Below are 72,089 nucleotides of genomic sequence, written 5' to 3'. Positions count from 1 at the left end.
GGGAAGGGGAGGGGGAAGGGGAGGGGGAAGGAGGTGGTGAGGGGGAGGGAGGATGGAGGAGAGAGGGAGGGGAGAGGGAGGGGGAGGGTGGGGGGAAGGGGGAGGGAGGGGGGAGGGAGAGGGGAGAGGGGGGAAGGCAGGGGGAGGGGGGAGGGAGGAGGAAGGGAGATCCTCGCAAAATTGAACCAGCGATGCAAATCCACTCCACCAACCATCGTTGATTTAGCGATATTAAGTTTGTAGATCAAGCTGATGGGAAATTTCCATCCCAAACTGTTTTCGTGCACAATCTGCTCAGAGACAAGTCTTATCAAAATTAGTTTGCATTGTTCAACTCAAACAAATGCCCCATGATCCTGGTGGATAGGCAGTGTTGACTTATCATCAGAACTGAACACTGCTCGGGCTTTGCAGTCGTTGAATAATCTCACCGTTTCTGGAGGAGGCTGACGTATCACAGATGTTTAGTTTAGTTTAGAGATACAGCGTGGAAACAGGCCCTTAAACCCACTGAGTCCACGCCGACCAGCGATCCCCGCACACTGACACCATCCTGCACACACTGGGGACATTTTTTACATTTCTCCCAAGCCAATTAACCTAACCAATTAACCTAACCAATTAACCTAACCTAACCAACGTTAACCAATTAACGTTGGAGTGTGGGAGGAAACCGAAGATCTTGGAGAAACTCACGCAGGTCATGGGGAGAACGTACAAACTCCGTACAGACAGCGCCCCTGGTCAGGATCGAACCCGAGTCTCTGGCGCTGTAAGCGCTGCAAGGCAGCAACTCTAACGCTGCGCCACCGTGCCACCTCGTATATATTGAACTTTGGAGGAAGTGCAGTTTATATTCACCAGGATGATATCTGGACTCCATTGTTAAATGGCAGGGGAGGGAGGGAAAGGAGAGATTGCATAAAGTGGGTGTTGAAATCAGACATGAATTCAGGGTGATTTGAGTTCAGAGTTAAGAGATCCTGCCTCTCGGCCAACCGTCCGCACTGACCAGCGATCACCCAGTACACTAGCTGTATCCAACACACTAGGGGCAATTTACAGAGGCTGATTAACCGACAAACCTGCTCGACTTTGGAGTGTGGAAGGAAACCGGAGCACCCGGAGAAAGCCCACGCTTCAGTCCCTCGCTCCTGATCTTTGGCCGGTACGGAGGGAGAGGGTCGGGAGGGCGAGGGGGGGATGGTCTCCCAGTTGGTTTGCTCCTGGGCCTGGACAAGATGGCCAATCGTAGGTCCAAGCAGCGGGCAGTCGAGGGTTCTGCCCGAGTCGACTGCCCGCCCCTCTTCCGGGCCGACGTCCGTGCCCGTGTGTCCCTGGAGAGGGAGCACGCGGTGACCACGGGGATGCTGGAGAGGGAGCACGCGGTGTCCACGTGTCCCTGGAGAGGGAGCACGCGGTGTCCACGTGTCCCTGTAGAGGGAGCACACGGTGTCCACGTGTCCCTGGAGAGGGAGCACGCGGTGCCCACGGGGACGCTGGAGAGGGAGCACGCGGTGCCCACGGGGACGCTGCAGAGGGAGCACGCGGTGCCCACGGGGACGCTGGAGAGGGAGCACGCGGTGACCACGGGGACGCTGGAGGCCTTCCATGAACGCTGGTCACCGTGGGGGGGGGTCGAGTGTATTGTTCATAAAGTTGACAACATTTTAATCTGATAACTGTTTGTTGTTTATAAACTGCCAATGGCAGTCGTGAATATGGTTGTCAACTGTCCTGTATTAACTGGGAAATCCCGTATTTCTAGCTAAATTGGTTTGCCGCACTTGTCCCAAATTAGGCCAGGATGGCGCTGTAGGCCCAGACACTGTAGGCTCAGACACTGTAGGCCTGGACACTGTAGGCCCGAACACTGTAGGCCCAGACACTGTAGGCCCGGACACTGTAGGCCTGGACACCGTAGGCTCGAACACTATAGGCCCAGACACTGTAGGCCCGAACACTGTATGACTGGACACTGTAGGCCCGAACACTGTAGGCCCAGACACTGTAGGCCCGGACACTGTATGCCTGGACACTGTAGGCCCGAACACTGTAGGCCCAGACACTGTAGGCCCGGACACTGTAGGCCCGAACATTGTATGCCTGGACACTGTAGGCTCGAACACTGTAGGCCCAGACATTGTAGGCCCGGACACTGTAGGCCCGAACACTGTATGACTGGACACTGTAGGCCTGAACACTGTAGGCCCAGACACTGTAGGCCCGGACACTGTATGCCTGGACACAGTAAGCCCGAACACTGTAGGCCCAGACACTGTAGGCCCGGACACTGTATGACTGGACACGGTAGGCATGAACACTGTAGGCCTGGGGACCGCTGTAGGCCCGGACACTGTAGGCCCGGACACTGTATACCTGCACACTGTAGGCCCGAACACTGTAGGCCCGGACACTGTATGCCTGGACACTGTAGGCCCGAACACTGTAGGCCCAGACACTGTAGGCCCGGACACTGTAGGCCCGAACATTGTATGCCTGGACACTGTAGGCTCGAACACTGTAGGCCCAGACATTGTAGTCCCGGACACTGTAGGCCCGAACACTGTATGACTGGACACTGTAGGCCCGAACACTGTAGGCCCGGGCGCTGCCTAACGGAGGTTGCGTAGCAAAGCACCTCATGGCCCGGGTGGTCGCTATTGGTGGAGCGGGAGCACGTGGCCGCTGGCTGGGTGAGGTCAGGTGGGGCGCGGGGCGGTGACATCACTCTTTGTCCCTTATTTGAGAGTGAGGAAGTTGGCAACCTTAGTCTTGATTTAGGTTATTACCCTGTATTTGTGATTGATTGAATAAAAGCTCTTTGTTCAGGGGGATAAAAAGGATGAAATCCCCGCAGTCACAGGGAGGTCGTGCAAACTTCACACAGACAGCACCCGTGGTCAGGATCGAACCCGGGCCTCTGGCGCTGGTGAGGCAGCAGCTCTACCAGCTGCACCACTGGTTTCTGAAGATTTCATGAAGAAATAATGTGATGGATCTGTGAAGCTAATTCCAGTTAAGGGGGCATCCACCATTTTAAGTCAAAGTCTCTAAAGTAGGGCGAGGCCTTTAAGGAATAACCACCATGTACAAAGGTTGTTGGAAGTTTGAAACTCCTCTCTGCAAAAGACAATCATTGTAAGTTCACCTGTTAATTTTAAACCCGAGGTTGATGCATATTTCTTAACCAATGTGACTAAGTGACATGGGGCAAAAGGTAGATTTGGTTATTTTAGAGATGCAGCATTGAAACTGGCCCTTCGGCCCATCGAGTCCATGCCGACCATCGATCACCCGTTTCCACCAGTTCTATGTTATCCCACTTTCACATCCACTCCCTACAGACTAGGGGCAATTTACAATGTCCCGACATGAGACATTGCCTATCTGTGTCCTCCTGAGATGCTGCCTGACCCGTTCAGTTGCTCCAGCACTTTGTGTTCTACGCACGATTCCAACACCTGCAGTTCCTTGAGTCCACAGTAATGTGCAGGTGTAGTTTCGAGATACAACGTGGAAACAGGCCCTTCGGCCCACCAAGCCCACCCGTTCACACAAGCTCTCTGTTATCCCATCCACTCCCTACCCACTCAGGGGCAATTTACAGAGGACCAATTAACCTGCAAACTTGCACGCCTTTGGGATGTGGGAGGAAACCGGAGCACCCAGAGAAAACCCACGTGGTCACAGGGGGAACGTGCAAACTCCACACAGAGAGTAGTATCTGAGGCCAGGATTGAACCCGGATCTCTGGCGCTGTAAGGCAGCAACTCTACCGCTGCAAGCACTTTTGTCGTGTGCCTTTCAGTCAACGGAAAGACTGTACATGATTACAATCAATCCGTCCATGGAGGATGAGGCGAATAGCGTTGAGTGCAAGATGAAGTCCAGTAAAGTCCGATTAAAGATAGCCCGAGAGTCTCAAATGAGGTAGATGGAGACTCAACACAGACAGCACCCGTGTTCAGGATGGAACCCGGGTCTCTGGCGCTGTGAGGCAGCAGCTCTACCCGCTGCACCGCCGTGCCGCCCATCTCCGCTGCATTGGACAATGTCGGTGATGCATCTAAAGCCATCACGTAATCCTGCGCAGATATTTCCCAATATTAAAGGTGCCATTTGCCGGTGAAAGATTAACGCAAAGAAAAACAGAGGACTTAACCTCTCGTCGAGCTGCTCGCGCGTTCTCAGAGGGCAACTCGTCAGGCGGTGAAAACTATGTGTGAACAACTTAACCTGCTGTGTTTATATTCTATCACACCAGAAGCCAATAGATGAATTATAGAGTTGTAGAGTCATACAGCGTGGAAACAGGCCCTTCAGCCCATCTTGTCCACACCGCCCAACATGCCTCATCTGCACCAGTCCCACCTGGGTAGACACAAAATGCTGGAGGAACTCAGCGGGTCAGGAAGCATCTTGGGAGAGAAGGAATGGGTGACGTTTCGGGTCGAGACCCTTCTTCAGTCTGAAGAAGGGTCTCGACCCGAAACGTCACCCATTCCTTCTCCAGCATTTTGTGTCTACCTTTGATTTTAACCAGCATCTGCAGTTTCTTTCCTACACTTGTCCCACCTGTCTGTGTTTGGCTCATATCCATCTAAACCTGTCCTATCCATATCCCTCTGATCCTGCCTAACAGTTTCTCAAACATTTCGATAGTCCCAGCCTCAACTACCTCCGGCAGCTCGTTCCATACACCCACCACCCTTTGTGTAAAAATGTTACCCCTCAGGTTCCAATTAAATCTTCCCCCACCCACCTTAAAGCTATGTCGTCTGGTGCTCGATTCCTCTATTCTAATTTGTACACCTCTATAAAATCACCCCTCAGTCTCCTGCGCTCCAAGGAATAGAGTCCCAGCCTGCTCAACCTCTCCCTGTAGCTCAGGCCCTCGAGTCCTGGCGACATCCCTGTAATTCTATGCACTCTTTCCAGTTTGACAACATCTTTCCTACAACATGGTGCCCAAAACTGAACACAATACTCTAAATGGCCTCAGCAACGTCTTATAGATAACTGAGTTGAGTTGAGTTGAGTTTATTGTCACATGTACCGAGGTACAGTGAAAAGCTTTTGTTGCGTGCTAACCAGTCAGCGGAAAGACAATCAGGCCATCCACATGGGACTGCAACACGACCCCCCCAACGTTTATACTCAATATTCTGACTGATGGCCAGTGTGCTAAATGCCTTTTTGACCACTTTCTCATCCACACTCTACGCACAAGGGACAATTTACAGAAACCAATTAACCTACAAACCTGCAATTCTTTTGGAGTGTGGGAGAAAACCGGAGCACCCGGAGAAAACCCACGCAGTCACAGGGAGCACGTACAAGCTCCACACAGACAGCACCCATAATCAGGATCGAACCCAGGTCTCTGGCGCTGTAAAGCAGCAACTCTACCGCTGCGCCACCGTGCCACCCCTTTTGTTGCGTTCTAACCAGTCAGCGGAAAGATGATACATGATTACTATCAAGCCATCCACAGTATACAGATACAGGATAAAGTGAATAAAGTTTAGTGCAAGATAAAGTCCGATTACAGATAATCCGAGAGTCTCCAATGAGGTAAATGGGAGGTCAGGACCGCTCTCTAGTTGGTGATAGGATAGTTCAGTTGCCTAATAACATCTGGGAAGAAACTGTCCCTGAATCTGGAGGTGTGCGTTTTCACACTTCTGTACCTCTTGCCTGATGGGAGAGGGGAGAAGAGGGAGTGACCGGTTCTTGATTTGCTCTTCAGTAAGGCAAGTAAATTGGATAGAGCTTTCAGCCAAACAGCCTTTGCTGATGGCCGACATATAGAATCAAGCATAGAAATTAGCTCTTCGGCCCAACTCGCCTAAGATGCCCCATCTATACTTGTCCCACCTGCCCGCATAGGCCCATAATCCCTCGAAACCTTTCCTCCCCACGCACCTGTCCAATTGTCCTTTGTTATAGTCCCAGCCTCAACCACCTCCTCTGGCAGCTCGTTCCATACACCCACCACCCTCTGTGTGAAAAGGTTGCCCCTTACTTTGGTTCATATTAAATCCTCCCCCACTCACCTTGAACCTGTGGCCAACTAGTAGCTGGGGTGGATTATAACTGTGTCTCCATTGGCGTTCATCATGATGCACAGATTTACCTTCAGCCTTGCTCTAAAATGTAGTATGTCCAGGATAACAATGACTTAGAGTGGCACAGTGGCACAGCAGGCAGAGTTGCCAGAGACCCGGGTTCCATCCTGACCTTGGGTGCTGTCTGTGTAGAGTTTGCATGCTCTTCCTGTGACTGCGTGGGTTTCCTCCGGGTGCTCCGGTTTCCCCCCGCGTCCCAAAGACATGCGGGTTTGTAGGTTAATTAGCTTCCATGATAATGGTAACTTGTCCCTAGTGTGTACAGTAGTGAAAGTGTAGGGGGTCAGAATGGTCTTGGACGGACGAAGGGCCTGTTTTTCACGTTGTATTTCTAAAGTCTAAAGTAGAGTCGACCCTGGAGTTCCTGCAGTTTCTCCGAGTGCCCTGGTTTCTTTTCACATCCCAAAGATATGAAGGTTTTGTGGGTTAATCGGCCCTCTGTAAATTGCCCTGGTGTGCAGGGAGTGGATGAGAAAGTGGGATAACATAAAACTAATGTGAATGCGTGATGGATGGTCAGCGTGGACTCGGTGGGCCAACGTGCCTGGTTCCATGTTGTACTAAACTAACCCTGCATATTACTGAAGAGGCCAGGAACTGCAGGTGCTGGAATCTTGCATAGAACACAACGTACTGGAGTAATCCAGTGGGTCAGGCAGCATCTCTGGGGTCCGGGGATGAGTGATGTTTCGGGTTGGGACCCTTCTTCCTCATTTCATTTTCTGCCATATGGTCATAAGATCACACTGTGTAAAGGAATAGGAGTAGAATTAGGCCATTCGGCCCATCAAGTCTACTCTGCCATTCAATCATGGCTGATCTATCTCTCCCTCCTAACCCCATTCTCCTGCCTTCTCCCCGTTACCTCTGACACCTGTATTAATCAAGAATCTATCAAACTGCCTTAAATATATCCACTGACTTGGCCTCCACAGCCTTCTGTGGCAAAGAATTCCCCAGATTCACCACCTTCTGACTAAAGAAATTTCTCCTCATCTCCTTCCCAAAAGAACGTCCTTTAATTCTGAGGCTGTGAGCTCTAGTCCTAGACTCTCCCACTGGTGGAAACATCCACTCTATCCAAGCCTTTCAATTAATCTGAACGTTTCAATGAGGTCCCCCCTCATTCTTCTAAACTCCAGCGAGTACAGGCCCAGTGCCAACAAGCGCTCATCATGGGTTAACCTACTCATTCCTGGGATCATTCTTGTAAACCTCCTCTGGATCCTCTCCAGAGCCAGCACATCCTTCCTCAGATATGGTGCCCAAAATTGCTCACAATATTCCAAATGCGGCCTGACCAGCACTTTATAGAGCCTCAGCATCACATTGCTTGTTTTTGTAGACAAGCCCTCTTGAAATAAATGTTTGCTTTGAGTTTTCTTTCCAAACTGGTCGATCGCTGGTTGGCATGGACTCTGTGGGCTGAAGGGCCTGTTTCCACACTGTATCAATGAAATCTAAAGATGGTTGGCGTGAACTCGATGGGCCAAAGAGTCTGTATCAATGCTGCAATGCTGTAAACCAACATCTGCAGTCCCTGGTACCTCTGCAACGTTACACAATTGCCCCGCAAGACATCCAGCTCAGTGTGAGCCTGATCCCGATAACCAGGCAGCTGAATGAACATGTCAAGACTCAAGAGCCTTTTATTGCCATATGTCACGAAACACAACAATTATATCTTTTACTTGCAGTAGCGCAAAAGGTTTGTAAACACAATATTCAATGGATAACGTAACAAACAAAAATACACTAGATTCTCCATTCTGGTATGTTTCTCACTGTGCCTGTTGTGATGGTGTATGGCTTGATTGTGCTCATGTACAGTCTGATTTGTTAGGAGAGTACGGAAGTCTGTCACTGTATAGAAACATAGAAACATAGAAAGTAGGTGCAGGAGTAGGCCATTCGACCCTTCGAGCCTGCACCGCCATTCAATATGATCATGGCTGATCATCCAACTCAGTATCCTGTACCTGCCTTCTCTCCATACCCCCTGATCCCTTTAGCCACAAGGGCCACATCTAACTCCCTCTTAAATATAGCCAATGAACTGGCCTCAACTACCCTCTGTGGCAGAGAATTTTATTTTATTAAATAAAAATCTCTGCCTTCCTATTCTTACCACCAAAGTGGATAACCTCACACTTATCCACATTAAACTGCATCTGCCATGCATCCGCCCACTCACACAACCTGTCCAAGTCACCCTGCAACCTCATAGCATCTTCCTCACAGTTCACACTACCACCCAGCTTTGTATCATCTGCAAATTTGCTAATGGTACTTTTAATCCCTTCATCCAAGTATTTTGGTTTACGTGTCATTAGTAAACCATCACCAATTCACACAGGGTGGTGGGTATATGGAACGAGCTGCCGGATGAGGTAGTTGATGCAGATAACATCATTTAAAAGATATATGGACAGGTGGATGGATGGGAAAGGTTTAGAGGGATTTGGGCCAAATGCAGACAGGTGGGACCAATGTAGAAGCAACGAACTGCAGATGCTGGTTTATACCAAAGATGGACACAGAGTGCTGGAGTAACTCAGCGGGTCAGGCAGCATCCCTGGGGGAAAAGGATGGATGACGTTCTGAGTCGGGTCTGAAGAAGGCTACCGACCTGAGTCGGTACCCATTCTGTTTCTCCAGAGATGCTGCCTAACCCGCCAAGTTACTCCCAGCACTTTGTGTCCATCTTTAGGACTACTGTACTTGATTGTAATAATGTACAGTCTTTCCATTGACAGGATAGCAAGCAATAAAAAAACTTTTCCCTGTACCTCAGTACATGTCACAATAAACTAAACAAAAATGACTAAATTAAATTATGTGGTTATCACAAAATGCTGGAGTAACTCAGCGGGTCAGGCAGCATCTCAGGAGAGAAGGAATGGGTGACGTTTCGGGTCGAGACCCTTCTTCAGACTGATGTTATATGTTATATGTTGTACAGGTTATATGTAGTTGGCATGGGCAAGTGTGGACATAAGCCCTGTGTCCATGTTGTCCGACTCTATGACCAGTAACAAGGTAAAGCCATCTCTCCATCCAGAGTCCATCTTGCATTGGTGCTCAATAATAATTCACTCATCCTTCACGAAAATTGCTTGAGATATTTTGAGCAATTGATTAGCTTACACCAGTGTTAATATATGTTTTGATCATGTTAGTCTTCAATAACTAACGTTATTTAGGGCGGCACAGTGACGCAGCGGTAGAGTTGCTGCCTTACAGCGCTTGCAGCACCAAGACCCGGGTTCGATCCCGACTACGGGTGCTGTCTGTACGGAGTTTGTACGTTCTCCCCGTGACCTGCGTGGGTTTTCTCCGAGATCTTTGGTTTCCTCCCACACTCCAAAGACGTGCAGGTTTGTAGGTTCATTGGCTTGGTGTATGTGTAAATTGTCCCTAGTGGGTGTAGCATAGTGTTAATGTGCGGGGATCGCTGGGCGGTGCGGACTCGGTGGACCAAAAGGACCTGTTTCCGTGCTGTATCTCTAAACTAAATTAAGCAGGCTGCTCCTGTATTGTTTATAATTATTGCTGTAGTTGTACGGAAAATTCCATTTATCACAATCAACTCCACCTCTTCCTGTGTGTGTGTGTGTGTGTGTGTGTGTGTGTGTGTATGTGTATGTGTGTGTGTGTGTGTATGTGTGTGTGTGTGTGTGTGTGTGTGTGTGTGTGTGTGTGTGTGTGTGTGTGTGTGTGTGTGTGTGTGTGTGTGTGTGTGTGTATGTGTGTGTGTATGTGTGTACTAGTAACAAATATGTGTAGCATGTGGTTGTATTTTGGTTACATTGCTGTGTTAACCACTGTTGTTAGTTGTGTGGTGTAAGCCATGAAGAATGTTTGACTTTAGACTTTACTTTAGGCCTGAGAGATACAGAGTGGAAAAATTCCTTGCAGCCTACCGAGTCCACACTGACCGCAAGACTGTGCTGGTGTGATCAGTCTGAAGCAGGGTCTCGACCCAAAACGTCACGCATTCCTTCTCTCCAGAGATGCTGCCTGTCCCGCTGAGTTACTCCAGCTTTTTGTGACAGTCTTGGTGTGATTAAAGTACATCGGGCCTCCATAGAAGGATGAGAACACTCGGCACGTCCCCAACAACCCTCACCAACCTACAGGTGCTCCCTGGAAAGCATTCTGTCGGGATGCATCACATCACGGTTTGGGATCAGCTCCATCCAAGACTGCAAGAAATTACAGAGTTGTGGACGCAGCCCAGACCATCACACAAACCAACCTCCCTTCCATTGACTCCATCTACACCTCATGCGGCCTCGGCAAGGCCAGCAGCATCATCAAGGACCAGTCTCTCTCCCTCTTCTCCCCTCTCCCATCAGGCAAGAGGTACAGAAGTGTGAAAACGCACACCTCCAGATTCAGGGACAGTTTCTTCCCAGCTGTTATCAGGCAACTGAACCATCCTCTCAACAACTAGAGTGCAGTTCTGACCTCCCATCTACCTCATTGGAGACCTTCGAACTATCTTTAATCAGACTTTACTGGACTTTACCTTGCACTAAACGTCATTACCTTTATCATACATCAGTACACTGTGGACGGCTCGATTGTAATCATGCACAGTCTTTCCGCTGACGCAACGAAAGCTTTTCACTGTACCTCGGTAGACGTGGAAACTAAACTAAACAAAGGCAGTGATCACCCCGTGCGTACTCGAGCATCGTACTACACACCAGGGACAATTTACAACTTTTAAAGAAGCCAATTAACCTCCAAACCTGCACCTCTTTGGGAAGTTTGGAGGAAACCGGAGCCGCTGGGGAAAACCCACACAGTCACAGGGAGAGCTTACAAACCATGCACAGACCAGGATGGAACCCGGGTCTCTGGCACTGTGAGGCAGCAACTCTACCGCTGCACCACCGTGCCGTTTGCTGGAAGGTTTATTCTGTTCACCTGCCCTACTAAACATCATAGAGAATCGCTGGAGTGTATGTCAGTGAAAGGGATTGGGGACTGGGGCTGAGGCAGAAATCATGAGGCGCGGTGGCGCGGTGGTATGGAGAGAAGGCAGGTACAGGTTACTGAGCTGGATGATCAGCCATGATCATATTGAATGGCGGTACAGGCTCGAAGGGCTGAATGGCCTACTCCTGCACCTATTTTCTATGTTTCTATGTTTCTATGGTAGAGTTGCTGCCTTGCAGCGCCAGAGGCTCGGGTTCGATCCTGACTACAGGTACAGTCTGTACGTTTGTGCTCCCACCTGCATGAGCTTTCTCTGAGATCTTTGGTTTCCTCCCACACTCCAAAGACATACAGGTTTGTAGGATCATTGGCTTTGGAATTTTTTTTAATTGTCCCTGGTGTGTGTAGGATGGTGTTAGTGTGTGGGGATCGCAGGTTGGCGTGGACTCGATGGGTCAACCAGCCTGGTTCTGTGCTGTATCTCTAAACTAAACTAAATTTGGTTTAGTTTAGAAGGGGAATTAAAATGATAGGGGTCAAACATGGGCAAATGGGACTAGCTTAGATGGGGCATCTTGGTCAGCATGGATAAGTGGGGCCGAAGGGCCTGTTTCCATGCTGCATCACTCTATGGCTCTATCCAAGGCAAATAGAGCGTACTGACATCACCACAACTGCCTACACCAGGAATCTGTCTACCAATGGCCATAATAAAAACATCAGCTTGGCATGACCTTCATTCTGAGTCCACATGACTTCCGGAAAAGTTCATGGCATTGCAAGGCATCCTGCTATTACCACACAAGGACCAGCTGCTTTCCCGCCAAAAGCATCTACAGAAAAACCAGAGGACAACGTTTTAAGGTGGGGGGGGGGGGGGGGGGAGATTCAATGGGAACCTGAGTGGGTAACTTTTTCACACAAAGGGTGGTGGGTGTACGGAAAGAGCTGCCGGAGAAGGTAGTTGAGGCAGGGACTATCGCAATGTTTAAAAAACATTTGGACAGGCACATGGATAGGACAGGAGGGATATGGGCCAAACGCAGGTAGCTGGGACTAGTGTAGCTGGGACATGTTGGTCGGTGTGGGCAAGTTGGGCTGAAGGGCCTGTTACCACACTGTGTCACTCTATGACTCGATAACTCTACATGACTCAACAACAAAGAAAGCAAACCTTCTCTGCAGGGTGGCTCACTTCCTAACCTCTGGTCCATGTTCAGTTCAAGAGCAGAATTAGGCCATTCGGCCCATTCTGTCTACTTCGCCATTCAATCGTGGCTGATCTATCTTACCCCCTTAACCCCGTTCTCCTGCCTTCGCCCCATGACCCCTGACACCCGTACTAATCAAGAAGTAAGCACAACTTGAGTTGAGCAAAACAGTTTCACATTGATCCCCTTGCTTTGCTTGTTCTGAGACGTCCTGCACTCTCCCTCAAAAGCTGCTGCCAAATAGAGTTAGTGTGCGGGCATTGCTGGTCGGCACGGACTCGGTGGGCCCAAGGGTCTGTGTCCGCACTGTCTCTAAATTAAACTAAACTGAACAATATTAATTCTGAAGAAGGGTCTCGACCCGAAACGTCGCCCATTCCTTCTCTCCCGAGATGCTGCCTGACCTGCTGAGTTACTCCAGCATTTTGTGAATAAATACCTTCGATTTGTACCAGCACCTGCAGTTATTTTCTTATAATATTATGACTCCAATCAACATACTGCTGTCAAATATCTTTGCCTGTAACCTTGTTGGTTTTACAGCCTAGTCATCGAACAAACCTCACAGCACCTCGACTAAACAGCGCTGAAAGATGCACGTTGCAGCCAGAGCCTTTAATCTGATGACATATTGGTGTCTCTTCTGGTAACTGATTGCACATAATGTGTAACTGGTAAAAATATCCATAAAGGCATTGGAATGAAATGTCCCAACAACATATCCTTCGTCTGTGGCCCTTGGTGCTAACAAGTATTTTGTGAGTCTCTAACCCTAATCACAATAATAATATTGTGTGGGAAGGAACTGCAGACGCTGGTTTAGACTGAAGGTAGACACAAAATGCTGGAGTAACTCAGCGGGACAGGCAGCATCTCTGCAGAGAAGGAATGGGTGACGATTCGGGTCGAGACCCATTCTTCAGACTTACTATTCAGTAATAATATTGTTTCGTTTAGTTTAGTTTAGAGATACAGCGCGGAAACAGGCCCTTCGGCCCACCGAGTCCGCGCCGACCAGCGATCCACGCACACTAACACTATCCTACACACACTAGGGACAATTAACAATTAAACCAAGCCAATTAACCCGCAGACCTGTACGTCTTTGGAGTGTGGGAGGAAACCCACGCAGGTCACGGGGAGAACGTACAAACTCCGTACAGACGGCACCCGTGGTCAGGATCGAACCCAGATCTCTGGCGCAGTGAGGCTGCAACTCTACCGCTGCGCCACCGTGCCGACCTTGCCTTCTGATGTTTTACAGAAGGATGTTTGGTTCCATTCTCTGTTATCCCAGCGATGGCAAAAACATAACTCGCTCTCAGGGTCCTTAATATCCACTCCGCCATTTGCAGTAAATGGCTGCAATTGGTCAGGACACTCCAGCTCACCAACTGTTATCATTACCACGGTGGTGCAGCGGTAGAGTTGCTGCCGCACAGCGCAAGGGACCCGGGTTCAATCCTGACCACAGGTGCTGTCTGGACGGAGTTTGTACGTTCTCCCCGTGACCTGCGTGGGTCTTCTCCGGGTGTTCTGGTTTCCTCCCGCACTACATAGACATACAGGATTGCTGGTTAATTGACTTCTGGAAATTGTAAATTGTTCCGAGTGTGTTGGATAGTGCTAGTGTACGGGGGAGAGCACGGACAAGGTGGGCCGAAGGGCCTGTTTCCGAGCTGGATCTCTAAACTAAACAAGTGTGTGGGTGATCGTTGGTCGGTGCAGTCTCGGTGGGCCGAATGACTGCTTCTCCCTGTCCCCGCGTGGATTTCCTCCGGGTGCTCCGGTTTCCTCCCACGCTCCAAAGATGTACAGATTGTATGTTAATTGGCCTCTGCCTCTTTATTCTCCCGCGGTCGGGGCAGTCGAAGCATCTGTCAGGGCGGTCGAAGCTCCCGGAGCCGGCGGTCAAAGCCCCCGCGTCGGGGCGGTTGAAACCCCCGCGGCTTGGAGTTCCCGAAGTCGGTCTCTGACCAGAGACCGCGAGCTCCGTGGTGTAAGTCCGCAAGCTCCCGTGGCTGGAGCACCGAGGTCGATCCCTGGCAAAGGCATTGCGGGCTCCACGATGATTAGTCTGGAGGAGCTCTCAATAGCCGGTCTCCAGCATTGGCCGCCAACTCCTCGATGTTAGGCCGCAGTTCGGACAGAGATACGCTACAGAAAAAAATCACATCTCCGCCGAGGTAAGAGAATAGAAAAAGTTTCCCCCAACCCCCCTCCCCCCCACCACACCCTCACATGAAAAAGCTACAGAACACTAAAAACATCCATTTAACACATACTATTAAAACACAAAGAAGGAAAGGTCAGACAGACTGTTGGCGAGGCAGCCATTGCTGGCACCAACCGGGCAAAGATAGATAGATTCCTGATTAGTACGGGTATCAGAGGATATGGGGAGAAGGCAGGAGAATGGGGTTAGGAGGGAGAGATAGATCAGCCATGAATGAATGGCGGAGTAGACTTGATGGTCTGAATGGCCTAATTCTGCTCCTATCACTTAAGATCTTATGATCTTGTGGCAGCACCCGAGATCTGGATCTACCAGCTGTGCCACCGGGCAGCAACTCTGAAACGTTTCAAAGGCTGTACACAGATGGACGACCCTCAATGTCAAGGTGGTGAGACCCTGGAGTTCAGCTCAGTTGAGTTTATTGTCGCGTGTACCGAGGTACAGTGAAAAGCCTTTGTTGTGTGCTAACCAGTCAGCAGAAAGACAACACATGATTACAATAGAGCCATTTACAGTGTGTAGATACATGATAAGGGAATTATGTTTAGTGCAAGGCAAAGCCAGCAAAGTCCAATTAAGGATAGTGCAAGGGTCATCAAAGAGGTAGACAGTAGTTCAGCACTGCTCTCTGGGTGTGGTGGGATGGTTCAGTTGCCTGATAACAGATGGGAAGAAACTGTCCCTGAATCTGGAGGTGTGCGTTTTCACACTTCTGTACCTCTTGCCTGATGGGAGAGGGGAGAAGAGGGAGTGGCCGGGGTGAGACTGGTCCTTGATGATGCTGCTGGCCTTGCCGAGGTAGCGTGAGGTGTAGATGGAGTCAATGGAAGGGAGGTTGGTTTGTGTTGGGCTGTTGGTCTGGGCTGCGTCCACAATTTGCTGCAGTTTCTTGCGGTCTTGGATAGAGCTGTTCCCAAACCAAGCTGTGATGCATCCTGATAAAACGCTTTCTACGGCGCATCTGTGGGACGCTGGTGATTCCCCACGAAGGCTTTGTGGGCACTGCATGAAGCTCTAGTCCATTATTCAGCCTGGCCCACCGAGTCCATCGATCACCCGTTCACACTAGTTCTATCTTATCCCTCGTTCTCACCCACTCCCTACACACTAGGAACAATTTACAGAGGCCAATCACCCATTCACACTGGTTCCAAGTTAAAAACATAGAAACATAGAAAATAGATGCAGGAGTAGGCCATTCGGCCCTTCGAGCCAGTACCGCCATTCAATATGTTCATGGCTGATCATCCAAAATCAGTACCCCGTTCCTGCTTTTTCCCCTTATCCCTTGATTCCGTTAGTCCTAAGAGCTAAATCTAACTCTTTCTTGAATACTTCCAGTGAATTGGCCTCCATTACCTTCGGTGGCAGAGAATTCCACAGATTCACAACTCTCTGGGTGAAAAAGTTTTTCCTCGTCTCAGTTCCAAATGGCCTCCCCCTTATTCTTAAATTGTGACCCCTGGTTCTGGACTCCCCCAACATGGGGAACATGTTTCCTGCATCTAGCCTGTCCAGTTTTTTTTAATCCTACTTTCAAATCCAATCCCAACACAACAGGAACAATTCACACTGGGCCAATGAGCCCACAAACCCCTCACATCTTTGGGATGTGGGAAGAAACCGGAGCACCAGGAGCAGCCAGTTTCCCGCTTGCTTTTATTGATCTCTGTCCCCCTGTTCACCGTGAAGAAAGCTGACTCAGCACGAACCAACTCACCACGTCCACAACCTGCCACGTGAAAGACACACACTCCCCTCACGCCAAAGCAAGACAGGGTGCAGGAGTGTTAATGTTTTAAATGAAGCAGAGAAACACAGAAAATAGGTGCAGGAGGAGGCCATTCGGCCCTTCGGCCCTTCGCGCCAGTACCGCCATTCATTGTGATCATGGCTGATCATCCACAATCAGTAACCCGTGCCTGCCTTCTCCCCACATCCCTTGATTCCGCTAGCCCCTAGAGCTCTATCTAACTCTCTTTTAAATCCATCCAGTGATTTGGCCTCCAGTGCCTTCTGTGGCAGTGAATTCCACAAATTCACAATTCTCTGGGTGAAAAAGTTTTTTCTCACCTCAGTTTTAAATGGCCGACCCGTTATTCTAAGGCTGTGGCCCCTGGTTCTGGACTCCCCCAACATTGGGAACATTTTTCCTGCATCTAGCTTGTCCAGTCCTTTTATAATTTTATACGTCTCTATAAGATCCCCTCTCATCCTTCTAAACTCCAATGAATACAAGCCCAGTCTTTCCAATCTTTCCTCATGGGACAGTCCCACCATCCCGGGGATTAACCTGGTGAACCTACGCTGCACTGCCTCAATAGCAAGGACGTCCCTCCTCAAATTAGCAAGGAAATTAAAGCAATGCTCCTTCATGAATTAGCAGACCTACTTCATTCCTCAAATTAGCAATGAGGTAGCCAAAGTCAGAACACTCCGACACTGCAGTTCCAGTCATGGCAGGAGCTCGGATCTGGAGAGAGCTACCTGCGAGGAGCTACCTCTGCACTTACTGGACGGTTTTACGCTGAACCGCGGCACCACGGGTAGAGCTGCTGCCTCACAACGCCAGAGACCCGGCTTTCATCCCGATTTTGACTTTACATTAGAGATGCAGCCCAGAAACAGGCCCTTCGGCCAATCGAGTCGGCGCCTATCAGTGATCACCCCATACACTGAAGAAGGGTCTCGACCCGAAACATCACCCATTCCTTTTCTCCAGACATGCTGCCTGAGCCGCTGAGTTACTCCAGCTTTTTGTGTCTATCCCCGTACACTAACACCATCTTACACACGAGAGACAATTTTACAACTTATCGAGGACTACAAACCTACAAACTTGTACATCTTTGGAGTCATAGAATGATACAGCGTGGAAACAGGCCCTTCTGCTGAACTTGCCCCGACCGACCAATATGCCCCATCTACCCTAGTCTCTCCTGCCTGCTCTTGATCCATATCCCTCTGAACCTGTCCTGTCCATGTACCTGTCTCACCGCTTCCTAAACATTGTGATAGTCCCAGCCTCAACTCCCTCCTCTGCAGTCCGTTCCATACACCCACCACCCTCTGTCTAAAAAGGTTACCCCTCAAGTTCCCATTATGTTCTCTGGATCTCGATTCCCCTAATCTGGCCAAGAGACTCTGTGTTTACCCGATCTACCCGATCCTCCCAAGAGTGGGAGCAAACCAGAGCACCTGGAGAAAACCCACGAGGTCACGGAGAGAATGTACAAACTCCGTGCAGACAGCACCCGTAGTCAGGATCGAGCCCGGGTCTCTGGCGCTGTGAGGCAGCGACTACCGCTGCGCCACCGCGCTGCTGATCTCATGTGCTGTCCAATGTGGAGTTTGCTTGTTCGCCCTGTGATCACGTGGGTTTCCACCGGGTGCTCCAGTTTCCATCCACATCTCACAGAGGTGCGGGTTTGTAGGTTGATTGGCCTCTGTGTGAAGGGAGGGGATGAGAAAGTGGGATAATGTAGAACTAGTGTGGGAGAAAAGGAACTGCAGATGCTTGTTTACAAAAACAATACAAAGTGCTGGAGTAACTCAGAGCGGGTCAGGCAGCATCTGTGAAGAAGACGGAAGGGTGATGTTTGGGGTCGGGACCCTTCTTCAGACTGATTGTAGGGGGGGTAGAGGAAAGCTAGAACAGAGATGGGGCCGAACAAGCCTAGCAAGTGATGGGTGGATACAGGTGAGGGGCGTTATTGATCGGCAGATGGTTGGAACAAAGGCCCGATATGAAAAGACAGAAGGTGTGAGACAAAAGGATTGAAGAAGTGCGGATGTGAAGCTAGAGGAATGAATGTTGGTGGAAGGGGAGAGGGAGGGAGGTGTAGGTTCAGGTGGGGCACAGGGGAGAGGTGGGAGGGAGAGGGGGCAGGGAAGAGGGCACAGGGGAGAGGGCACAGGGGAGAGGGCACAGGGGAGAGGGGGGAGGGGAGAGGGCACAGGGGAGAGGGCACAGGGGAGAGGGGGGAGGGGAGAGGGCAAAGGGGAGAGGGCACAGGGGAGAGGGGGGAGGGGAGAGGGCACAGGGGAGAGGGTGGAGGGGAGAGGGCACAGGGGAGAGGGCACAGGGGAGAGGGGGGAGGGGAGAGGGGGCAGGGGAGAGGGGGAAGGGGAGAGGGCACAGGGGAGAGGGGGCAGGGGAGAGGGGGGAGGAGAGAGGGGGCAGGGGAGAGGGGGGAGGGGAGAGGGCACAGGGGAGAGGGCACAGGGGAGAGGGGGCAGGGGAGAGGGGGGAGGAGAGAGGGGGCAGGGGAGAGGGGGGAGGGGAGAGGGCACAGGGGAGAGGGCACAGGGGAGAGGGCACAGGGGAGAGGGCACAGGGGAGAGGGGGAAGGGGAGAGGGCACAGGGGAGAGTGGGCAGGGGAGAGGGCACAGGGGAGAGGGGGAAGGGGAGAGGGCACAGGGGAGAGTGGGCAGGGGAGAGGGCACAGGGGAGAGGGGGAAGGGGAGAGGGGGAAGGGGAGAGGGCACAGGGGAGAGTGGGCAGGGGAGAGGGGGAAGGGGAGAGGGCACAGGGGAGAGTGGGCAGGGGAGAGGGCACAGGGGAGAGGGGGAAGGGGAGAGGGCACAGGGGAGAGGGCACAGGGGAGAAGGGGAGGGGAGAGGGCACAGGGAAGAGGGGGGAGGGGAGAGGGCACAGGGGAGAGGGGGAGGGGAAGAAGGAGGGGGAGGGAATACCAGGGGAAGATGGGAGAGAGGGAGGGTTTTGTATTTACCCAAAATTGGAGAATTCAACGTTCATACCGTTGGGTTGTGAGCTACCCAAGTGGAATATGTGGTGCTGTTCCTCCAGTTTGCGTGTGGCCTCACTCTAGCAATGGAGGAGGCCCAGGCCAGAAAGGACGGTGTGGGAGTGGGAAGGGGAATTAAAATGATTAGCAATCGGGAGCTCCAGCAGCCTTGGCGGACGGAGCACAAGTGGGCTCGGCGCAGCGGTAGAGTTACTGCCTCACAGCGCCAGAGACCCCGGTTCCATCCTGACTACGGGTCCTGTCTGTACGGAGTTTGTATGTTCTCCCTGTGACCACGTGGGTTTTCATTGGGTGCTTCGGTTTCCTTCCATGCTCAAAAGACGTATATAGCGAGGGGATTTGAGTATAGGAGCAGGGAGGTTCTGCTGCAGTTGTACAGGGCATTGGTGAGACCACACCTGGAGTATTACGTACAGTTTTGGTCTCCTAATCTGAGGAAAGACATTCTTGCCATAGAGGGAGTACAGAGAAGGTTCACCAGATTGATTCCTGGGATGGTAGGACTTTCATATGAAGAAAGACTGGATAGACTCGGCTTGTACTCGCTGGAATTTCGAAGATTGAGGGGGGATCTTATAGAAACTTACAAAATTCTTAAGGGGTTGGACAGGCTAGATGCAGGAAGATTGTTCCCGATGTTGGGGAAGTCCAGAACAAGGGGTCACAGTTTAAGGATAAGGGGAAAGTCTTTTAGGACCGAGATGAGAACGTTTTTTTTCACACAGAGAGTGGTGAATCTGTGGAATTCTCTGCCACAGAAGGTAGTTGAGGCCAGTTCATTGGCTATATTTAAGAGGGAGTTAGATGTGGCCCTTGTGGCTAAAGGGATCAGTGGGTATGGGGAGAAGGCAGGTACAGGATACTGAGTTGGATGATCAGCCATGATCACAATGAATGGCGGTGCAGGTTCGAAGGGCCGAATGGCCTACTCCTGCACCTATTTTCTATGTTTCTATGTTTCTATGTTTATAGGTTAATTGGCTTCAGCAAATAGTCCCTAGTGTGTAGGATAGTGCTCGTGTACGGGGATCAGTGGTCATGTGTATATATATATATATACACACACACACACACACACACACACACACACACACACACACACACACACACACACACACACACACACACACACACACACACACACACACACACACACACACACACATACACACACACACACACACACTAGGGTATACATTAAACAGACAAACAATAAAAGTGCATAAAAACAGAATCAATGTCACCAAGTGTATTGTAGTTCAGAGCTTATTTGAGGTTGTAGTGTTTAATAGCCTGATGGCTGTAGGGAAGAAGCTGTTCCTGAACCTGCACGTTACAGTTTTCAGACTCCTGTACCTTCTTCCCGATGGCAGGGGTGAAATGTCCAGGGTGGTGTGGGTCTCTGATGATGCTGGCTGTCGTTTTGAGGCAGCGACCCCTTCGATGGTGGGGAGGTCAGTACTGGGCAGTGTACACCACTTTTTGCAGTCTTCTTCGCTCCTAGGCGTTCAAGTTGCCGAACCAGGCGGTGATGCAATCAGTCAACATGCTCTCTACTGTACCTTCACATTGAGTGGGGAGAGCGGTGGAACAGAGGGATCTAGGAGCATAAGTTCATAGTTCCCTGAAAGGGACATCACAGGTAGGTAGGACGGTGAAGAAGGGTCTGGCACAGTGACCTTTATCAGTCCAGACGGAGGGACGTGACTCCAGATGGAGGGACGTTATGTTGTAATTGTACAAAGCGTTGGTGAGGCTGCACTCGGGAGCATTGTGGTCAGTTTTGGTTGCCCTGCTATAGGAAAGATGCCATTGCGCGTGAAAAGAGTGCAGAGGAGATTTACGAGGATGTCGCCAGGACTCAAGGGCCTGAGCTGTAGGGAGAGGTTGGCAGGCTTGGACTTTGTCCCTTGGAGGCTGAGGGGTTTTGTAGAAGTGTATAACATTGTGAGTGGAATAGATAGGGTAAATGAGTATTCTTCCCAGGAGAGGAGATGCAAGAACTAGAGGGCGTAGGTGTAGGGTTGCTAACTTCCTCACTCCCAAATAAGGGGCAAATGGTGACGTCATCGCCCCGCGCCCCACGTGACCTCACCCAGCCAGTGGCCACGCATTCCCACTTCACCACTGGCGGCTGCCTGGGCCGGGAGGCAGGTTGCTATGCAACCTCCGTCAGGCGGCGCCCGGGCCTCCGGGCTTACATTGTCCAGGCCTACAGCGGCCCCCAAGCTTACAGTGTCTGGGCCTACAGCGGCTCCTGGGCCCACAGTGTCCGGGCCTATAGTGTCCGGGCCTACAGTGTCCGAGCCTACAGTGTCTGGGCCTACAGCGCCCCCGGGCCTAATACGGGACAAAGGCGGTCCCGTAAGAGACAAACCAATTTAGCCCAATATACGGGATGTCCCGGCTAATACGGGACAGTTGGCAACCTTACGTAGGTGTAAGATGAGAGTGGAAAGGTTTAATAGGAAGCTGAGGAGAACCTTTTTCACACAGACGGTGGTGGGTGTGTGGAACGAGGTGCCAGAGCAGGTAGTTGAGGCAGGTACTATAACAAACATTGAAAATACATTTGGACAGGTACATGGATAGGAAAGGTTTAGAGGGATACTAGACCAAGTGGACCTGTTGGGCCCAAACCTCTCCTGCATTGGTGCAGCGCCCTCTCCTGCCCCCTCCCCCCTCCCTCCCTCCTCCCCCCTCCCTCCCCTCCCTCCTTGCGCCCCCTCCCCGTCCCTCCCTCCCCCCTCTCTCTCCCCTTCCACACCCCCTCCCCCTCTCCCTCCCCCTTCACCTCCCCCTCCCCCTCACCCCATCCCACTCAACCCTCCTTATTCTCTCTCCTCCCCCCTCCCTCCACCTCCCTCCTAGGAGATAGATTTAAAGTTTAAAATGTGAATAACTTTTTAAAAATAACACCGATTTCAATGAAACTTCTTCCATTAGCACCAAAGGGACGACGGTGATTAAGGTGGGGCCTAATATTGTCGCGCTATCGTGTACTGTTTTGGCTGTAGTTCAGGAACAAACAAACAAACAAACGAGAGTTTTAGTATATAGATGGGCCAGACGTGGGCAAGGCCACTTGAGCAGTGCCTGATTTAGGCGAGCCCCAGGCTCCTGTGGGCCTCCAGTCATCGCCTTCCTTGGACGTGTGGAGCGGACTGACGTCCCTCTCCCTCATTCCCAATGCCCCAACTAAGCTAGGGTTAGGTTTATTATGGCCACATGTGGACCGGGGCACAGTGAAGCCACTTGCTTTGCATGCTCTCCAGTCAGATTAAATAATGCTACACATAAACACAATCAGGTCAAAGTCACAGACAATAGACACAGCAAAGGGGAAGATACAGAGTGCAGTATATAGTTCTCAGCATTGTAGCGCAACAGTTCCAAGACAGAGTCCAATGTCCGCAATGGGGTAGAGGTGAATCAGACAGTACCCTAGCTTATGGAAGGCCCGTTCAGCAGCCTGATAACAGAGGGGAAGAAGCTGTTCCTGAGGTGGGTAAGGCCTCAGTGGAGCAGCGGTAGAGTTGCTGCCTCACAGCATCAGAGACCCGGGTTCCAACCTGCCTATGGCTACTGTCTGTGTGGAGTTTGCACATTCTCTCTGTGACCACGTGGGTTTCCTCTGGATACTCCAGTTTCTTCCCACATCCCAAAGACGTCCAGGTTTGTAGGTTAATTGGCTTCTATAAATTGTCCCTAGTGTGCAGGATAGACCATGCGTACAGGTGACATCTGGTCAGCATGGACTCGGTGGGCCGAAGGATCTGGTTCCACAGCGCAGCACTAAACTAAACTAAACTAAACTAAACTAAACTAAACTAAACTAAAAGAGGCAAGATAGAATATAAGAACAGCGAGAAACATAAAAAGAGATTATAACAGCATTTACTGGGATATGTTTCCACATGGAGAGCGGTCTAGGAGGTAAACTCAAAATGCTGGAGTAACTCAGCAGGACAGGCAGCATCTCTGGAGAAAATGAATGGGTGGCATTTCGGGTCGAGACTCTTCTTCAGACTGAGAGATCTAGGAGTGCTGGTGCATGGTTCCTTGAAGGTGGAGTAGCAGGTCGATTGGGTGGTCAAAAAGGCTTTTAGCACATTGGCCTTCATCAGTCAGTGTACTGAGTATAGAAGTTGGGAGGTCATGTTGCAGTTGTATAAGACGTTGGTGAGACCGCAATTAGAGTAATGTGTTCAGTTCTGCGCACCATGTTATAGGAAAGCTGGTGTCAAGCTGGAAAGGGTGCAGAGAAGATTTACGAGGATGTTGCCAGGACTAGAGGGTGTGAGCTATAGGGAGAGGTTGAGTAGGCTGGGTCTCTATTCCATGGAGTGCAGGAGGATAAGGGGTGATCTTATAGAGGTGTATAAAATTATGAGAGGAATAGATCGGGTAGATGTACAGAGTCTCTTGCCCAGAGTCGGGGAATCGAGGACCAGAGGACATAGGTTTAAGGTGAAGGGGAAAAGATTTAATAGGAATCTGAGCGGTAACTTTTTCACACAAAGGATGGTGGGTGTATGGAACAAGCTGCCAGAGGAGGTAGTTGAGGCTGGGACTATCCCAACATTTAAGAAACAGTTAGACAGGTATATGGATAGGACAGGTTTGGAGGGATATGGACCAAATGCAGGCAGGTGGGACTAGTGTAGCTGGGACATGTTGGCCGGTGTGGGCAGGTTGGGCTGAAGGGCCTGTTTCCACATTGTATCACTCTGAGACTCTATGACACCAACCACCAAAGTAGGCAAACAATAGTTAAACACAATTGAGAAAAAATGCCATTTATTCACTGCTGGACTGTTCATGGGGCCACAGGTTTAAGTACCTGACTGAAAGTGCCTGTGACCAGAGTCTGTGTTTAATTAGTCACCACCAGATGCTGCTGCCTTGGCCAAAAACACTTTAGGAAACAATCGGCTATAATTCCCAAAAAATACCTTCTCTTATAAAACGGATTATCCTGAACAAGGAATCTACAAATTTATATCGAAGTCTTCAATCAAAGTGCCAGATGGACATGAAGATCAGAGAGCCTGTTATTCTTTGTTAGATTTCCTAATCTTTTCTCAAGGTTACAGCTTCAGGGAGCCATTACGTTGCACAGCAGTAGAAAAGGCCCTTCAGCCAATCCTTTCCATGCTGGGCCAGGCATCTTCCTGAGATAGACACAAAGTGCTGGAGTAACTCAACGGGTCAGGCAGCATCTCGGGAGAGAAGGAATGGGTGACGTTTCGGGTCGAGACCCTTCCTCAGACTGATGTCAGGGGAGGGGGCGGGACAAAGATAGAATGTAGTCGGAGGCAGGAGAACTGGGAAGGGGGAGGGGATGGAGAGAGAGGGAAAGCAGGGACTATCTGAAGTTAGAGAAGTCAATGTTCATACCGCTGGGGTGTAAACTGCCCAAGCGAAATATGAGGTGCTGTTCCTCCAATTTGCGCTGGGCCTCACTCTGACAATGGAGGAGGCCCAGGACAGAAAGGTCAGTGTGGGAATGGGAGGGGGAGTTGAAGTGCAGAGGCACCGGGAGATCAGGTTGGTTGAGACGGACATCATGAGTTAGTCCTGTTTGACCGTGTTTGGCCCATATCCCTCTAAACATTTCCTATCCATCAACCTCTCCAAATGTCATTTAAAAGGCGGCACGGTGGCACAGCAGTAGAGTTAGTGCCTCGCAGCTCCAGAGACCCGGGTTCCATCCTGATCACAGGCACTATCTGGACGGAATTTGTACGTTCTCCATGTGACCACGTGGGCTTTCTCCGGGTGCTCCGGTTGCCTCCCACCCTCCAGAGAAGTACAGGTTGGAAGCTAATTGGCTTCTGTAAATTGTAAATTGTCCCTCGTGTGTGTTAGAGTGGCGATGTGCGGGGATTGCTAGTCGGTGTGGACTCGGTGGCATGAAGGGTCTGTTTCCTCACTACACCTCTGAACTAAACTAAATTAACCAAATAAATGTTGTAATCGTCCCCTTCTCCACCCCTTCCTCTGGTTGCTTGTTCTGTGCAGGCATCACCCACCCACATGAAAAACCTACTCCTCAAGACCCCTCTCAATCTTTCCTCTCTCATCTTAAACCTCCCTGGGACTAGTATGCTCCAGCTTCGGATTCTAGCACCAAGGTGAAAAGACTGGACATCCACATTATCTTTGCAGCAGAAGAAGGGTCCCCACCCAATACATCACTTATCCATGTTCTCCAGTGATGCTGCCTGACCTGCTGAGTTACTCCAGTACTTTGTGTCTTTTTCCAATAAACTATCATCTGTGCTTCCCTAGTCTGAAGAAGGGTCCTGACCCAAAATGTTGCCAATCCATGTTCTACAAAGCTGCTGTGTAGCAAAAAAACTGCAGATGCTGGTTAAAGTCGAAGGTAGACACAAAATGCTGGAGTAACTCAGCGGGTCAGGCGGCATCTCGAAAAGGAATGGGTGATGTTTCAGGTCGAGACCCTTCTTCAGACTGATGTCTGACCGCCCCCTCCCCTGACATCAGTCTGAAGAAGGGTCTCGACCCGAAATGTCACCCATTCCTTCTCTCCCAAGATGGTGCCTGACTCGCTGGGTTACTCCAGCATTTTGTGTCCACCTTCTGCAAATCTACTGCCTGACCCGTTGATTTACTCCAGCACTTTGTGTTTCTCAGTCAGTGGCGTATGTGTGCAAGCAAAGAATTTCACTGGGCCTAGTCACATGTGACAATAAAGTCTTCCATTCCATTCCAAACCAGCATCTGCGGTTCCTTAGTTGTGAAGAAGGAAACAGTCTGGGGCGGCACGGTGGCGCAGCGGTAGAGTTGCTGCCACACAGCACCAGAGACCCGGGTTCCATCCTGACTACGGATGCTGTTTGTACGGAGTTTGTATGTTCTTCCCGTGACCTGCGTGGGTTTTCTCCGAGTGCTCCGGTTTTCTTTCACGCTCCAAAGATGTAAAGGTTTATAGGTTAATTGCTTGGTATAAGTGTAAATTATCCCTAGTATGTGTAGGATAGTGTTAGTGTGCGGGGATCGCTGGTCGGCGGGTCGAAGGGCCTGTTTCCGCGCTGTATCCCTAAACTATACTAAACTATAACAAACTAAAAGGGTCTCAACCTGAAACATTGCCTATCCATTGTACAACGGGACCACTGGCCATATCTTCCCATCCCCTCCCCTCTCTGCGTTCCGCAGAGACCGTTCCCTCCGTAACTCCCTGGTCCACTCGTCCCTTCCTACCCAAACCACCCCAACCCCGGGCACTTTCCCCTGCAACCGCACGAGATACAACACCTGTCCCTTTACCTCCCCCCTCAACTCCATCCAAGGACCCAAACAGTCTTTCCAGGTGAGACAGAGGTTCACCTGCACCTCCTCCAACCTCATCTATTGCATCCACTGCTCTAGATGTCAACTTATTTACATCGGCGAAACCAAGCGCAGGCTCGGCGATCGCTTCGCTGAACACCTGCGCTCGGTCCGCATTAACAAAACTGATCTCCCGGTGGCCCAGCACTTTAACTCCCCCTCCCATTCCCAGTCTGACCTTTCTGTCATGGGCCTCCTCCAGTGCCATAGAGAGGCCCGCCGGAAGTTGGAGGAGCAGCACCTCATATTTCGCCTGGGCAGTTTGCGGCCCGGTGGTATGAACGTCGACTTCTCCAACTTTAGATAGCTCCTCTGTCCCTCCCTTCCCCTCCTCCTTCCCAGATCTCCCTCTATCTTCCTGTCTCCACCTATATCCTTCCTTTGTCCCGCCCCCCTGACATCAGTCTGAAGAAGGGTCTTGACCCGAAACGTCACCCATTCCTTCTCTCCCGAGATGCTGCCTGACCTGCTGAGTTACTCCAGCATTTTGTGAATAAATCGATTTGTACCAGCATCTGCAGTTATTTTCTTATACATTGCCTATCCATGTTCTCCAGAGATACTGCCTGACTTGCTGAGTTACTCCAGCACTTTGTATCTTGTTTTGTGAACTAGCATCTGCAGTTCCTTATGTCCACTCTTATTTTTTTACCCCTCATGATTTTATAAACGTCTATAATGTCCACCCTGAACCTCTTTGGCTCTAAGAAAAACAATGCTAGCTGAGCCATTCTCTCATTATAATTCCAGTCCGACCCAAAGCCTTGTGAATCTTTCCTGCACCCTCCCTAACTTGCTCACCTTGTCCCTACAATGTGGCACCCAGAGGTGCCCACAATACTCCAGGCGTGGGTCTCACCATCATCCATCTAGCTTCAGCATGACGTCCCAACTCATGAACCTAGGGACACATGCCCCATCCAACGAAGGCAAGCCTTCCTGGCTTAAGCCCAAGATAAACGGGCGCAGCGGTAGAGTTGCTAACTTACAGCGAATGCAGCGCCGGAGACCCGGGTTCGATCCTGACTACGGGTGCTGTCTGTACGGAGTTTGTACGTTCTCCCCGTGACTTGCGTGGGTTTTCTCCGAGATCTTCGGTTTCCTCCCACACTCTAAAGACGTGCAGGTATGTAGGTAAATTGGTTTGGTCAATGTAAAAATGATCCCTAGTGGGTATGGTGTTAATGTGTGGGGATCGCTGGTTGCCGCGGACACAGTGGGCCGAAAGGGCCTGTTTCCACGTTGTATCTCTAAACTAAACTAAAAAAACGTAACTAATAAACACAGAGTGCTGTAGTAACTCAACAGGTCAGGCAGCGTCTCTGGAGAACAAGGATGGGTGATGTTTCGGGTCAGGACCCTTCTTCAGTCAAAGGATGGGTGAAACTTTGGGTAGGGGGGGGACCCTTCTTCAGACTTTGAAGAAAAAGGATGCATGACGTTAAATGTCGAGACCCTTCTCCCGACAGAAGTTACAGGTCGAGACTCTTCTTCAGACTCCAGAGATAAAGGATGGATGACGTTTTGAGTCAGGACCCTTCTTCAGAATCTGGAGAAAAAAGATGGGTGACATTGTGGGTCGGGACTCTTGTTTAGACTGGAGAGATAGGGTGGGTGTCATTCCGGGTCAGGACCCTTCTGCAGACTCAAGTGCCATATGCATTCCTCACCACCTTGTCTACCTTGTTGCCACTTTCAGGGCACAGAAGGCTGTGGAGACAAAGTCAGTGGATATTTTTAAGGCAAAGATAGATAGATTCTTGATTAGCATGGGTGTCAGAGGTTATGGGGAGAAGACAGGAGAATGGGGTTCGGAGGGAAAGATAGACCAGCCATGATTGAATGGCGGGGTAGACTCGATGGGCAGAATGGCCTATTTCTGCTCCTATAACTTATGAACATGAACTATGTCTTGTACCACTGGATCTCTCTGTTCTACAACACTCCCCACAATTGCTGCCATTATTATCTCCAATGGTAGTTGGGGAAAAGAAGAGATAATTAACAGGAAAGGTCTGGATATCTGATAGTTTCTTCCAAAGGGAGGCCATTTGGTCCATCAAATCTATACTGGCCCTTTGATCAATTTACTTCCCTGCAATCCATTCTTTCGCATGTTCCCATCGACTCTCCCTTCCCCCTCATTCTCCTGCCACCCAGACTAGGAGGAATTGGCAGCAACCAACTGACCACACAGCATGATCTGGGAACAGCTCCATCCAAGGCCAGCAGAAACCGCAATGAATTGTGGACGCAGCCCAGACCATCACACAAACCAACCTCCCTTCCCTTGACTCCATCTACACCTCACGCTGCCTCGGCAAGGCCAGCAGCATCATCAAGGACCAGTCTCACCCCGGTCACTCCCTCTTCTCCCCTCTCCCATCAGGCAATAGGTGCAGAAGTGTGAAAATGCACACCTCCAGATTCAGGGACAGTTTCTTCCCAGCTGTTTTCAGGCAACTGAATCTTCCTATCAAGCAAGGTAGACACAAAATGCTGGAGTAACTCTGCGGGTCAGACTGCATCTCGGGAAAGAAGGAATGGGTGACGTTTCGGGTCGGGACTCTTCGGGAATGGGTGACGTATTGCGTCGAGAACCTTCTTCAGACTGATGTCAGGGTCCCGCCCCCTCCCCTGACATCAGTCTGAAGAAGGGTCTCGACCCGAAACGTCACCCATTCCTTCTCTCCCGAGATGCTGCCTGACCCGCTGAGTTACTCCAGCATGTTGTGTCTACCTTCCATTTTTAACCAGCATCTGCGGTATTTTCCCTTCCTATCAGCAGCTGGAGACTGGTCCTGAACTACTATCCATCTTCTTGGACTATCTTTCATCGGACTTCACTGGACTTTACCTTGTGATTGTAAGTCAGCCGCTCTGCCACTGCGCCACCGTGCCGCCCTGTGGTACAGACGCAAGGGGTCCGCGGGAGACCCCCAAGAATGAACCCGCGCCGCCAGAGCGACAAGGCTGCTAACACTACCTGCTACTACCCAGTGACACAGCGGCGCAGCGGGTAGAGCTGCTGCCTCACAGCGCCAGAGACCCGGGATCCATCCTGACCCCGACTGCTGTCTGTGTGCGGAGTTGGCACCTTCTCCCTGTGACCTGTGTGGGTCTCCGGTTTCGGCCCACATGCCAACAGTGTGCGGGTCTGTAGGTTCATTGGCCTCTGTAAATTGCCCCTAGTGTGCAGGAAGTGGATGGGAAAGTGGGATAACGTAGAACTGGATGTCCTGTGTTAGAACTGGAGCAGATGTTTCCACTAGTGGGAGAGTCTAGGACAAGAGGGTACAGCATCAGAGTTAAAGGACGTACCTTAAGAAAGGAGATGAGGAGAAATTTCTTTAGTCAGAGAGTGATGAACCTGCCCCAGAAGGCTGTGGAGGCCGTCAATGGATATTTGTAAGGTGGAGATTGATAGATCAGTGCGGGTGTCTGAGGTTATGGGGAGAAGGCAGGAGAATGGGGTTGGGAGGGAGAGATAGATCAGCCATGATTGAATGGCGGAGTAGACTTGATGTGTCGAATGGCGTAATTCTGGTTCTACAACTTACGAACTTATGAACCAGTGTGTGAGCAGGCGATCGATGGTCGGCATGGACTCTGTGGGCCGAAGGGCCTGTTCTCACGCTGTACCTGGTAAACAACTACACCGTCCACATGTCCCTCTTCACGGCGATCTCTTTAAACACCTCATGGTTTAACAGAGGTTTGGGTGAAGGGGTTCAACGGGTTTTATGGAGGATGGTTAGTGGAAGGCTGGGGTGAGCGCAGGTTGCTTAAATTAGTCCACACCGCCTCCACTCTCACACAGAACCTGTTGAATCATTGACTCACCACAGCCATTAATATACAGTTGAGGATGAGCAATTTTTACGTTTCATTTAAGTGAAACATTCTGTTCTCCCTATTGCTTGCTGACAGTCAAGAACTGCAAGTCTGCTTCTGGCGTCACTGTTTTTTTAATGTCCTGTCTCTCTTGGTTTAGGATTAGGAATCTTAAAATGTGGCTCCGTTTTGTGATATATCGAGGTTCCTCAGCAATGGCCGCCTCCCAGCTTGGTTCAGTTTAGTTTAGTTTAGAGATACAGCGCGGAAACAGGCCCCTCGGCCCCACTGAGTCCACGCCGCCCAGCGATCCCCGCACACTAACACTATCCTACACACACTGGGGACAGTTTACAATTATACTGAGCCAATTAATCTACAAACATGCTCGTCTTTGGAGCGTGGGAGGAAACCGGAGACCTTGGAGAAAACCCACGCAGGTCACGGGGTGAACGGACAAACTCCGTACAGACAGCACCCACAGTCAGGATCGAACCCGGGTCTCTGGCGCTGTGAGGCAGCAACTCTACCGCTGCGCCACCGTGCCACTCACCCGACAGCCTGTGTTTACAGGGTGCCCATTAACGCTTATTTAAACCTACGAACCTGCAGGGAAAGGTGCTACTTGAGAGTCAAAAACACCAACAACAGTGTCGGGGCGCTAGGGTTGCCAACTGTCCCATATTAGCCGGGACATCCCGTATTTTGAGCTAAATTAGCTTGTCCCGTACGGGACCGCCCTTGTCCCGTATTAGTAAGGTTGCCAACTTCCTCACTGCCAAATAAGGGACAAAGGGTGACATCATCAGATTGATTCCTGGGATGGCAGGACTTTCATATGAAGAAAGACTGGATAGACTCGGCTTGTACTCGCTGGAATTTAGAAGATTGAGGGGGGATCTTATAGAAACTTACAAAATTCTTAAGGGGTTGGACAGGCTAGATGCAGGAAGATTGTTCCCGATGTTATGGAAGTCCAGAACAAGGGGTCACAGTTTAAGGATAAGGGGGAAGTATTTTAGGACCAAGATGAGAAAGTTTTTTTTCACACAGAGAGTGGTGAATCTGTGGAATTCTCTGCCACAGAAGGTAGTTGAGGCCAGTTCATTGGCTATATTTAAGAGGGAGTTAGATGTGGCCCTTGTGGCTAAAGGGATCAGGGGGTATGGAGAGAAGGCAGGTACAGGATACTGAGTTGGATGATCAGCCATGATCATATTGAATGGCAGTGCAGGCTCGAAGGGCCGAATGGCCTACTCCTGCACCTATATTCTATGTTTCTATGTTTCTATCACCGCCCCCGCGCCCCACGTGACCTCACCCAGCCAGCGGCCACGTGCTCCTGCTCCACCCAATGGCGGCCGCCTGGGCAGGAGCGGGAGCACGTGGCCGCTGGCTGGGGGAGGTCACGTGGGGCGCGGGGTGGTGACGTCACCTTGTCCCGTTTTTGGGAGTGAGGAAGTTGGCAACCTTAGGCGGCACAGTGGTGTGTGCAGCAGGTAAATCATAAGGTCATCAGTGATAGGAGCAGAATCAGGCCGTTCGGCCCATCAAGTCTACTCCGCCATTTAATCATGGCTGATCTATCCCTCCCTCCTAACCCCATTCTCCTGCCTTCTCCCCGTAACCCCTGACACCCGTAGAGCTGCTGACTCAAAGCGTCAGAGGCCCAGCTTCGATCCTGACCTCTGGTGCTGTCTATGTGGAGTTTGCATGGTCTCCCTGCGACTGCGTGGGTTTCCTCCAGGTGCTCACATCCCAAAGACAGGGGTTTGTAGGTTAATTAGCCATCTGTACATTGCCTCTTGTGTGTGGGAGAGGATGAGAATTTTGGATAACATAAACTAGTGTCAAGATCAAAGGTCGGCATATGCTCGACAGGCCGAAGGGCCTGTTCCTATGCTGTAACTTTCAAAAAGGGTGGTGCAGTCGGGCAGCAGTAGAGTTGCTGCCTCACAGCGCCAGCGACAAGTTCCATCCTGACGACGGGTGCTGTCTGCACGTTCTCACTGTGTCCACGTGGGTTTTCTCCGGGTGCTCCGGTTTCCTCCAACACTCCAAAGGCATGTGGGTTTGTAGGTTAATTGGCTTCTGTAAATTGTCCTTAGTGTGTAGGACAGAACTAACATACAGGTGATCACTGGTCAGCACGGTCTCAGTGGGCCGAAGGGCCTGTTCCCTGCTGTATCTTTCAAAACGTACGGCACAATGGCGCAGCGGAAGTTTGCTGCCTTAAAGCGCCAGAGGCCTTGTGACCACACAGGTTTTCTCCAGATACTCCAGTTTCCTCCCAGACTCCAAAGATATGCGGGATTGTAAGTTAATTGGCTTCTGTAAATTGTCCCTAGTGTGTGGGATAGAAGTAGTGTAAACAGATCGATAGTCAGTGCTGTCTTAGTGGGCCGAAGGGCCTGTTTCCTCGCTGCATCTCTAAACTAAACTAAAGAAAGGTGATCTCTGGTCGGCGTTGACTCAGTGGGCCGAAGGGCCTGTTTCCATGCTGTCTCTCTAAACTAAATTTTTAAAAGGTGATCGATGGTCGATGTGGACTCGGTGGGCCAAAGGGCCAGTTTCCACCCTGCATCTCTAAACTAAACTAAAGAAAGGTGATCGCCGGTCGGCGTTGACTCGGTGGGCCGAAGGGCCTATTTCCATGCTGTCTCTCTAAACCAAACTAACAAAAGGCGATCGATGGTCGACGTGGACTCGGTGGGCCGAAGGGCCAGTTTCCAGGCTGTATCTCTCAGCTAAACTGTACGAAACTAAACTAAGGCACCGGCCATGCCTAAAGAGTTAAGGAATATAATTGGAGGTTAAGGAATCGTTGACCTGATCGAGAACTGTCAGATTTGATGGCATGTTGAAGCCAAACTTCTGTGACAGTGCATAACAAGCACTGTCACACTCGATGGGTTGGACCTTGCCCTGTTTCCACACACTTAGGGTGATGCAGCTAATTGACTTCCCCAGAGATAGTTTGCTGCCCTCACCTCCCCTCCACCGCCTCTCTCGCCTCCTCTGGTTGGCTGCATCTCGTCTCCCGTGGCCTTTCCCATCACTGCGCCCTCAAGCCCCATTAACTTCTCTCAGTGGATGGCCAAGATGCACCGGTCAGGAAACTGGGCAGCTGCCTTCAGGGAGCTAATGGATACACATTTTCCCAGAAGCTCCTTTCACGGCACTGATCCCGAGGTGAAATCTCTGCCAAGCGGCGAGGAGTCTTGTGAAAACACGCAGGACCTGTTCACCTTCCACATCCGAATGTGGATGAGAAGAAGCGGGCCTGGATGGCACTGAGGTCAGGGCTCGCTTGGTTATGAGGGTTCTGTACCTTCCGCAAACACAGGTCAGGAGGTTCAGCTCCAAAACCGATCCCCTCTCATCCTTCTAAATTCCAGTGTATACAAGCCTAGTCGCTCCAGTCTTTCAACATATGACAGTCCCGCCATTCCAGGAATTAACCTGGTAAAACTACGCTGCACGCCCTCAATAGCAAGAATATCCTTCCTCAAATTTGGAGACCAAAACTGCACACAGTACTCCAGGTGTGGTCTCACTAGGACCCTGTACAACTGCAGAAGGACCTCTGTGCTCCTATACTTAACTCCTCTTGTTATGAAGGCCAACATTCCATTGGCTTTCTTCACTGCCTGCTGTACCTGCATGCTTCCTTTCAGTGACTGATGCACTAGGACACCCAGATCCCGTTGTACGTCCCCTTTTCAGATAATAATCTGCCTTCCTATTCTTACCACCAAAGTGGATAACCTCACACTTATCCACATTAAACTGCATCTGCCATGCATCCGCCCACTCACACAACCTGTCCAAGTCACCCTGCAACCTCATAGCATCTTCCTCACGGTTCACACTGCCACCCAGCTTTGTATCAACTGCAAATTTGCTAATGGTACTTTTAATCCCTTCATCCAAGTCATTGATGTATATTGTAAATAGCTGTGGTCCCAGCACCGAGCCTTGCGGTACCCCACTAGTCACTGCCTGCCATTCTGAAAGGGACCCATTTAACCCCATTCTTTGCTTTCTGTCTGTCAACCAATTTTCTATCCATGTCAGTACCCTACCTCCAATACCATGTGCTCTAATTTTGCCCACCAATCTCCTATGTGGGACCTTGTCGAAGCCTTTCTGAAAGTCGAGGTACACCACATCCACCGGCTCTCCCCTGTCAATTTTCCTAGTTACATCCTCAAAAAATTTCAGTAGATTAGTCAAGCATAATTTCCCCTTCGTAAATCCATGCTGACTCGGAACGATCCTGTTACTGCTATCCAAATGCTCCGCAATTTTGTCTTTTATAATTGACTCCAGCATCTTCCCCACCACTGATGTCAGACTAACTGGTCTATAATTTCCCTTTTTCTCTCTCCCTCCTTTCTTAAAAAGTGGGATAACATTAGCTACCCTCCAATCCACAGGAACTGATCCTGAATCTATAGAACATTGGAAAATGATTACCAATGTGTCCAGAATTTCTAGAGCCACCTCCTTAAGTACTCTGAGATGCAGACCATCAGGCCCTGGGGATTTATCAGCCTTCAGTCCCATCAGTCTACCCAAAACCTTTTCCTGCCTAATGTGGATTTGCTCCAGTTCCTCTGTCACCCTAGGATCTCTGGCCACTAGAACATCTGGGAGATTGTTTGTATCCTCCTCAGTGAAGACAGATCCAAAGTACCGGTTCAACTCGTCTGCCATTTCCTTGTTCCCCGTGATAAATCCCCCCGCTTCTGTCTTCAAGGGACCCACAGTGAGGTAGACAGTAGTCCAGGACTGCTCTCTAGTTGCAGTAGGATGGCTCAGTTGCCTGATCACAGCTTTTTGACACCCTTACCAATCAAAAACCTGCCAATCTCCACTTTAAAAATGCCCAAAGAATTCATATGTGAGTGATAGGAGCAGAATTGGGCCATTCGGCCCATCAAGTCTACTCCACCATTCAATCATGGCTGATCTATCTTTCCCTCTCAACCCCATTCTCCTGCCTTCTCCCCATAACCTCTGACACCCGTACTAATCAAGAATCTATCTATCTCTGCCTTAAAAATATCCATTGACTTGGCCTCCACAGCCTTCTGTGGCAATGAATTCCACAGATTCACCACCCTCTGGCGAAACAAATTTAGCGTAAGAAGGAACTGCAGATGCCAGATATCACCAAAGATAGACACAAAATGCTGGAGTAACAGCGGGTCAGGCAGCATCTCTGGATAGAAGGAATGGGTGACGTTTCGGGTCGAGACTAATCTTCACCTATTTCTTTTCTCCAGTGATGCTGCCTGACCTGCTGAGTTACTCCAGCATTTCTGTGCCTATTGAAGACATTTAGTGGTTTGTAGGTTAATTGGCTTCTGTAAATTGTAAATTGTAAATCATGCAATCAACCACAATTGAATGGCGGAGTAGACGATGTGCCGAATGGCCTGATTCTGCTCCTATAACTTGTGAATGCTAAGTTTTGCAGCTGAACCTCCTGACCTGAGTTCGTAGAAGTTACAGAACCTTCTTAACCAAGTTATATTTTACAATTTACAGAAGCCAATTAATCTACAAACCATCACTAAATTTCTTTAGCCAGAGGGTGGTGAATCTGTGGAATTAATTGCCACAGAAGGCAGTGGAGGCCAAATCAATGCATATTTTTAAGACGGAGATTGGCAGATTCTTGACTAATACAGGTGTCAGGGGTGTGGGAAGGAACTGCAGATGCTGGTTTACACCAAAGATAGACACAAAATGCTGGAGTAACTCAGCGTGTCAGGCAGCATCTCTGGAGAAAAGGAATGGCCAACGTTTCGGGTCGGGACCCTTCTTCAGACTGAGAGTCAGGGGAGAGGGAAACCTTCTGTCCTGGGCCTCCTCCACTGTCAGGGGTTATGGGGAGAGGGCAGGAGAATGGGGTTAGGAGGGAAAGATAGGTCAGCCACGATTGAATGGCAGAGTGGACTTGATGGGCTGAATGGCCTAATTCTACTCCTATGACTTATGAACTTATGATCTTATCTATCTTTCCCTCTCAACCCCTTTCTCCCGCCTTCTCCCCGTAACCTTTGACACACTTACTAATCAAGAACATGTCAATCTCCACTTTAAGAACACTCATTGACTTGGGCCTCCACCCCTGAATGCAGCAATGAACTCCACAGATTCACCGCCCTCTGGATAAAGCATTGGTACAATCGCATGGCCATTAAAATCAGGTTTATTTTGCCTGGGTAGCTTACAACCCAATTGCATGAACTTTGAATTCTCTAATATTAAATAACGAACCATCAGGCGCCTGGCCCCCACCTGAATACCACCCACTTCTCCCACAATCCCACCCTGCTTTCCAACTTCTCCCACCTCACCCTTCCACCTACACCCCTTCATAGAAACAAAGAACTGCAGATGCTGGTTTACAAATAAAAAGACACAGAACACTGGAGTACACAGCAGGATATCCTGGAGAACATGGATAGGTTCAGTCTGAAGAAGGGTCTCGACCCAAAACGTCAGCCATTCCTTCTCTCCAGAGATGCTGCCTGACCCGCTGAGTTACTCCGGCTTTTGCGTCTACCAAGGTTCTATAAAGCTACATCATGACTTCCTGACTCTTATATACATTGCCCCCAACTATGTAAGCAAGCATATTATATGCCTTCTCAACCACTCTATCTACCTGTGTTGTCACTGTCAGATAGTTATGAACTTGGAGCCCCGGATCCCTCTGTACATCAATGCTGTTAAGGGTCATGCCATTTACTGTATACTTCCCCCTTACCTTTGACCACCCAAAGTACAACACCCCACACATGCTCGGATTAAACGCCATTTGCCATTTCTCCGCCCATTTCTGTCGCTAATCTATATCCTGCTGTGTACATTGACAGCCTTCCTCACTGTCCGTGATACCAGCAATCCTGGGGTACATTGACTGCCTTCCTCACTGTCCGTGATACCAGCAATCCTGGGGTACATTGACTGCCTTCCTCACAGTCCACAACACCAGCAATCCTGGGGTACATTGACTCCCTTCCTCACTGTCCGTAACACCAGCAATCCTGGGGTGCATTGACTGTCTTCCTCACTGTCCGTGACACCTGCAATCCTGGGGTACATTGACTGCCTTCCTCACAGTCCACAACACCAGCAATCCTGGGGTACATTGACTGCCTTCCTCACAGTCCACAACACCAGCAATCCTGGGGTACATTGACTGCCTTCCTCACAGTCCACAACACCAGCAATCCTGGGGTACATTGACTCCCTTCCTCACTGTCCGTAACACCAGCAATCCTGGGGTGCATTGACTGTCTTCCTCACTGTCCGTGACACCTGCAATCCTGGGGTACATTGACTGCCTTCCTCACAGTCCACAACACCAGCAATCCTGGGGTACATTGACTGCCTTCCTCACAGTCCACAACACCAGCAATCCTGGGGTACATTGACTGCCTTCCTCACAGTCCGTGACACCTGCAATCCTGGGTGCAATCTGCAAATTTACTGACCAACCCATCTACGTTTACATACAAGTCATTTATACACATCGCAAACAGCAGCGGTCCCAGCACAGATCCCTGCGGAACTCCACTGGTCACAGACCTCCAGCCTGAATAATGACCTTCCACCACAACCCACTGTCTTCTATCAGTGAGCCAGTTCTGAATCCATACGACTAAGTCACTGTTGAGCCCGAGCATTTTAATCTGGATCAGCCCACGATGGGGGACTTCATCAAAGGCCTCACTGAAATCCATATAGACAACACCCACCGCCCTACCCTTATCGATCACCCTCGTCACCTCCTCGAATAACTCGATCAAGGACTTACAAGGACGTGACTTGCCGTGTACAAACAACGCTGGCTGTCCCTAATTAACCCGTTCCCTCCCAAATGGGAGAACATCCTCTTCAACAGCTTCCCTGCCACTGACAGGAAGCTCACCGGCCTATAATGTCCTGCATTCTCTCTCCTTCCCTTCTTAAACAAAGGGACAACATTAGCTATTTGCCCGTGGCTGGAGAAGACGCAAAGATCTTCATCAAGGCTCCTGTAATCGCCTCTCTTACCACTCTCAACAATCTGGCACAGATCCCATCAGGTCCTGGGGATTTATTCACTTTAATGCTCTTCAAGAGCTGCAACACCTCCCCTTCCTTAATCTCAAACTGCCCCCTGCATGTTAGTACAGGAATGTGTAGGAAGGAACTGCAGATGCTGGTTTAAAACGAAGGTAGACACAAACACCTGGAGTAACTCAGCGGGACAGCCTCGACCCAAAACGTCACCTCACCCATTCGATTGCGATTGTTTTCCGGATGGTATCTCCGGTCGCTCTGCGGCCTAACATCATGGAGCTGGCGGCCTTGCTCGGGGCTGACTTTGAGCCCCACCACGGGGGCGTGGACTTACCATCGGAGCTAGTGATCCCTTGCCTGGGATCAGCACTCCTAAATCATTAATATACATTATAAATAGTTGTGGCCCAAGCACTGAACCTTGCAGCATTCCACTCGCCACTGCCTGCCTTTCTGACAGGGACCCATTTATCCCCACTCTTTGGTTCCTGTCTGCCAACCAATTTTCTATCCATGTCAGTACCCTACCCCTAATACCATGTGCTCTAATTTTGCCTACTAATCTCCTATGTGGGACCTTATCAAAGGCTTTCTGAAAGTCCAGGTACACCACATCCTTCATCCATTTTACTTGTCACATCCTCAAAAAATTCCAGAAGATTAGTCAAGCATGATTTCCCCTTCATAAACCCATGCTGACTTGGACCATTCCTTTTACTGCTATCCAAATGCGCCGTTATTACCTCTTTAATAATTGACTCCAGCATCTTCCCCACCACTGAAGTCAGGCTAACTGGTCTGCAATTCCCCGTTTTCTCTCTCGCTCCTTTCTTGAAAAGTGGGATAACATTAACTACCCTCCAATCCACAGGAACTGATCCTGAATCTATAGAACACTGGAAAATGATCACCAATGTGTCCACAATTTCTAGAGCCACCTCCCTGAGTACCCTGGGATGCAGACCATCAGGCCCTGGGGATTTATCAGCCTTCAGTCCCATCAGTCTACCCAATACTATTTCTCACCTAATGTAAATTTCTTTCAGTTCCTCTATCCCCCTAGATCCTCTGTCCTCTAGTACATCTGGGAGATTGTTTGTGTCTTCCTTAGTGAAGACAGAACCAAAGTACCTGTTCAACTCTTCTGCCATTTCCTTGTTCCCCATAATAATTTCACCCTTGTCTGCCTTCAAGGGACCCACATTTGTCTTTACTAATCTTTTTCTCTTAACATATCTAAAGAAGCTTTTACTGTCCTTCTTTATATTCTTGGCCAGCTTCGCCTCGTACTTCATCTTTTCCGCCCGTATTGCCCTTTTTGTTACCTTCTGTTGTCCTATGAACGTTCCCCAATCCTCTGGCTTCCCGCTGCCCTTTGCTGTGTTATACATCTTTTATTTTAGTTTTAGTTTCAGTTTTTAGTTTCCTTCTTTATATTCCTCAAAGGTCCCGTCTGATTCCATCCTCTTAAATTAAACCTTGCATGTATTTCCTTTTTATTTTTTGACCAAATGTACGACCTCTTTGGTCATCCAAGGTTCCCTTACTTCGCCATCCTTATCCCTCCATCTTACTGGAACATGGTCATAGTGACGCTCGATTAACTGGCCTTTAAACAACGCCCAAATGTCAGATGTGGATATACCCAGCAACAACTGCTGCCTGTGTACCCTTCCCATCTCCTCCCCAAACTGCCCTACTCCAGTTTAGTACCTTCCCACAATATCCAGCCTTCTCCCCGTTCAAATCAATCTTAAAACTCGTGGACACACAATGCTGGAGTAACTCAGCGGGGCAGACAGCATCTCTGGAGAGAAGGAATGGGTGACGTCTTGGGTCGAGACCCTTCTCTCTGGAGAGAAGGAATGGGTGACGTCTCGGGTCGAGACCTTTCTTCAGACTGATGTCAGGGGAATGGGTGGGACAAAGATAGGATGTAGTCGGAGACAGTAAGACTGGTGGGAGAACTGGAAAGGGGGAGGGGATGGAGAGAGAGGGAAAGCAAGGGCTAATTGAAGATAGAGAAGTCAATGTTCATACCGCTGGGGTAACATAGAAACATAGAAAATAGGTGCAGGAGGAGGCCATTCGGCCCTTCGACCCAGCACAGCCATTCATTGTGATCATGGCTGATCATCCACCATCAATAACCCGTGTCTGCCTTCTCCCCTTATCCCTTGATTCCACTAGTCCCTAGAGCTCTATATAACTCTCTCTTAAATCCATCCAGTGATTTGGCTTCCACTGCCCTCTGTGGCAGAGAATTCCACAAATTCACAACTCTCTGGGTGAAAAAGTTCCTTCTCACCTCAGTTTTAAATGGCCTCCCCTTTATTCTAAGACTGTGTCCCCTGGTTCTGGACTCCCCCAATATTGGGAACATTTTTCCTGCATCTAGCTTGTCCAGTCCTTTTATAATTTTATATGTTTCTATAAGATCCCCTCTCATCCTTCTAAACTCCAGTAAACTACCCAAGCGAAATATGAGGTGCTGTACCTCCAATTTGCGCTGGGCCTCACTCTGACAATGGAGGAGTCCCAGGACAGAAAGGTCAGATTGGGAGTGGGAGGGGGAGTTGAAGTGCTGAGCCACCGGGAGATCAAGCTGGTTAAGGCGGACTGAGCAAAGGTGTTGAGCGAAACGATCGCCGAGCCCGTGCTTGGTCTCGCCGATGTACAGTTGACATCTGGAACAGCAGATGCAGTGGATGAGGTTGGAGGAGGTGCAGGTGAACCACTGCCTCACCTATAAAGACTGTAAAGTCGGGGTCCTTGGATGGAATCGAGGGGGGAGGTAAAGAGACAAGTGTTGCATCTCCTGCGGTTGCAGGGGAAAGTGCCCGGGGAGGGGATGGTTTGGGTGCGAAGGGACGAGTGGACCAGGGAGTTGCGGAGGGAATGGTCTCTGCGGAAAGGGGTGGAGATGGGAAGATGTGGCCAGTAGTGGGATCCCATTGGAGGTGGCGAAAATGTTGGAGGATTATATGCTGTATGCGACGGCTGATGGGGTGGAAGGTGAGGACAAGGGGGACTCTGCCCTTGTTGCAAATGAGGGGAGGGGGAGCAAGAGCGGAGCTGTGGGATATCGAGGAGACCCTAGTGAGGGCTTCATCTATGAATGAGGACATCTCTGATTAAACCTTGTGGAGTTGTGATCACTGTCCCCAAAATACTCTTGCACTGTAACACCAGTCACCTCGGCAGGCTCGTTCTCCAACACAAGGTCCATTAGGTTCCCACACAGACCTTTCTGTCCCAGGTCTCCTCCATTGTCAGAGTGAGGCTAAACACAAATTGGAGGAACAGCATCTCATATTCCGCTTGGGCAGCTTACAGCACAGTGGTATGAATATCGGTCTCTCTCACTTCAGGTAGCCCCAGCATTCCCTCTCTCTCTATCCCTCCCCCACCCAAGTCACACCAGCTTCTCGTTTTCACCCAACAAACAGCAAACAATGGCCTGTTGCCTTCACCATCGTTACTTTTTTACATATCTTTTATTCATTGTTCTTTATCTCTCTACATCATCGTCCATATCTCTCATTTCCCCCTCCCCTTACATAGGTCTGAAGAAGGGTCTCGACCTGAAACGTCACCTATTCCTTCTCTCCAGAGATGCTGCCTGACCCCTTGAGTTACTCCAGCTTTTTTGTGTCTATCTTCGGTTTAAACCAGCATCTGCAGTTCCTTCCTACACATGTTCCCTTCTTGGGTTGGACTATCCACAAGATAGACACAAAATGCTGGCGTAACTCAGCAGATCAGGCAGCATCTCTGGAGCAAAAGAACAGGTGATGTTTTGGGTCAGAACCCTTACTGTTTCAAGAAACCCCTCTTGGATACAGCTCTTAGACTCTGCCCAGTCCAAGCCTTTGGAACTGAGCAAGTCCCAGTCGATATTAAACATAGAATCATAGAAAACAGGTGCAGGAGGAGGCCATTTGGCCCTTCGAACCAGCACCGCCATTCATTATGATCATGGCTGATCATCCACAATCAGTAACCCGTGCCTGCCTTCTCCCCATATCCCTTGATTCCACTAGCCCCTAGAGCCCTATCTAACTCTCTTTTAAATTCATCGAGTGAATTGGCCTCCACCGCCCTCTGTGGCAGCGAATTCCACAAATTCACAACTTTCTGGATGAAAACGTTTTTTCTCACCTCAGTTTTAAATGGCCTTTCCTTTATTCTTAGACTGTGGCCCCTGGTTCTGGACTCCCCCAACATTGGGAACACTTTTCCTGCATCTAGCTTGTCCAGTCCTTTTATAATTTTATCCGTCTCTATAAGATCCCCTCTCATCCTTCTAAACTCCAGTGAATACTAGCCTAGTCTTTCCAATCTTTCCTCATATGACATATTGTGGAGGTTAAAGTCACTCGCTAAGACAACCCAGTAGCTTTGGCATCTTTTAATTGAATTGAATGCCTTATTGTCACATGTGACCAGTCACAGTGAAGTTCTTTGCTTGCACACCCAAGGTATTCAAATAGTCGCCCATAAAGGGCGCTGACAAAGTTACAAATCCCCCCCCACTCCCAGCCACATCCCCCCTTTTGTTCTCCCCCCCCCCCCCCCACGCCGGCTCCTCCTCTGTTCCTTCCCCCGGCAGCGGCGTCCTCACTTCCACGTGTCCGTCCTCGTCCGTCGGTCGGCGCCATCATCGATCGCCGCACCGACCTCTCCGCTAACGCTGCCGGGTCCCCACCGCACGCCTCCATGGCCCCGACCCACCGATAGAGTGGATGTTCCACTAGTGGGAGAGTCTAGGACTAGAGGCCGCAGCCACAGAAAACGTTCTTTTAGGAAGGAGATGGGGAGGAATTTCTTTAGTCCGAGGGTGGTGAATCTGTGGAATTCTTTGCCACAGACGGCTGTGGAGGCCAAGTCTATGGATATATTTAAGGCAGAGATGGATAGATTCTTGATTAGTGCGGGTGTCAGAGGAATGGCCTAATTCTACCCCAATCACCTATGATCCTATGAGTCGGGGAATGTGGCGCTGTGAGGCAGTGGTTGTGCCAGCTATGCCACTGTGCCCATCACTTTCCTACGGATATACTGTACTGCCCATATCCAAGTAGGTCAGCCTCTGTTGCTCCTCTCCTCCCCCCCCCCCCCCCCCCCCCCACAAACTATAACACCTCTCACCATCAACAGTGGTACGAAGATGCAGCCATAACTGTCCTGATGCAGATACCCAAGTTTCAATCCTTGTCGGCCCTGTCTCTGTGTCCCACGCTGTTTACATTAAGACAACAGTAACTCGAAGCATAGTTTCACCAACTGTATTCAAAGGGCGGCACGGTGGCGCAGCGGTAGAGTTGCTGCCTCACAGCGCCAGAGACCCGGGTTGGATCCTGACTACGGGTGCTGTCTGCGCGGAGTTTGTACGCTCTCCCCGTGACCTCACATGTTTTTCCTGGGTTCAGTTTAGTTTAGTTTAGAGATATTGAGTGGGAGCTGGCCCTGCGGCCCACTGCGTCTGCGCTGACCAGCGATCCCCGCACACTAACACAATCCCACACGCACCAGGGACAATTTACTATCTTTACCCAAGCCGATTACCCTGCAAACCTGTCTGCCTTAGGGGTGTGGGAGAAACCAGAGCTCCCGGGGATAACCCACAAGGTCACGGGGAGAACGTACAAACTCCGTACAGACAGCACCCGTAGTCAGGATGGAAGCTGGGTCTCTGGTACTCTACCGCTGCGCCACCGTGCTGCCCCGGTGCCCCGGTTTTCTCCCACACTCCAAAGACGTGCAGGTTTGTAGGTTAATTGGCTTTGGTAAAAAATTGTCAAATTGTCCCTAGTGTGCGTAGGATAGTGTAAGTGCCGAGTGATCGCTGGTCGGCGTGGACTCGGTGGGACGGAGGGCCTGTTTTTTTACGTGCTGTATCTTTAAGTTGCCTTCAGTAGTGAGGCTGTTAATCTGAGTGTGAAATGTCATTCAGCTGAGGTAACTTTGGCCAACGCCTTTATTAAATATGACCTGCTTTTGATCTCAAGTTCAGTTCAAAGGAAGAGGTGGTTCAAAATGATGTGAGTGAAGTCTGCTGAATCTTGATCAGTGGTGTCAGTAAACATTCATTCAGAGAACTGATGTCTCCTTAATCTTGTTACTGTTGCTTAAACAGATGCTCCAGACATTTTAGGTTCTGCTGCTATCAGAGTGTTGATTCAGGAGCAACTTGCAATCATGTTCATAAGGTCATAAGTTCATAAGAGATAGGAGCAGAATTAGGCCATTCGGCCCATCAAGCCTACCCCACCATTCAATCATGGCTGATCTATCTCTCCCTCTCAACCCCATTCTCCTGCCTTCGCCCCATAACCTCTGACACCCGCACTAATCAAGAACCTGTCAATCTCCGCCTTAAAAAAACACATTGAATGGCCTCCACAGCCGTCCTTTAGCTTAGTTTAGTTTAGAGACGCAGTGCGGAAACAGGCCTTTCGATCCACTGAGTCCGCGCCAACCAGCGATCCCCGCACATTAACACTATCCTACACACACTAGGAACAATTTACAATTTAACCAAAGCCAACTTAACATACAAACCTATACACCTTTGGAGTGTGGGAGGAAACTGGAGCACAATAGACAATAGACAATAGACAATAGGTGCAGGAGTAGGCCATTCAGCCCTTCGAGCCAGCACCGCCATTCAATGTGATCATGGCTGATCATTCTCAATCAGTACCCCATTCCTGCCTTCTCCTCATACCCCCTGACTCCGCTTAAGAGCTCTGTCCAGCTCTCTCTTGAATGCATTCTTCAAGTCTGAAGAAGGGTCTCGGCCCGAAACGTCACCCATTCCTTCTCTCCCGAGATGCTGCCTGACCTGCTGAGTTACTCCAGCATTTTGTGAATAAATCTCTCTTGAATGCATTCAGAGAATTGGCCTCCACTGCCTTCTGAGGCAGAGAATTCCACAGATTCACAACTCTCTGACTGAAAAAGCTTTTCCTCATCTCAGTACTAAATGGCCTACCCCTTATTCTTTAACTGTGGCCCCTTGTTCTGGACTCCCCCAACATTGGAGAATGCACCCGGAGAAAACCCACGCAGGTCAAGGGGAGAACGTACAAACTCTGTACAGACAGCACCCGTAGTCGGGATGGAACCCGGGTCTCTGGCGCTGTGAGGCAGCAACTCTACCGCTGCGCCACCGTGTCATTGTCTGTGTCAATGAATTCCACAGATTCATCATCCCGCCCTCTGACTAAAGAAACTCCTCCTCATCCTTTCCAAAGGTAAGTCCTTTTATTGTGAGGCTGCGCCCTCTTGCCCTGGACTCTCCCACGAGTGGAGATGAGGCTCAGGACAAAGTAAGTATCTTCCTTCAACACAAATACTCCTTCCTCTCAGGACAGGACTGCACATCCAGCCCATTAGCCAGTCTGGAACGAAACATTAAAACCCCTCTCCCTCTTGATGGTAAACACATAGCGTTGTGTACAACTGAGACACAGGGCCAACAACAACTTTTTTATCAAAAAATGTATTCATTTATTAAAAATAATATTTACAATACAATAAAACAAACCAGAATGCACCGCCATCGTGTGTAATACACGACACACAAATAGACTAAGTAGACTAATATACAACTATCTTACACTCCTTGTCAAGGATGCGTTCCACCCCCCGTGGTGCCAGCGGTCCCGGAGATCCCCCAGGGTGCCCCTGGGCAGCGCGTGGTCCCTCTCCAACACCTCCCGGGCGCGGACGTAACCCCGGAAAAGGGGCAGGCAGTCGGCTCGGGCAGAGCCCTCTTCTGCCTGGCACCGTGACTCACGGATGGCCAGCTTGATTACGCCCAGGAGCAACCCAACCACGACATCTTCAGCCCCACCCTCTCCCCACAGCACAGGGTGTCCACAGATGAGGATGGTGGGTGAGAAGCGCAGCCAGAAGGCAAGGAGCAGCCCCTCTAGATATTGGAACAGGGGCTGCAAGGGTCAACTACAACTACACACCTGTATCACAGAGGAAGGCCATGCTGCAGCTGGGCGGCTGTTGCTGTGGACACAGACCTGCGACATCGTAGCGTCGGAAGGAACTGCAGATGCTGGTTTGCATCAAAGATAGACATAAAAAGCTGGAGTAACTCAGCAGGACAGGCAGCGTCTCTGGAGAGAGGGAATGTGGTGTTCCGGGTCGAAACCCTTCTGCAGAGTCTAAGTCCAGCTTTTTGTGTCTATCTTCAACGACATCTTTCTCAACGTACAATCATGACAACACTTCGAGTCCATTAGTCATAAACTGCTTCACAATCTGCAGGGCAGCAGAGTGGCGCAGCGGTAGAGTTGCTGCCTCACAGCGCCAGAGACCAGGGTTCAAACCTGACTACGGGTGCTATCTCTACGGAGTTTGTACGTTCTCCCTGTGACCGCAAGGGTTGCCTCCGGGTGCTCCGGTTTCCTCCCACACTTCAAAGCAGTACAGGTTTGTAGGTTAATTGGCTTCGGTAAAAATTGTAAATTGTCCCTAGTGTGTGGGATAGTGTTAGTGTGCAGGGATCGCTGGTCAGCACCAACCCGATGGGCCGAAGGACCTGTATCCGCGTTGTATCTCTAATCTAAACTGAACTGGACTGAACGAAATTCCAAAGACGTGCAAGTTTGTAATGTCTGTAACAAACATGATGCCCAGACCATCACTTATTTGCCTGCACATCATCCATGCCCCTCCATTCCCTGCATATCCATGTGCCTGTCCAAAATCTCTTCAATGCCTCTATCGTATCTGCCTCCACCACCACCCCCGGCAGCACGTTCCATGCCCCCACCACAAAGTAAATTGCCCCCCACATCTCCATTAAACGTTGCCTCTCTCACCTTTACGCTGTGCCCTCTAGTTATTGATATTCCCATCCTTGGAAAAAAGGATATATAAAACCACCCCCTCCCCAGGCAGTTTCCCCTGCAACCGCACGAGATGCAACACCTGTCCCTTTACCTCCCCCCTCAACTCCATCCAAGGACCCAAACAGTCTTTCCAGGTGAGACAGAGGTTCACCTGCACCTCCTCCAACCTCATCTATTGCATCCGCTGTTCCAGATGTCAACTTCTCTACATCGGCGAGACCAAACGCAGGCTCGGCGTTCGTTTCACTGAACACCTTCGCTCAGTCCGTCTTAACCTGCTTGATCTCCCGGTGGCTCAGCATTTCAACTCTCCCTCCCACTCCCAGTCTGACCTTTCTGTCCTGGGCCTCCTCCATTGTCAGAGTGAGGTCCAGTGCAAATTGGAGGAACAGCACCTGATATTTTCCTTGGGCAGTTTACACCCCAGCGGTATGAACATTGACCTCTAAATTCAGTAACCCTTGCTTTCCCTCTCTATCCCCTCCCCCTTCCCAGTTCTCCCACTAGTCTTCCTGCCTCCAGCAACATTCTATCTTTGTCCCGCCCCCTCCCCTGACATCAGTCTGAAGAAGGGTCTCGACCTGAAACGTCACCCATTCCTTCCCTCCAGAGACGCTGCCTGACCCGCTGAGTTACTCCAGCATTTTGTGTCTACCTAGGATAAAAGGATCTGAATGTCCACACTATCCATCCTCTCATGATTTTATCTACGTTTAACCGGTCTTCCCTCAACCTCTGGCATTCTAGAGAAACACTCCACATCTGTCCCACCTCCCCCTGTGGCTAATACCCTCTAATCCAGGCGTCAAAGCCACCACATCCGTCCTGTAATGGGATGACCAGAATTACCCTTGAGCTTCCAAATGCCACCTAACCAAAGTTCTCTAAAGGTGCATCGGGACTTCTTGACTCTTATACTCATTGCCCCAACCAATGAGGGCAGGCATACCATATGCCTTCTTCACCACTCCATCTTTAATTTAGTCTAGTTTAGTTTAGTTTATTGTCACGTGCAGTGAGGTACAGTGAAACACTGCACGTTATTCCCTTTACCCTGTATCTGTACATTGTGGACAGCTCGACCGTAATCACATGTAGTCATTCCGCTGCCTGGTTAGCACGTAACAAAAGGGTGGCACGGTGGCGCAGCGGTAGAGTTGCTGCCTTACAGCGAATGCAGCGCCGGAGACCCGGGATCGACCCCGACTACGGGTGCTGTCTGTACGGAGTTTGTACGTTCTCCCCGTGACCTGCGTGGGTTTTCTCCAAGATCTACAGTTTCCTCCAACACTCCAAAGACATGCAAGTATGTAGGTTAATTGGCCTGGTAAAATGTAAAAATTGTCCCTAGTGTGTGTAGGATAGTGTTAATGTACGGGGATTGCTGGTCGGTGTGGACCCAATGGGCCGAAGGGCCTGTTTCTGCGCTGTATCTCTAAAGTAAACTAAAAAAAAGCTTTTCACTGTACCTCAGCACACATGACGATAAACGAAATGAAACAAATCTCATCTGGTGCAGTTAAATTAAAGTTATTATCAGCATCCCACCTGCCACCTACCCGACTGTGTTAAGAAAAAAGAGAGAAAGTGTTGGGGAAAAAAGTAGGACATCTGCCTCCACCCCCACCCCTCCCCCCCCCCCCCCCCCCTGGAGGGGAGCACATAATTTGAATGTGAGAGGGGCAAAGTTTAAAGGACATGTGCAGGGCAAGATGTCTTCCACAGAGGGTGGTGGGGGCCTGGAACGTGCTGCCGGTGGTGGTGGTGGAGGCAAATACGATAGTGGCGTTTTGGACAGGCACATGGATATGCAGGGAATGGAGGGACATGGATGATGTGCAGGCAAGAGTGTTTTATTGTCATATGTCCCGAAGTGGAAAAATGAAATTCTTACTTGCAGCAGCACCACAGATTTGTGAGCATCGGTAGACACAAAATGCTGGAGTAACTCAGCGGGTCAGGCAGCATCTATGAAGGGAAGGAGTTTCTCGACCCGAAATGTCACCCAATCCTTCCAACCAGAGATGCTGCCTGTCCCGCTGAGTTACTCCAACATTTTGTGTCTATCTTAAAAAAAAAAGTTCGGTATTAACAAAGCAAATAGACAAATAAATACACAATAGTAGTGCAAAGTCAAAAATAATGTCCCCAAATCTATGTAGTTCGGAGCCTATTTGGAGGTTGTAGTGTTTAACAGCCTGATGGCTTTCGGGAAGAAGCTGTTCCTGAACCTGGACGTTACAGTTTTCAGGCTCCTGTACCTTCTTCCCGATGGCAGGAGTGAGATGAATGCGTGGTTAAGGTGGCGTGGGTCTCTGATGATGCTGGCTGCCTTGTTGAGGCAGCGACTCCTATAGATGCCTTTGATGGTGGGGAGGTCAGTACCCGTGATGGACTGGGCAGTGTTCACCACGTTTGGCAAACATCTTCAGTCGTGGGTGTTGGAGTTAGGGAACCAGGCCATGAAGCAAGTTGGATGTTGGGTTTGTGTTCGGCACAGACATTGCGGGCTGAAGGGTCTGTTCCTGTGCTGTACTGTTCTGTTCTCCCCATTAAAAGGCAATGGCAGTGGCCTGCTGGATCATTGGGCTTTACACACTGGTTTGGCAGGTGCCCGCGGCCAGGTATTCATCAGCAAGGTTCACCGAGGCCATGGATGCCTCACTCCTTGTTCTCCACAGACTGCAATCAGCCAGCTCAGCGTAGATGGGCAGCCAAGTGTGGAGCCTCCCTCATCAATCCGCCCTCACCTCGGGTGAATGCTGAAAGCAACAAAATTAACATTTTGAATTGCTTTCTTGAAATGTCCATTTAAATTCCTGCAGCTGATCCAGAAGCGGTGTGGCACGGTGACAGCACGGTGTGGCACGGTGTGGTGCGGTGTGGCACGGTGTGGCACGGTGTGGCACGGTGTGGCACGGTGTGGCACGGTGACAGCACGGTGTGGCATGGTGTGGCGCGGTGTGGCGCGGTGTGGCGCGGTGTGGCACGGTGTGGCACGGTGTGGCGCGGTGTGGTGCGGTGTGGCACGGTGTGGCACGGTGACAGCACAGTGAGGCACGGTGTGGCGTGGTGTGGCACGGTGTGGCATGGTTTGGCACAGAGTGGCACGGTGTGGTGTGGCACGGTGTGGCGTGGTGACAGCACGGTATGGCGTGGTGTGGCGTGGTGTGGCGCAGTGTGGCACGGTGACAGCACAGTGTGGCACGGTGTGGCGTGGTGTGGCGTGGTGTGGCACGGTGTGGCGCGGTGTGGCGCGGTGTGGCGCGGTGTGGCACAGTGTGGCATGGTGTGGCGTGGTGTGGCACGGTGAGGCACGGTGTGGCGCGGTGTAGCGCGGTGTAGCACAGTGTGGCACGGTGTGGCGCAGTGTGGCATGGTGTGGCACGGTGTGGCACGGTGTGGCGTGGTGCGGCGCGTGTGGCGCAGTGTGGCGCGGTGTGGCACGGTGTGGCGCGGTGACAGCACAGTGTGGCGTGGTGTGGCGTGGTGTAGAAACATAGAAACATAGAAAATAGGTGCAGGAGTAGGCCATTCGGCCCTTCGAGCCTGCACCGCCATTCAATATGATCATGGCTGATCATCCAGCTCAGTAACCTGTACCTGCCTTCTCTCCATACCCCCTGATCCCTTTAGCCACAAGGGCCACATCTAACTCCCTCTTAAATATAGCCAATGAACTGGCCTCAACTACCTTCTGTGGCAGAGAATTCTACAGACTCACCACTCTCTGTGTGAAGAAATGTTTTCTCATCTTGGTCCTAAGGACTTCCCCCTTATCCTTAAGCTGTGACCCCTGGTTCTGGACTCCCCCAACATCGGGAACAATCTTCCCGCATCTAGCCTCTCCAACCCCTTAAGAATTTTATATGTTTCTATAAGATCCCCCCTCAGTCTTCTAAATTCCAGCGAGTACAAGCCCAATCTATCCAGTCTTTCCTCATATGCAAGTCCCGCCATCCCAGGGATTAATCTGGTGAACCTTCTCTGTACTCCCTCTAAGGCAAGAACGTCTTTCCTCAGGTTAGGAGACCAAAACTGCACACAATACTCCAGGTGCGGTCTCACCAAGGCCCTGTACAACTGCAGCAGAACCTCCCTGCTCCTAAACTCAAATCCTCTTGCTATGAATGCCAACATACCATTCGCTTTCTTCACTGCCTGCTGCACCTGCATGCTTGCTTTCAATGACTGGTGCACCATGACACCCAGGTCACGTTGCATCTCCCCTTCTCCCAATCGGTCACCATTCAGGTAATACTCTGCTTTCCTGTTCTTGCCGCCAAAGTGGATAACCTCACATTTATCCACATTATATTGCATCTGCCATGCATTTGCCCACTCGCCTAATCTATCCGTGTGGTGTGGTGTGGCACGGTGTGGCACGGTGTGGCACGGTGTGGCCTGGTGTGGCACGGTGTGGCACGGTGTGGCGCGGTGCGGCCTGGTGTGGCACGGTGTGGCACGGTGTGGTGCGTTGTGGCATGGTGTGGCACGGTGTGGTGCTGTGTGGCGCGGTGTGGTGCGGTGTGGTGCTGTGTGGCACGGTGTGGCATGGTGTAGCACGGTGTGGCGCGGTGTGGCGCGGTGTGGCACGGTGTGGCGCGGTGTGGCACGGTGTAGCGCGGTGTGGCGTGGTGTGGTGTGGTGTGGCTCAGTGTTGTATGGCACGGTGTGGCGACGTGTGGTGTGGCACGGTGTGGCGCGGTGTGGCTCGGTGTGGTGTGGTGTGGCATGGTGTGGCACGGTGTGGTGTGGCACGGTGTGGCGCGGTGTGGTGTGGCATGGTGTGGCGCGGTGTGGCGCGGTGTGGCACGGTGTGGTGTTGTGTGGCACAGTGTGGCACGGTGACAGCACGGTGTGGCGCGGTGTGGCACGGTGTGGCACGGTGTGGCACGGTGTGGAGCGGTGTGGCACGGTGTGGCAAGGTGTGGCACGGTGTGGTGTGGCACGGTGTGGCGCGGTGTGGCACGGTGTGGAGCGGTGTGGCACGGTGTGGCAAGGTGTGGCACGGTGTGGTGTGGCACGGTGTGGCGCGGTGTGGCACGGTGTGGTGTGGCACGATGTGGCGCAGTGTGGCACGGTGTGGCGTGGTGTGGCACGGTGTAGCACGGTGTGGCACGGTGTGGCACAGTGGCGCAGCGGTAGAGTTGCTGCCTTACAGCGCCAGAGACCTGGGTTCCATCCTGACTACGGGTGCTGTCTGTATGCGTGGGTTTTCTCTGGGTGCTCCGGTTTTCACCCACACTCCAAAGACATATAGGTTTGTAGGCTCATTGGCTCGGTATAATTGTAAATTGTCCCGAGTGTGTGTAGGAGAGTGTTAGTGCGGGGATCGCTGGTCGACACGGACTCTGTGGGCTGAAGGGCCTGTTTCTGCACAGTATCTCTAAACTAAACTAAACTGAAGAAACACATTGGTGATTATTCCTGTGGAAAACAGGGTGCCCTATTTGCTGCCCTCACCCAGAAACATCAGCAGCACAGTAAGTCCCTCTCCTGGATCTAGACAGGTACGTGGACAGGGCAGGTTTGGAGGGATATGGGCCAAACGCGGGCAGGTGGGCCTAGTGTAGATGGAACACGTTGGTCGGTGTGGGTAAGTTGGGCAGAAGGGCCTGTTACCATGCTGTGTTACTCTATGACTCCATGATTTCCTGCACCATTTTCGAATTTTAGATAGATGCATCAGCCAACATTGGCAAGGATCACATGATACTTTGAGAAGATTAATTGCCCCACCACTCCTATTGATGAACTTTTATAGTACCATTTTCTGTGTCTGGACCTTGTGTCCAAGAGTCAAATTGTCACTAAGTCTTGGCGGTGTTTCAGGAGAGAACTATCTTATCTAAAGGCTGATTTATTGCAGATAAACTGATCTGAGTGATAGATATCTCCTTAGATAAAGGTGACCTTTAACAGCTAACTATGCTTCTGCACTGCACCATTCTAAAATGTTTTCATTCCTAACTCCCTTCAGTCCTTCTCATAGTGACATTTAAGTGATAGGAGCAGAAATAGGCCATTCGGCCCATCAAGTCTACTCCACCATTTACTCTTGGCTGATCTATCTTTCCCTCTCAACCCCAATCTCCTGCCTTCGTCCCATAGCTTCGTCCCTGACACACGTTCACAAATTATAGGAGTAGAATGAGGCAATTTGGCCCATCGAATCCACTCCGCCATTCAATCATGGCTGATTTCTGCCTCCTAATCCCATTTTCCTGCCTTCTCCCCATAACCCTTGACACCCATTCAAATCAAGAATTTGTCTATCCACTGACTTGGCCTCCACAGCCCTCTATGGCAATGAGTTCCACAGATTAACTACCTCTGACTCAAGAAGTTCCTCCTCACATGCTTTCTATAAGAGCTCCATTTAATTCTGAGGCTGTGCCCTCTGGTGCTAGACTCTCCCACCAGTGGAAACATCCTCTCCACATCCACTCTATCCAGGCCTTTCATTATTCTGTAGGTTTCAATGAGGTTCCCCTTACTAATCTAGAATCTGTTAATTTCCACCTTAAAAATACCCATTGATGGCCTCCACAGTCGTCTGTGGCAATAAATTCCACATTCACCACTCTCTATCTAAAGAAATTCCTCCTCATCTCCTTTCTGAAGGTACGTCATTTTATTTTGAGGCTGTGGTCTCTGGTCTTGGACTCTCCCACCAGTGGAAACATCCTCTCTACATCCACTCTATCCAGGCCTTTCACTAATCAACCTAAGGGCCCGAGCTCTAGGGAGAGATTAGGCAGGCTAGGACTTTAGTTTAGTTTAGTCGATTGTCATCTGTGCCGAGTTACAGTGAAAAGATTTTTCATTGCCTGCTATTTAGGAAGATCATACATGATTACAATCAAACCATCCACTATGAACAGGTACAGGACAAAGGGAATAATGTTTAGTGCAAGATAAAGTCCAATAATGTCCGATTAATGATAGTCCGAGGGTCTCCAATGAGGTAGATGGGAGGTCAGGACTGCCACCGGGTGGCGCCGCAATGGCAGCCTCGCCACCGATCTCTGTCTGTCTTTTTCGTCTTTTTTTCGTTATTTTTAGTGTGTTTAAAAATGTTGTGTTGATGCTCTCTGGTTTGTTTTATGCGGGGGGGTGGGGGAGGGGGGGAGGGGGAAACTATTTTAATTCTCTTACCTTGAGAAGAGATGGTAAGATGCGATTGTTTTCCGGATGGTATCTCTGGTCGCTCTGCGGACCAACATCGTGGAGCTGGCGGCCTTGCTCGGGACTGACTTTGAGCCCCACCCCACCCCATCGGAGCCTGGGATCGATGCTCCAACCGTGGCCTGCGGACTTCAACATCGAGGTGCTCGCAGTCTCGGGTTGAGATCGGTGTCGGGAAGCTCCAAAGCCGCAGGAGGTTCGACCAGCGTCGATCCGGGGTAGATCGCGCGGGGGAGCTGAGATTACCCCGATACAGGAGCTTGATCGCCCCGATGAGGAAGGCCTGACCGCCAGCTACAGGAGACAAGATCGTCCCGTCAACGGAAGGTTCGAGGCCCCCGACCGCAGGAGAACAAAGAAGGGAAGAGATCGAACTTTTTTTCGCCTTCCATCACAGTGAGGAATGTGGAGGAGTCACTTTGGTGGATGTTCATGTTAAAATGTATTTTGTGTGTTCTGGTGCTTTTTATAGATATGACTGTACGGCAAATGAAATTCCTCGTATGTTGCAAAACACACTTGGCTAATAAAGTATGATTATGATTATGATTATGATAGGATGATTCAGTTGCCTGATAACAACCGGGAAGAAACTGTCCCTGCCTCATCCTTGATTCTGCTGGTGGCCTTTACTCCAATATGTGCAGAAGGCTGAGTAGTGACAATAGAAAATAAACAATAGGTGCAGGAGGAGGCCATTCGGCCCTTCGAGCCAGCACCACCATTCAATGTAATCATGGCTGATCATCCACAATCAGTACCCCGTTCCTGCCTTCTCCCCATACCCCCTGACTCCGTTATCTTTAAGAGCTCTATCTAACTCTCTCTTGAAAGAATCCAGAGAATTGTCCTCCACTGCCTTCTGAGGCAGAGAATTCCCCAGATTTACAACTCTCTGACTGAATTTTTTTTTCCTCATCTCCGTTCTAAATGGCCTACCCTTTATTCTTAAACTGTGGGCCCTGGTTCTGGACTCCCCCAACATTGGGAACATGTGATCCTATACAAGTGTATAAAATCACGATGGGAATAGATAGTGTGAATGCACAGAATCTCTTGCCCAGATTAGGGAAATCAAGAACCAGAGGACATAGGTTTAAGGTGAGAGGGGAAAGGTTTAACGGGAACCTGAGGGGCAACTTTTTCACTTATAGTGTGGTGGCTACTTGTAATGAGCTGCCAGAGACGGTAGTAGAGGCAGGTACTATAGCAACATTTAAAAAGCATTTGGTGAAGTATACGGATAGGAAAGGTTTAGAGGGATATGAGCCAAACGCAGGCTGGTGGGATGAGCTTAGATGGGGCACCTTGTCAGGTATCTTGCCAGTACAATACCAAGGGAGTGCTTCACAAGGGAGTGTTTCCCTTTGGAAAGACGTCAAACTCATCCTTCAGGTAGATAACCAAGATGGTGGCCATGGAAACACGCCAACGTCTCTACTTCCTTAGAAGACTCAGGAAGTTGGGCGTATCCCCAACGAGTCATACAGCACGAAACAGGCCATTCGGCCCAACTTGCGCCATGCTGATATGAACGATGATCAAGACAAGACTTGCACCCGAACTATCATTCCATAGTCTTACCGAACCCGAGATAGTCTTGGCCCATGGACATCCAGGTCTGGGTAGAATTGTGTAGGAAGGAACTGCAGATGCTGGTTTAAATCGAAGATAGACAAGAAATGCTGGAGTAACTCAGCGGGACAGGCAGCATCTCTGGAGAGAAGAAATGGGTGACGTTTCGGGTCGAGACCCTTCTTCAAACTGATAGACTGATAGAATTGGCCCCTCCAAGAGGAAGCCATGTAATTCAGTCACAGGCAGGCAAAAACCCCAGAGCTCAAAACGCAAGAAATTGTAGCAGCTTTCTATTTCCTTTCCGTCGCTTACCGAGTCCGTGCCGACCAGCAATCACCACGTATATTAGTACAGTCCCACACACCAGGGACCATTTACAGAAGCCGATTAACCTACAAACCTGCTCGTCTTTCGGGTGTGGGAGGAAACCGGAGCACCCGGAGAAAACCCACGTGGTCACATGGAGAACGTGTAGACTCTCATCAGAAAGGTAAAATCTGAAAAGCAGCCATGTTTTCAATTGCAGAGGGGGAGAGAGGAGGAGTGCGCAAGGGAAACATCTATGATAGTTTAGTTTAGTTTAGTTTAGTTTAGTTTAGTTTAGTTTAGTTTAGTTTAGTTTGGTTTGGTTTGGTTTAGTTTATTGATACAGCGTGGAAACAGGCCTTTTGGCTCACTGAGTCCGCACCAACCAGCGATCCTTGCACATTAAAACTAACCTACACACACTAGGGACAATTTACATTTATAACAAGCTAACTAAACTACAAACCTGTACGTCTTTGGAGTGCGGGAGGAAACTGAATATCCCGGAGAAAACCCAGGCGGGTCACAGAGAGAACGTACAAACTCCGTGCAGATAGCACCTGTAGTCGGGATCGAACCGGGTCTCTGGTGCTGCAAGTGCTGTAAGGCAGCAACTCTCCCTCTCCCGCTGTGCCACCGTGCTGCCCTCAGGGGGAAACCACGATTGTGGAGCCTCCACAGTCAGCAGTGGAGGACAAATCAAGGCAGAGGTAGATAGATTCTTAATTAGTACAGATGTCAGGGATTACAGGGAGAAGGCAGGAGATTAGGGTTAGGAGGGAGAGAAAGATCAGCCTTGAATGAATGGCAGAGTAGATGATGGGCCGAGTGGCCTAATTCTGCTCCTATCACTTATGAACTTATTGTCCAAGTGACTGATAAGCTGTTGATGTCGACCAAGAAATGTCTTGCAAAATTCAAGGCATGGAAGGCAGCCAGCATCATCAGAGACCCACACCACTCTGGCCACACTCTCACCTCACCCCTGCCATCGGGAAGAAGGTACAGGAGCCTGAAAACTGTAACGTCCAGGTTCAGGAACAGCTTCTTCCCCACAGCCATCAGGCTGGTAAACACTGCAACCTCAAATAAGCTCCGGACGACACAGACCTGGGGACATTATTTGTGACTGTACATCACTCGGCGAGCCGTCAGCCGCGGGAGTGCCGTCAGCCGCTCGAGGACGTTCCCCCAAGACAAAGAGGCGTGGAGGGGGGCATGGGAACAAAGAGGGACCTGGCGTGGGGGGGGGGGTGCCGAGAGAACAAAGAGGGACTCAGCGGGGATGGGTGGGGGGACCATCAAAACAATATTGACCACTTCTATAACTTTGTCGGCCCCTCTACATGGTGACTCTTTGCGACTTGTGTATTGTGTGCAAAAGAATGTCACTTTACCAAGTGCGTGTGATAATAAAGTATCAATAGACAATAGACAATAGGTGCAGGAGGAGGCCATTCGGCCCTTCGAGCCAGCACCGCCATTCAATGTGATCAAGGCTGATCATTCTCAATCAGTACCCCGTTCCTGCCCACTCCCCATACCCCCTGACTCCACTATCCTTAAGAGCTCTATCTGGCTCTATCTTGAAAGCATCCAGAGAATTGGCCTCCACTGCCTTCTGAGGCAGAGAATTCCACAGATTCACAACTCTCTAACTGAAAAAGTTTTTCCTCATGTCCGTTTCAGGTCGAGACACACATTATGACCACTGACAGGTGAAGTGAATAGCATTGATTATATTGTTACAATGGCACCTGTCAAGGGGTGGGATATATTAGGCAACAATTGAACAGTCAGTTCTTGAAGTTGATGTGTTGGATGCAGGAGAAATGGGCAGGAGTAAAGACCTGAGCAACTTTGACAAGGGCCAAATTGTTATGGCCAGACGACTGGGTCAGAGCATCTCTGAAACGGCAAGGCTTGTGGGGTGCTCCCGGTCAGCAGTGGTGAGTACCTACCGACAGTGGAGGGACAAACCACAAACCGGCGACAGGGTGTTGGGCGCCCAAGGCTCATCGATGCGCGAGGGCAACGAAGGCTATCCCGTCTGGTCCGAACCGACAGAAGGTCGACTGTGGCACAAGTCACAGAAAATGTTAATGGTGGTGACGGGAGGAATGTGTCACAATACACAGTGCATCGCACCCTGCTGCGAATGGGGCTGCACACGGAGGACCAACAGCATATTAGGCAGGCGGTCATAATGTTTTGGCTGATCGGTGTATAAACATTATACTGAACATTTGTTGTCATTTATCATATTGTTTATCATCATACAGAGTACCATGTTTACTTCTGTTGTGCTGCTGCCAGTAAGAATTTCATTGTTCCGTTTTGGTGAACATGACAATAAAACACACTTGCCGGCCGCTTGACTCTTGAGGCTTTGGTTGAAGGTTCACCACCCAAAACGAGATGGTTTGGTTAGGACATGGTCGGATTTGAGAAGGGTGTCGCCAGGTTTAGCTTTAGTTTAGTTTAGAGATACAGCGCGGAAACAGGCCCTTCGGCCCACCGGGACCGCGCCGACCAGCGATCCCCGCACATTAACACTATCCTACACACACTAGGGACAATTTTCACTTATACCAAGCTAACTAACCTACAAACCTGTACGTCTTTCGAGTGTGGGGGGAGACCGAATATCCCGAAGAAAACCCACGCAGGTCACGGGGAGAACGTACAAACACGGTACAGACAGCGCCAGAGGTCAGGATGGAACCCGGGTCTCTGGCGCACCGAGGCAGCAATAACTCTGCCCCATCTAGCTGAGACGCCGCTGCTATGATGGCAGCCTCACTCAATACTGCAATAGCACCTTTAGCCAATACTGTTGTGCTATGGCGTCCCGAAATATCAGCCAGAACTCCCCCAGCTTCTCCAGAATGCTCAGGTAACTCTTGCTGCAGCCACAGAGCTAATTGCTCCAAGGTATTACTTGAGATCAATTAACAAGTATTTTCGATGGCTGGGACTTACCATAAAATGTGCAAGAAATAACTGCCTTTCTTCATACCCTGTAGGTACACTTCAAGTGTGGCGCAAATTTGACTTTAGACTTTAGACTTTAGAGATAGAGTGCAGAAACAGGCCCAGCGGCCCACCGAGCCCACCGAGCCCACGCCGACCAGCGATCAACACGCACACTAGCACTCTCCTGCTAGGGACAATTTACAATTTTACCAAAGCCAATTAACCTACAAACCTGCATGTCTTTGGAGTGTGGGAGGAGACCAAAGCACCTGGAGAAAACCCACGCAGTCACGGGGAGAACGTGCAAACTCCGTTCAGACAGCACCCATGGTGGGGATTGAACCCGGGTCTCTGCAGCTGTGAGGCAGCGATAACTCTGCCTCCTGAGATGCTGTTGTTGTGACGCCAACCTCACTTAATACTGCAATAGCACGTTTAGCCAACACTGTTGTGTTATGGCACAGAATATCAGCCAGAACTAGGGTTGCCAACTGTCCCGTATTAGCCGGGACATCCCATAGTTTGGACTAAATTGATCCCATACGGGACCACCCTTGTCCCGTATTAGGCTCGGACGGCGCTGTAGGCCCGGACACTGTAGGCCCGGACACTGTAGGCCCGGACACTGTAGGCCTGGACACTGTAGGCCCGGACACTGTAGGCCCGGACACTGTAGGCCCGGACACTGTAGGCCTGAACACTGTAGGCCCGGACACTGTAAGCCCGGACACTGTAGGCCCGGACACTGTAGGCCCGGACACTGTAGGCCCGGACACTCTAGACCCGGACACTGTAGACCTGGGGCCCTGTAGTCCTGGACAGTGTAGGCCTGGAGGTCCGGGCGCCGTCTAACGGAGGTTGCATAGCAACCCGCCTCGCGGCCCGGGTGGCCGCCATTGGTGGAGCGGGAGCACGTGGCCGCTGGCTGGGTAAGGTCACGTGAGGAGCAGGGCGGTGACGTCATCCTTTGTCCCTTATTTGGGAGTGAGGAAGTTGGCTAACCCCTGGCCCGTTATCCAACAGCCTCTCCAGAATGCTGAGGTAACACCGGCTGCAGGCACAGAGTTAATTGCTCCAGGGTGGCTGGGGATACACACTTGGACAGGTACACAGAGGTAAAGGTTGAGAGGGATATGGGCCAAACGTAGACAGGTGGGACCAGTTTCAATGGAGCATCTTGGTCGGCACGGAATAGTTGAGCCGTTTCGTGTGCTGTATGACTCCGACTCTATGACTCAATGAGCAAATATGAATTATCCACCCACTCCCCAGAGTTGCTCTGCTCGGGATCCAACCGCACAAGGTTACTTCACATCAACTTCTCTCACAAGATGAATGGACATTCCTTTCTCGGCAAGGAGGTGGGGGGAGGTCAGATTTAATTAGTCATGCAGTTAATGATGTTCGGTCCACATCACGTCACTCTCTGTCACCAAGTTTTCCAGCACAAGATGTGTGGTACTTTTCCTATTCAAAGGAAATGACATTTGCTTCTCTTTTCCAGGAAAGGCTTCATGTTTGCTAATTATTCGGCTGGAACAGCGGCCTTTTTATTGTACTTTCTAGAGACCACACCTGTCGATGACTGTTTTTGGAAAAACCAACCACTTTAATGACCCGAAACGCCACCCATTCCTTCTCTCCAGAGGTGCTGCCTGTCCCGCTGAGTTACTCCACCATTTTGTGTCTACCCACACTGACCTTTCTGTCCAAGGCCTCCTCCATTGTCAGAGCGAGGCCAAAACGCAAACTGGGGGAACAGCATCTCATATTTCACTAGGGCAGCTTACACCCCAGTGATGTCAATATTGAGTTCTCTAACCTCATGTAACCCCTGCATTCCTCTCTCTCCATCCCTCCCCCACCAAAGTCACACCAGCTTCGTGTTCTCACCTAGCAAACAGCTAACAATGGGCTGTTTCCTTTATCATCGTTACTTTTCTGCATATCTTTCATTCATTTGTTCTATATCTCACTACATCTCAGTCTGAAGACGGGTCTCGACCCAACACGTCACCCGTTCCTTTCCACAAGTAGGGTTAGGCCATTCGGCCCATCGAGTCTACTCCGCCCTTCGATCATGGCTGACCTCTGCCTCCTAATCCCAATCTCCTGCCTTCTCCCCATAACCTTTGACAGCCATTCTAATCAAGAATTTGTCTCTCTCTGCCTTAAAAATATCCACTCTCTTGGCCTCCACAGCCCTCTGTGGCAATGAGTTCCACGTCCTTCCCCAGAGATGCTGCCTGTCCCACTGAGTTACTCCAGCATTTTGTGTCTATCTTTGGAAAACAATTGTTTTCGCTGGAACTTGGGAGGAGTTTAGACTGAAGGGTGCAGCCTACCATTGCACCAATGGGCCTTTTTGACTCTGGAGGAGGAGAGGATGTGGCCTTGAACTAACAATAACAAAAGGTGATTGATAATGTAAACAGCAAATACAGGTAGCCTTTATTCAATTCATCTCCACTGGGTGTGCTGACCTCTCTCGGGCGGGTAAATTAAGTTTATTTTTCAAAGCAAGAGTAGGCCTCCCATGTACTGTGCCTTCGAGATCTGAAAGGGAAGAACCAGCCTTACAGCACTTACAGCGCCAGAGACCCAGATTCCATCCTGACTACGGGTGCTGTCTGTACGGAGATTGTACGTTCACCCCGTGACCTGCGTGGGTTTCCTCCGGGATCTCCGGTTTCCTCCCACACTCCAAAGACGTGCAGGTTTGTAGGTTAATTGCCTTGGTATAAATGTAAAAAGATTATCCCTAGTGTTTGTGTGTAGGATAGTGTTAATTTCGTTTTTTTTAGTTTACAGATACAGCATGGAATCAGGCCCTTCGGCCCGCCGAGTCCACACCGACCAGCGATCCCCGCACACTAACATTATCCCACACACACAAAGGACAATTTACATTTGTACCAAGCCAATTAACCTACAGACCTGTACGTCTTTGGAGTGTGGGAGGAAACCGGAGATCTCGGAGAAAACCCACGCAGGTCATGGGGAGAACGTACAAGGCAGCACCCGTAGTCGGGATGGAACCCAAGACTCTGGTGCTGTAAGGCAGCAACTCTACCGCTGCGCCACCGTTTTGTGCGCAGGGATCGCTGGTCGGCGCGGACTCGGTGGGCCGAAAGGCCTGTTTCCGCGCTGTATCTCTAAACTAGACTAAATTAGAGCAGGCAGCCGAGACCATGAAGGCCCTCCCCTGTGTCACGGCTTGTGTGGCAATAATCATAAAGCAATGTTTAGTTTGTCTCGTTCCTTGTTCTCTGAATGCCGCCAGCTCTCGCTGCCTGCAGGCGGTCGTAACGCGCTGGTGTGGCTGGACGGAGTCACAAGGAGGCAGGGCAGGGTCGGGGCTGTTTCAGTCCGCTCAAGGGCACGGGTGAACTGCCTGGGGATTTTGCAGCCACTTTCATGATCGTTTTAACTGGCGCCAGATTTAATGGATTCGACTAGTTTAGAGATACAGCGCAGAAACAGGCCCTTCGGCCCACCGGGTCCGCGCCGACCTGCAATCCCCGCACATTAACACTATCCCACACACACCAGGGACAGTTTTTTACAATGATTGTCGGCACCGACCATCCATCACCCGTTCATACCAGTTCTGCCCGACACCCTAGGGACAATTTACAGAAGCCAATTAACCTACAAACCTTTGGAATGTGGGAGGTAACCGGAGCACCCAGAGGAAACCCACGCGGTCACGGGGAGAACGTACAAACTCTGTAGAGACTGCGCCTGAGGTCAGGATCGAACTAGGAATATAGGGGAGGGGCCTGTGTAAACGATGAGAAGACGACGAGTTGAAATGCCGTCTGAGAGTCTGGGGAAGTCCAACTCAGCCAATGAAATGAATCTGGAATTAAAATGTAGCATCAGTCACAATGATCATGAAACCATTGGATTTTATAAAATCTCACCTAAAATGGCCTTATCTATATCATAAGTTTATAAGTTCATCATTCCAGAGAAAACAATCTAATCCACACCTCACCTTGTAGCTGAAACCCTGTAAATCAAGCAGCATTCTGGCAAACCTCCGATGGACCCTCCACATCCTTCCTGTAATGGGGGCCACCAGAACTGTACGCAATACTCCGAATACGGCCTGACCATAGTCCCATAGACCTGTATCACAACTTCAAGACTCCCATAATCAATGCCCCTATCAATGAAGCAAGCATATCATACGCCTTTACTACGCAGCGTTAGATTTGCTGCCTTACAGCGAATGCAGCGCCGGAGACCCGGGTTCGATCACGACTGTGGGCGCTGTCTGTACGGAGTTTGTACGTTCTCCCCGTGACCTGCGTGGGTTTTCTCTAAGATCTTCGGTTTCCTCCCACACTCCAAAGACGTGCGGGTTTGTAGGTTAATTGGCTTGGTAAATGTAAAAATTGTCCCTAGTGGGTGTAGGTTAGTGTTAACGTGTGGGGATCGCTGGTCGGCGTGGACCCGGTGGGCCGAAAGGGCCTGTTTCCACACTGTATGTCTAAACTAAACTAAACTAAACTAAACTACCACCCTATCTACTTGTGCTACCACCTTCAGTGAGCTATGAACTTGGAAACCAAGATCCCTCTGCACATCAATGCTGTTAAGGCTCTTGTTATTAACTGCGTACTCATCCAAATTTTTGTGATCTCTAAGAATGCAGTTTGGGAATCAGCCCTTTAAATTGCACCATTTCAAGACAAGCAGTGTTAAAAAAAAGTCTGAAGAAGGGTCCCGACCTGAAACGTTACCTTTCCATGTTCTCCGGAGATGCTGCCTGACCCGTTGAGTTACTCCAGCACTTTGCTTAACTTAAGTGTTAATAAAAGTTGCTCTTTGCTGAGTAAATAAGAAATAGTTTTGGTTTTGCAGTGCAGTGATGTTGAAAATCTTACTTTACTTTCGACTTTGGACTACAGACTTTGTCTCTGTCGAAATACCGCGCGGAAACAGGCCCTTCGGCCCACCCAGTCCGTGCACTAACACTATCCTACACGCTAGGAACAGTTTACAATTTTCCCATACAGGAAATCGGAGATCCCGGAGAAAACCCACGCAGGTCATGGGGGGAACGTGCAAACTCCGTACAGACAGCGCCCGTAGTCGGGATCCAACCCGGGTCTCCGCCGTTGTGAGGCAGCAACTCTACCGCTGCGTCACCGTGATAATGAAGAACCATTGTACCATTGAGAGGTGTCAGCATCAATACAGCGAAGTCTCTCAGACATTTTCTGCTTTCAACGAGATTGAAGCTCATTCTCCTGAATTCTAAATTAATATTGTGGTCCTCACGGTGAGAAGAGAGAGTGCAAGGAAAGGAAGGGATTTATTTTTGTATTTATGTGTGCATCAATTACGGTCCAATGTTTCTTTGTTGTCACGTATGGAGAGCACAGTGGAATTATTTTGAACAACCCACAAATGCACAGTGGCCATACTTTGGTGTCGTCCCTAAAGAAAAAGAAAATGTCCAAAGTCTAAAGTCCAAAGTTCGGTCCACATGCTAGAAGAGGTAAGTCTCGACCTGAAACGTCACCAATTCCTCTTCTCCAGAGATGCTGCCTGACCCGCTGAGTTACTTCAGCACTTTGTGTCTGAGCCCAGGTAGGCCTCAGGCTGCTGGAGACCAACAACCCAACATCCCTCTCCTCGCCCGGCCACAAGGCACAGTCGCACTCTACCATCGAGAACTGCTCTACCGTTTATATTTTAGTCCAGCGCAGGAACAGCACTATCAGCCCATACTTGTTTACCTTTTTTGTTTTTAGAGATACAGCGTTGAAACAGGCCCTTCGGCCCACCGAGTTCGCACCGACCAGCGATCACTCCGTACACTAGCACTATCCTACACACACTAGGGGCAATTTACCAAAGCCATTTTTGGAGCATGGGAGGAAAGCGGAGTACCCGGAGAAATCCCACGCGGTCACGGGGAGAACGTACAAACTCAGTACAGACAGCGCCCATAGTCAGGATCGAACCCGGGTCTCTGGCGCTGTGAGGCAGTAACTCTACCGCCGCGCCACCGTGCTGCCCTGCATGGAGACTCGGAGAGGCCTTTCCACATGGGGACTGTTTACTGATAGACCTTTTTCTCCAGGGCAATAAAGTCCCACAGCAGGAAGGAGGTTAATGGTGTCTTTTAAATAAGTTCACCTAGGCATTAAGCTACTGCCATCTAAGGTTGCCAACTGTGCCGTATCTGCCGGGACATCCTGTATTTTGGGCTAAATTAGTTTGTCCCTTACCCCAGTTATCCCCTTGTTGCCAACTTCCTCACTCCCAAATAAGGGACAGAGGGTGACGTCACCGCCCCACGTGACCTCACCCAGCAAGCGGCCACGTGCTCCCGCTCCACCAATGGCTGCCGCCATTGGTGGAGCAGGAGCACGTGGCCGCTGGCTGGCTGAGGTCACGTGGGGCGCGGGGCAGTGACGTCACCTTGTCCTGTATTTGGGAGTGAGGAAGTTGGCAACCCCTACAGCACTCCAGGGATTTCTAACGTGGGCAATAATCCCACAGTACAACACCTTCTTCATAGAGAGGGGGGGAGGGTGACAAGAGGTGTCGGGTAACAGAAAATGCCCCCAGACTAATACTCCCGTTATCCATTAAATCGATTTAGCCAGCTCCAAACAAAATCTCTGTCTGCCCCCCAACCCCTCCCCCTCCAGGCCTCCTGATTCTGATCCTGATTCTCAGGTAGGGCAGCAGCACAGTGGCGCAGTGAGGTAAAGGTACTCACTGCACTTGCAATGCCAGAGACCCAGGTTCGATCCTGACTAGGGGTGCTTGTCTGTACAGAGTTTGTACCTTCTCCATGTGACCTGCGTGGGTTTTTTTCCCAGAGATCTTCAGTTTCCTCCCACACTCCAAAGACGTACAGGTTCGTGGGTTAAATGTGTAGGAACATGCCGGTTTACACTGAGGATAGACACAAAATGCTGGAGTAACTCAGCGGGTCAGGTAGCATCTCTGGAGAGAAGGAATGGGTGACGTTTCGGGTCGAGACCCTGCTTCAGACTGTGAATTGGCTGAATTATAGGTCAAATGGCTTGGTACAAATGTACAATTGTCCCTACAGTGTCGGTGTGCGGGGATCGCTGGTCGGCGCGGACCCGGTGGGCCGAAGGGACTGCTTTCAGCGCTGTATCTCCAAACTAAACTGAACTAAACTGGGAGCTGAAATGGAAAGAAAATAAATGGACTGCTCTTGCCCTGATTGTGCAGGCTGAGGTAAAATGGAGGAGAGAGACAGATGCACTCTCCCAGAACCAACAGGTGCAAACTGCACTGTGAAACTCCCAACTCCTGGCCTGGGGCTCCAAGCGACTGAGGTCCCGGGGAGGCCACCGAAATATTCAAAGGAAAATTGAGAAGTTCAATGGGCTGGAACGAGACGGGCTCAGCTACAGCAGTGGAACTTTCAATCCCCATCATAACTCCGAATTAAAAATCAAAACAATTTTCCGCCTGGCTGCCCGCTGATTAGCCGGAGCTGCGGCCTCATTAATGCACAGACACAGATCCCAAGCCATTAAGGCCGCTGAAATGGAATGTTTCACTGAGCAGGTTCTGCATGGTGGACGGCTCCTTCACAGATCACATTTGCAAGTCGTGGAGTTTTCCAGACTAGGGTTGCCAGCGTTCTCACTCCCCAAATAAGGGGCAAAAGGTGACGACACGGCCCCCGCGCCCCACGTGACCTCACCCAGTCAGCAGCCACGTGCTCCCGCTACACCAATGGCGGCCGCCTGGGCCGGGAGGCGGGTTGCTACTCAACCTCCGTTAGGCGGCGCCCTGGCCTCCGGGCCTACACTATCCAGGCCTACAGCAGCCCACGGGCCTACAGCATCCAGGCCTACAGTGTCCGGGCCTACAGTGTCCGTGCCTACAGCATCCAGGCCTACAGTGTCCGGGCCTACAGTGTCCAGGCCTACAGTGTCCAGGCCTACAGCATCCAGGCCTACAGTGTCCGGGCCTACAGTGTCCGGGCCTACAGCATCCAGGCCTACAGTGTCCGGGCCTACAGTGTCCAGGCTTACAGTGTCCAGGCCTACGGTGTCCGGGCCTACAATATCCAGGCCTACAGTGTCCGGGCCTACAGTGTCCGGGCCTACAGTGTCCGGGCCTACAGTGTCCGGGCCTACAGTGTCCAGGCCTACAGTGTCTGGGCCTACAGTGTCCAGGCTTACAGTGTCCAGGCCTACAGTGTCCGGGCCTACAGTGTCCAGACTTACAGTGTCCAGGCCTACAGTGTCCGGGCCTACAGTGTCCGGGCCTACAGCGCTCCCCGGGCCTAATACGGGACAAGGGCAGTCCAGTACGGGACAAACCAATTTAGCCCAATATACGGGATGTCCCGGCTAATACGGGACAGTTGGCAACCCTATTCCAGACACAGGCTGTCAGCGATCAGCCAAATTGGATCCAAGTTGGATCCATGAAGTCCAAGTTGGATCCATGAAGTCATAGAGTCGTTCAGCATGGAAACAGGCGCTTCGGCCCATCATGCCAATACTGACCCACAGGCAGTGGATGGAGGAGAGGATCAATGCCACCAGGACAACAAGCCTTCAATGCCAGGATAAGAGACATGGAGTCATAGAGTCGTTCAGCATGGAAACAGGTGCTTCGGCCCAACTTGCCCAGACTGCCCAACATGTCTCATCTACACTCCCATCAACACGAGTCCCACCTTCCTGCGTTTGGCCCATATCCCTCTAAATCTGTCCTATCTAAGTACCTGTCTGAATCGCAGACACAGTCCCTTCGGCCCTCTGAGTCCATGCCAACCATCAACAACTTATTGACGCTCATCCTAAATTAATCCCATTTTAATCTCCCATTAACTTGAGAGTGGCACGGTGGCGCAGCGGTAGAATCATTGCCTCACAGCCCCAGAGACCCTGGTTCCATCCTGACTACAGGTGCTGTCTGTGCGGAGTTTGTACATTCTCCCTGGGACCACGTGGGTTTTCTCCAGGTGTTCCGTTTTCCTCCCACACTCCGAAGACGTAAACAGGTTTGTAGGTTCATTGGCTTTGGTTTTTAAAAATTGTACATTGTCCCGAGTGTGTCGGATAGTGCTTGTGCACAGGGATTGCTGGTCTGCATAGACTCAGTGGGCCGAAGGGCCTGTTTCCATGCTGTATCTCTAAACTAAACTCTAAATCTACATTAGTTTAGTTTAGTTTCTCGTCATGTAAACCAAGCTGCAGAAAGGTTTTTGTTACGTGCTAACCAGTCAGCGGAAAGACCATCCATGTTTACAATCAAGCCGCCCACAGTGTACAGATACATGATGAAGGGAATAACATGAATAACATTTAGTGCAAGATAAAGTCTAATAAAGGCTGATTAAAGATACTGACGGTCTCCAATGAGGTAGATAGTAGCTCAGGACCACTCTCTGGTTGTTGGTAGGATGGTTCTGTTACCAGACAACAGCTGGGAAGAAACTGTCCCTGAATCTGGAGGTGTGCGTTTTCACACTTCTGTACCTCTTGCCTGATGGGAGAGGGGAGAAGAGGGAGGGGGTGAGACTGGTCCTTGATGATGCTGCTGGCCTTGCCGAGGCAGCGTGAGGTGTAGATGGAGTCAATGGGAGGGAGGTTGGTCTGTGCGATGAGTCCCACCTGCCTGTGATTGGCACAGTGGCGCAGCAGTAGAGTTGCTGCCTGACAGCGAATGCAGCGCTGGGGACCCGGGTTCGATTCCGACTACGGGTGCTGTCTGTACGGAGTTTGTACGTTCTCCCCGTGACCTGCGTGGGTTTTCTACGAGATCTTCGGTTTCCACACTCCAAAGACGTACAGGTTTGTAGGTTAATTGGCTTGGTAAATGTAAAAATTGTCCTTAGTGTGTGATGGATATTGTTAATGTGCGGGGATCGCTGGTCGGTGCGGACCCGATGGGCCGAAGGGCCTGTTTCTGCGCTGTATCTCTAAACTAAACTAAACTAAACTAAAATATCCCTCCAAACCTATCCTATGCATGTCCCTGTGTAAATACTTGGTAAACATTGTGATAGTACTTGCCTCAACAACCGACAACTCATTCAATGCACCCACCCACCACCTTTGTGTAAAACCGTTACACTGCAGGTTCCTATCACATTTTTCCCTCCTCACCATAAAACCTATGTTCTCTGGTTCTCGATCCCCCTTCTCGGGCAAAATACCCTGTGCATCTACCTGATCTATTCCTCTCGTGATTTTGTACAAGTTCTCTGATAAACAGCAATAAGTGGGCGCAGCGGTAGACTTGCTGCCTCACAGCGCCAGAAACCCAGGTTCCATCCTGACTACGGGTGCTGTCTGTACGGAGTTAGCACGGTTTTTAGGTTAATTGGCTTCTGTAAATTGTGCCGACCATCAATCACCCCGAACACTAGTTTACAATTTACAGAAGCCAATTAACCTGAAACCCTGTGCGTCTTTGGAGGAAACCCACCATTGGTGGAGCAGCCGCCATTGGTGGAGCGGGAGCACGTGGCCGCTGGCTGGGTGAGGTCACGTGGGGCGCGGGGCGGTGACGTCACCTTTGTCCCTTATTTGGGAGCGAGGAAGTTGGCAAGCCTACTCCAGAGGTGTTGCCTGTCCAGCTGAGTTACTCCAGCATTTTGTGTCTGGCTTAGGCCTTGACTATTGGCTTTGCTCAATGTTCAAGAAGACATCATCAGATCAATGCAGTAACACAGCACTGCCTTTACAAAGGTGGGACGGATGGAGGGATTTCTTTTTTCACTATTTCATATTTCATATTTCATATTTCATATTTCATATTTCATATTTCATATTTCATATTTCATATTTCATATTTCATATTTCATATTTCATATTTCATATTTCATATTTCATATTTCATATTTCATATTTCACTTGGGCAGCTTACAACTCAACAGTATGAATATTGATTTCACTAACTCCAAGTAACCCCTGGCATCCCCCCTCTCTCTCTAACCCTCCTCCACCCAAGTCCTACCAGCTTCAAAGTCGTCTTGTTGAGTCTCATTGTATGTAACTGATTTTCACCCGGCCCACAGTGGCCTGTTTCCTTTATCATCATTACTTGTTTGCATATCTTTCAGTCATTTGTTCTGCATCACCGTCGATGTCTCTCGTTTCCCTCTCCCCTGACTCTCAGTCTGAAGAAGGGTCTCGACCCGAAACGTCACCTATTCCTTCTCTCCAGAGATGCCGTCTGTCCCGCTGAGTTACTCCAGCTTTCTGTGTTGACCTTTTCCCCCTCAGTTTGTTCCCATTTTACTGGAGGTGATTTTTTGTGACTATCAGCTATGTTTTACAACTTGAGGCTGCTGAAGGCTTGCAGATTGCTCGGGGGCAGAGTTCGTTCGGTAAGCCTGTAGACATTGAAGAGACCGAAAGACTATTTACTCAGGTATTATAGCAGCACAAAAGAAGTCTGATAAATCAGTGCTGTGGTATTCGCTGCCTTGTCATATTTAATGCCACATCTTTATTATTGTAACATGTCTTCAACCTTGAAACATTTTGAAAGGATCCTTGATCAAAGAGCCGTTAAACAAAATAGACACAGAGTGCTGGAGTAACTCAGCAGGTCAGGCAGCATCTGTGGAGAACATGGATAGGTGACGTTTCACAGAGTGCTGGAGTAGCTCAGCGGGACAGACAGCATCACTGGAGTACATGGAGAGGTAGCGTCTCTGGTCGGGACCCTTCTTCAGACTGATTGTGGTGAAGGGGAGAAAGCTGGAAGAGAGATGGCCTGACGAGTGATAGGTGGGTTCAGATGCGGAGGATTTTCGATTAGACAGACAGGTGGATACAGATGCTGGGGGGGAGACAAAATGGAGACAAAAGCATGGGTGACGTTTCGGGTCGGGACCCTTCCTTGGGATTGCCCGCCTTTCTGAGGAAGGATGTGCTGGCATTGGAGAGGGTCCAGAGGAGGTTTACGAGAATGATCCCAGGAATGACTTGATTAACATATGATGAGTGTTTGAGAGTTTTTTGATTAGTAAGTGGTCGGGGTGGGAGCTGCTTCACGTTCTCGTTGTCCACGCTGGGCAGTTCTACATAACTGGCAACATCTGCAGCAAAGCGTCAACTACTGTACTCTGAAGCACCAATGGCAATTTTGATTGTTGTAGTTGACATACGAAAGAAGAAGTAGTAAGGGGTTACGGGGCGAAGGCAGGAGAATGGGGTTGAGAGGGAAAGATAGATCAGCCATGATTGAATGGCGGAGTGGACTTGATGGGCCGAGTGGACTAATTCTGCTCCTATAACTTATGAACTTCAGACCTGCTTTTGTTTCCAGCAAGGGAAAAGTCCCAAGGGACTTGGGAAGTGCTGGTGCAGGACTCCCAAAAAGTTAATCTGCAAGTCGGATCGGTAGTAAGGAAGGCAAATTCAAAGGGCTGTAATACACAAACAGGGATGTAATGTTGAGGCTCTGTAAGGCGCTGGTCAGGCCGCATTTGGAGAACTGTGAGCAAATTTGGGCCCCATATCTGAGGAAGGATGTGCTGGCTCTGGAGAGGGTCCAGAGGAGGTTTACAAGAATGATCCCCAGGAATGAGTGGGTTAGCATATGATGAGCG

Source organism: Rhinoraja longicauda, chromosome 26 (assembly GCF_053455715.1).
Source record: "Rhinoraja longicauda isolate Sanriku21f chromosome 26, sRhiLon1.1, whole genome shotgun sequence".
Classification (NCBI taxonomy): domain Eukaryota; kingdom Metazoa; phylum Chordata; class Chondrichthyes; order Rajiformes; family Arhynchobatidae; genus Rhinoraja; species Rhinoraja longicauda.
This window is presented reverse-complemented; position numbering follows the sequence as displayed.